Source organism: Pinus tabuliformis, chromosome J (assembly GCF_031772625.1).
Source record: "Pinus tabuliformis cultivar Carrire ecotype Pingquan chromosome J, CPIR1, whole genome shotgun sequence".
Taxonomy (NCBI): Eukaryota; Viridiplantae; Streptophyta; class Pinopsida; order Pinales; family Pinaceae; genus Pinus; species Pinus tabuliformis.
This window is the reverse complement of record NC_142295.1, coordinates 590,757,140-590,829,228: the sequence shown is the minus strand read 5'-3', so window position 1 is coordinate 590,829,228 and position 72,089 is coordinate 590,757,140.

The following is a 72,089-nucleotide window of genomic DNA, read 5'->3' as shown; positions in this document are numbered from 1 at the left end:
CCAGCTACCTAATAGATAGCACACCATAGCGTGGGCCCTGTACTTGGCCTTGTTGGAGCTTCCGACCTCAGAGGCATTGGTCCCCCTGCTGCAGCATAATTTGCGAAAACTGGACAGTGATATTTTTCATGGCCCTGGATTTTTCACTTCAGGCACCAGACTTCTTCGCGCACCTCGGGCTGAGCTATTCTATCTTTCTTCAGACTCTGCATTTCTAGGAAAAGGTTCTGCAACTGTGTGTGAATCTACTGAACCCCAAATTAGCATCTTGCATCAGTGTCTCATGCAATCTCATTGCAATTTCCAAAGCTTCCGCCTAGGTCCCAATCTTCTGTTGTGATAGCGCAACCCTTAGATGAGGCAGGAGCGAAGCCACAAACCATTCACGGTGCTACCCATCAGTCAGATTCATGTTAGCCTCGTGGATCATACACTTTAATCTCTGATCCAAATCCTAGGGTGTCTCACCAGGCTTCATCATGATCTCTTTGAATCCCACAATTGATTGTTTTTTAGACTTAGGTCTACTGAATTCCTTATTTAGTGCAATCTGAATATCTGCCAATGTGAACATCGGATTATCAATGCAGTACTTAATGTACCACGTTAGCGTGCGATCCTGCAACACACTAACCAATGTTGCTTTCTTCATTTTATCATTTGTGATACCCTGAGCTTCCCATACAGCCTTCGCAACGAACCAAAACTGGTTCGGATCTTCATTTCCCATGCCCTTGAACACAAGTAGCTTTACGGAGTTCGCCATATTGAACGGTGGCGGTGGTGTAGGTGAAGGCGTATGCGATGGAGGTGAAGATGGAGGTGGTGTGGGTGGATGGGGTATTCACGGGAACCCTTGCTTTATCAACTGAATAGCACTCTGTGGAGATGCATGTGCTAATTCCTCGTCGTCACTCAGAGGGGGTTCAATTAGTGGGCTATATTTAGGGCTTGTTCTTCCTTTGTTCCTGAAATTCCTTCCACTTCACGTAGCCTCAAACATCAAGGTAGCTGCATAACCTGCTTTTCATGCAATAGCATCTAAATCCAAGTATTTAACGATTTTAAATACTTACCTCGCAGCCCCTTAAAGAAGCAGCGCTCTACTAGGCTGTAACTAACCACGGTATCAACCGCGAATTCTGTCATGAACCCTCCTATGATATGATCGAGCCAATGATCAACAACGCGCGCGATCTTATCTTTAGAGGCTTCTAATCTCCACACTAACTCTAGGGTCTAGACTTTGGAACGTCAAGCCTCCACCTTCCTTGGTCGTCTGCCAATTTCGCGATCCACTTGTATAACTTGACCGGGAAGGAACAGAAAAAGATCTCGTGTATTTCTGTGTACAGATATTTGTCCAACCACTGTTCTTTCGTCAATCGCGGATTCTTGTTCTCTTGCACAACGAATTCCTGGATCTTTCTATCCAACCAGTCTTTGATCTCCTTCTTAGTGGGATTCCAATGATGTGACATCACACGTCTCATTGTGCAGATCCCGGTCCCGGAAATGGAACCATTTGTTGGCTTGATGGGCCCTGACCTAAGTTCAACGTTGATTATCCAAGCAAATCCCTACACTACTGGCCCTTTCAGCATCAATCCATGGAGCGCGAACTGAAGTCTCACCCAAAGCAGTATGGGGGGATGCAAGAACCAAGTTTCTGCACTCTGAGATAGTTGTGATGTCGTTTTCAACCCTAACCCTTCCTTCGCGTAGACCTATAAGCCCTTTAGGTCTTATCAATGTACTTCTCTTATTCATCCTTGAAGCCTCTGCGAAAGTCTTTGATCGTCCTTCGTGGACCCTAAATAGTCAATTCAGATGCTTACGTGCCTCTGTAATTATCCTTACTTCTGTGTCGACCCCAATTAGCTTAAGTATTGGTTAACTTCAACATGCACTATGATTATCTTCGCGTAAACAGATATTCTTACTTGCGTTCCTATGACAAAGTAAAATACATAGATTCGCACATCAATATAGCATTAAATCATAAACCCAGTACTCAACACAACATAATCACAAACATTCATAACAGAAGTAAAATAACTCATACACATATATCTCCAGAATAATTATCTTTGTTGATGGTTCAGGTCTACAGTACTAACTCTAACTTCCCTACACACATAGTTGCATGGGTCCGCACACTCAACTGTAGACTTCTACCCTAGGCCTTTGCACACTCAGCTACAGAGCCTCTTCCTACGCTAATACTCTTTGCTCTTAGCTCTCACAGACCCAAAAACTTACTTAGAACTCTACCAAAAACTGCCTCAGACTCTTATAAGATTCCCTTTTTATACATTCCCATTGCCCGTGGACCAAGGGTGGATCTCATCAAGACGACGCAGGCTATCTAAACTAAGGGCAGAAACCCTTTTTGACTGCTTACATCTTCACGCTCCGCAACCACAAAATGCGGAGACTTTACATTCTTTATACAAAACTTGGGCCTTTAGCCCCAAAAAAAAGGCTTTTAACCCCAAAATTGACCCCAAGGGACCTGTTCCCAACACTGGATGGGAAAACTCTTAGATTTTGTTAGGCTTCCCTATCCTTGTGTTCAATGTAAACATTATTGTCATATGGAAGAAATACAGAGAAGAGAATGTGTTGATGCTAAATATTTCAAGGGGGTGTATTCAGTCTGTTGAATTTTATAGCTATGGTTCGTATTCATAATAATTATTTTAATCATTCATGTATTTGTAAAGCATGTTCTTCATGCTATTATCAAAAGATAAAAATATTTGACATGTTCATCATGTTGGTTTTTGAAAAGAGAAAATTTGAATTTTGAAAAATTGAATTTTTTCTCTAAAGTAGCTAAGTCGGCCCTCCTCCTAGTTAAGTTAGTCAAGCTTCTAGAGACGCATATTCGGCCTCTCAAATCACTATATATAGACATCATTGATTCCCCCTCCAAACCAAGCAATTTGGATTTGTCTGAGGCAAGTAATTCGACCTATTCTAAGGAAGCAAAGAGACCTACTCTGAGGCAGTGAAGAAGCCTATTTTGAGGTATCAAAGAAGCCTATTCTGAGGCAGCGAAGAATTCTATCTTAGGAAACAAAGGAATATATTCAAGGAAAAAATTAAGGACCAAAATTTTGAGGCTAGGTACAAAATCGAAACTCCTGAGGCAGGGTGTAGAACCGAAACTCCTATGAAAAGTTGTAGACTGAAAGTCATGGATGAAGAAGCAATCTGAAATTATGATTAGGCTTGACTTGACTAGGAGGTAGTTTTCACCCAAGTTTGACCTAGTTATCTTATTGGTATGCCTGACCTTGTATTTGATTCATGTATCTTTGTTGAACTTGATTATTTCTCTAAGGAAAAGGTTGTTGGGTTTTTCCCCGTGTGTGTTTTCCCAGGGTAAACTCTTGTGTTCTTTATTTGTCTCTCTCTTCATGATCCTACTGTTAGGTCCCTATACTACTAGTGTAACCCCATATTTTTATTATTGCAACCCCTTTATTATATTGTTGTGCCCATGTAGTCCCTATATTGTTATTATTGTGTCCCATAGAAGCACACTATTGTTATTGTTGTGCCCCTACATTATTATTGTTATGTCAGTGCTGATTACATTATGACCCCTTAGACTCCTATATATATATATATATAAAGGAGGTCTTGTCATTTGTATCATCCAAGAATTGTTCATTTGTGTAATGTAAAGGAGGTTTCCCCCTCGAAGAGGCTTATTTCTAAGGCATTGATCTATCTTTTCTATCTTTTTATGAGCTAGTTTCATAACACCTACTATCATAAATATTATGTTCTTGATGTCTTTTGTGTAATTTATTAATGATGAAATAATGAATAAGAATATGAAAAAGATCCAAATCCTTTGAATTGATTATCAGTATAAAATACCCTATAAAACTCAACATGGTATCAAAGCTTGGGAGAAAGAGCAGCCCTAAAAGTCACTGATTTTTCATGTTGTTGAAGCCTTAGTTAAAATCCATGAAAGTCAAAGTCTCTTTTGTACCAAGATTCATTCATTCTTAAGACTTTGAGAAGGTAGAGGTATTATTAAGAATATCTAAGTCTCAAAGTTAGGCCAAAAGTGGTTTAATCTGTCTTTCATAGGACTTACATTATGCAATAGAGGTTTGAGTACCATAGAGCTAATTTCAGAAGCCGAAAAACCTCAAGGTCAACTGTAGGGAACTAAATAATCTCAGATATAAAGGGCGAGAAACATCAGATGATCCAAGAAACCTTAGAATCGAGTTGTAGAAGTCCAAGAGTCTCAAGTTTATGTTAATAAGAATGATCAAACATACAATGATCTCAGATAGGCCAAAATATCATGTAACTACTAAAGTCAAAATTCATGGAGAAGTTCATATTTCATTTTTAGACCTAATTGGGAAGTCTCAAAAGAATTAAGAAACCACTGTTAATAACGAGAAGAAATCTATAAAACTCTTTATAAGGCTTACAAAATTTTGTTTCAGTTCCTCTTGAAAGAGAGTTCTGGACAAGATCTGATAAAGGACTCATTTTACGGTCTACTCAAAGAGGCTGAAAATCCCTTTTGATTAAGTTGTCTCAGAATTGAAATATGAAAAAACAAGAAGCATAAATCTCTTAAGTCTCAAAAGGACCCTATTTGTTGTCACCTTGAAAGAAGTAACCGAAATATGTTTGACTAATATTTCAAATTCATTCTTTGAACATTATCTGATAATGTCTTAGACATAAGTGTTTCGTAAATCTCATATGGCTACCAGCACTGATTTTGTCTAAGAAGAATGTTTTATGCATTAATGACATATTTGAAGGCTTGAAGATCTGTTCTAATCACCATGTAAGCATGAATTTGTTTCCATGTAAACACTCTACAGTAACAAGTTGGACGTGGAAATGAAGACCTCAACAAAGACCATTGAAGTTACAAGTCTGCAATTTTAAAGAGGTATGTATGTACATCGATGACTTCATCTAGATCAAAAACTCTTATATATCATATCCAGAGGAACTGATCATCTATATTCTTGAGAAAAGTATGTATCAATCTCATTTGAAATCAAAGGTTTACTTTGGCACATTCTTATAGACCTCAAATAAAGGAAATGATTACTTAAATGTTTGGTTGAAAGGTCTTGTATCAAAATTGTGAACGTAGGAATATATCAACGGTTTGATTTGTAAGGAATCCTTGAAAAATCCCTCAAGGGAATTCTTAAAGAGATTGAGAACCTATGTTTTAAAAGAGAGTTTAAGTTCTAAGCTTTGAAGTTCACAATCCATTTGTTAAAGATCCGAAATATCTTAGAAAGGTTGCAGACCGAGTCATGACAAGAAGCATTCTTATTGTGTCTCTATTCAGATGTCTCAAATTTCAATATGTAATGATAGACGAAATATATTGCTTACAGAGATGCTTGGATTCTCATGCTAATAAAGAGAATAAGTTGAAGATCACTATGGTTTCTAGAACCACGAAAAATCCATAAGAGTTTATAATATGGTTCCAAGGTACGAATGGATAGTACGTTGATATATATTGAAAGCTTGCATGTCCAATATGCAGATCTTGTCGTAGCATGATGGAATTTGATGTATAAGAATGTATTATTGTTTGATATTCAAAGGCATGTTGCAGTAATAGAGTATTCATTTTGTATTAGAGAATGGTTCAATATGAAAGTGTCAGTAAAAGAGGCTATTGCTAAAATATTGATAGACCCATAATATGTATGATGAGAAAAATTGTTTTGTGAAACCTAAGTCTATATTCCATTAAGATATTTGGCAGCGTTGTTTGGACCAAGAAGGTTTGTCATATTACCTCTCGTGATAAAGACAACTCATTGAAATATGCTTGACTGATATCAAGATGGAACATCTCTAATTCTGAAGCTTGAAGACTCTTGGATATGGAAAAGCGAATTTGCAAAGTCTGGTGGAAATTGCAAAAGGATGTAAAATGAATAGTTGAAAAATCAAGGTTTGTAAACCCTAGACTAATTTTTAGGATAATGAAGACCTAGGGTTTGGATACAAAACCTTATCTAGACAAATTTGTTGAAAGAAGAAACTTTATCCCTAGTAAGGAGGGAATGACATCATGTTGATGATGAGGACGAGCATGATAAAGTGGCAAAATGGAAGCTAAGTGATGAAAACTTGACTAAACTGAGGGGGGGGTGAATGAGTTTAGTGTATTCATGGATACTAAATTATTTTCATTAATCTCATTAACTAAAACATTACATGAGAAGCTTAACAAATGATGACCAACAGATTGAATATGTGAACATCAATTAATAAGCAAACCAAAACATCATATCAGCACATAATAATAATACATATTGACGCCAAACATATGTGGAAACCCATAAAGGGAGAAAACCACTATTTTATTATTGTTGTTATGCAAAAGAAAGCTCCTACTCCTTATTACATCTGATTTTTTGTAGGCTCTAACCTATAGGAGGTTGCTACCTCAATTTTCTGCAAGTTGCAGCATGCAAGGAAGCTCCAACTCCCATATGTTTTCTGTACGCTACAACCCACAAGAGGCTCCTACCTCAACCAACTCCAACTAGTTATTTATCAAGCTGCAACTTGAAAGGAGACTACCATCCCCTGATGCAAACAAGAAACAACAATGTGTTGGTTTACCCGGTCATAAATTATGTATGTATCCCTCTTCATTTCTACCTATTCTTCCCTTCAAATCCGCATCACATACACTTCAAATGTGCCAGGTAACTAATGTATAATAGTTCAATCAGCTCTCTCACATTCTCCCATTCTCTGACCTCTTAATGCCTTCTAAAATCACATCTTTTATAAAAATAGTTTGATGGTTGTTTGTATCACACATAGGAATATGAAGTGAATAGGCTTGACTCTTTTCCTTCCACTCATTCGTTTCCAAATTCTTGAGATCTTAAATATTATAACACAAAAATAAATAATCCATCCAATATTAATTACAACCACATGTAATGATTAAATGCATCAACCTAAGGTCAACATAAAATGATAATATTTATCATTAATGCATCACAACAATCTTTACAGGATGTTTGCCTTTACCTTGGAGTCTTGCCTTTGCATCACAACAATTCATCTTAACAACAAATTAGTGTCACCACAAATTCTTCATTAAACAATATCTGCAACATTATCCAAGCATCAAGCCATCAACATGCTATTAACATGGGCATCAATGTTCTATCAAACCAACAATGTATAAGTTGCTCCTTTGTCCTTGTTCCTACATACCTTGCCTTCTTTTACTGATTTCTAGTCCTTTTCCACCAAATCTTTGCTTCTTTGGTGCCTCTTCACTGCACTTTTTCCTTCTTTGCCATGCTTCTCCTCCTTGCCTTATTGCTCCTTGCTACTCCTTGCATTGTTGTTGCTCCTTTCCTTGTTGCTGCTCCTTACCTTGCTTCTCCTTCAATGCTCATTTTCCATCAATGACAATAATGCCAACAATCTCCCCTTTTGGCATTGATGGCAACACATTCGTCCTCCCCCTTTTGTCCTTAAATATATTTCTCATTGCTACCCATAACCTCTGCTTACCTCCCACTTTGACATCAATGGAAAGGAGTTATAATTGTCATCATTGCATTAATTCTCTACAACCTGCAATGTCTTATTTTGTATAAACAATGTTGATACTGTGATAGAATGAATGCCACTCCTAAATGAATGCTACTCCATAAACATTGTTCTGAAAGCGTTGAAGAACACTGTTGTGAGAATACTCTGTAAAATATTACAAGAACTCGCTAAATTTAACACCGTTGAACACATTGCAGGAATATTGTTAGGAGAACACTTTGTACGGAAAACATGGTATGCGTGAGAAATGCATTATATTGAGCACTTCTTGAGATTAAAAAAAATGCCGCATATTTAATACCGAATGATAGTATTAAAGTCATTTTAAAGAAACATATTAAAGTAGGAATAGTACTTTGTTGTATGATGATTTAAACCAATAATTCATATTTTCTTCCAGAGTCTTGAGTACCAATAATATGGCATCAACAAAGACTTTAACCCCATTGAACAGTCTTCTTGAATGTGTGTTTGAGCCGTTAGCTTGTAGCAACTTCAACAATAGATCTATTTTCAAGTGTGTTTTTAACAACATCCTTAACTTTTTCTATAGTATAATCATCAGGTCCTTTTATTTGAAATTGTACATAGGGTATATTCCCTTCTAAACAAAGAAAGGATCAGCCACCTTTTCACTTATTCTTATGCGTTCTATTTAATTTCCTCTCTATCAAATGTAGGGTACCTGTCTTGGATGAAAGATCAAACCTACAAGAAACTTTGTGAGGAATTACAGTTTGCACAAATGCCAAAGCTCAGCTTCTTATTGAAATTGCTAAAGAGACAATAAATGAAGAATATATGGAGCAACGTGGACAAGTGTTATAGACATTTTTGTGCCTTACAGCTATAAGCATGAAATGTCCATAAATCAAGGGATCCAAAGTCCCTAAAGATGTTGTTACAACTCCTAAAGGAACAAGGTCAAACAATGACAGCTTCTCCCAGAAGTTCTCCACCAAAAACCACTCAGAAACAGTCAATTCAGGATCAATTCAAGTGCTCCACTAGCTTCCTGTGTTGCAAAGCACCCCAGTACACTGTCTAGGTGCATTGCAACGCACTTGAATGCACTACCCAGGTGCGTTGAGTGGGAAAGGACAAGTGGCAGAGTCATTCAACGAGGTGGAAAGACCATGGAAGCTTCCAGAATCTTCTCCAATGACACTTGCCTCACTGAATTCGACCAAGTGATGAGTAAGAGGCTCTCAGTCTCCAAGTGGAAGCAAGAACTGACAGAGAGAAGCCACAAGTCAAAACATAAGCTGACTCATCCTCTCTGCTTACATCTATATATGGATCCCTCATCCCAGAGATCCAGAGGCTGGAATTTTGTACTTTGCAGAGAATTGCTGTTGGTTTGAGATTGAGATTAGTACATTGGGTGATTTATGCTTTGTTGAAGGAGAGGAAGGGATTCCTTTGCTGGGAGGTAGATGCTGGATCGGAACTCACTTGGTTGTATCTCCTCTTGGACTTTCTTATTCTATCAATAAACTATTTTAGTTTCTCCTACATGTTGTATATCAATGATGTTTTGTTATATGTGTATGTTTAGCTTAATCTGATCTTGAGCTTTTTATGAATGTATATCTATATCTTCGTGTAGTTTCTCTCTCTTGTGATCTTGCAGAATTCGGTGAAGCTGGGCCGGTGAAGGAGCAAGGAGCTGGAAGCCACTGAAGAGAGGAGCGATTGGATCAACCAACTAGCAGAAGACACAGGTTAGTTACATCCTTCCTCCTCATTTACATTTCATAAAGAAGAATACTCAATTAGTTTTCCTTGTTTGTTGCTAAGGCACTATCACACCTTAGAGTGGGATAGGGGCATTCCGAATGGATACTTTTCCCAACAACAAATTGGCGACTCCACTGGCTGTAATGGACTCCTCAGTTACCAGCTCAACTAGATTTCCTTATTCAAGTGAAAGCCCTCAACAAAACTGTTCATCGAACAATTATTGATGAGGGGGCATCTACATGTATTATGTCGATGAGTTGCTGGAAAACTTTAGGATCTCCAACCTTGTCGCGGTCTGTGACGACGTTAAAAGCATTTGACGGAAGGACATATACCCCATATGGTATCCTAAATAACTTGAAAGTTGAACTAGGAGGGAAAACAGTAGAAATAGATGTTGAAGTCATAGATGGGAATCTTGATTACAACATCCTACTAGGAAGACCATGGATATATGCCATGGCAGCTGTTGTGTCGACCTATTTCAGAAAGATTGCATTTCCCTTTCAAGGAGGGATTACAATCGTCGATCAGCAAAACTTCCTCCCCAATGGTTCTCAAGTTACTGGAAGCATTCCAATGATCCATGGAAGCAATCATTCGCTCCAAAATATCGGAGTAGGTCTCCTAAAAGACCCTGCCTTAATGGGTGCTTTTTCCCTACCGCCTCCGAGTAATCCGGCGGAAGTGGCCACAGTGGAATATGAAACCTTCTATATCTAATGGATTTGGACTCTGAGGACGGTTCTTATCTCATGTCAACCTCGTTAAAAAATGAAACAAGGAGTCATGAGGATAGTTCTTTTACTGTGTCAACCTCATCAAAAAATGAAACAATCCCCTTTCCAAATCTCAAAGGTAAACCTTCATTCCAACCACCGAGTTGAATGCAATGAAGCTTGGGGGGCATGCACCTCGATTTGCGTTGTTATGCTGGCGGCATGCAAACTTATAATGAGCAGTGTTACCGCAGGGTTCAAGCTCGTTAAAAAATAAACCCGCATCGAGCAGTTTTAGCACATAGTTCATGCTCGTTAAAAAATAAACATAAGATCGAGCAAGTGTTTCAACCCGCGTTTAAGCTCGTTAAAAAATGAACTATCCTCCAGTAAATGACCACCGTGAATGTAACATTATCAGCCATTAAAGCCTTGGTCGTATTTGCACCGTCACCTCCACTTTTCCATTGGCCGATCATTCACCTCCATTTGATTGTTTACCCATTTTGAGGAACAGCTGCGAAGAGTGATTTCACTAGCCATCCTTGTGACACTGCCGTGATTGGAAAATTCCAACCCTTACCTGGAATCAGTTGCTACCCGTTTTATCACTTGTTCCTCAAAAGACGAGTCTTCTTTAAGCTCTTTTCATCTGACTCGTAAAATATGAAAAGATTGCCGAGTTTTGGCCTTCCAGCTCGTTAAAGCGACAGGAAGTGCTATCCCTCCTCTAGATTTTAATCTTTTTGGACCTGAGGGATTATTGCACAAAAAGATCGAGCGCTTGTTTTGTTCAGCTCGTTAAAACTATCGAAAATTCATCCCTTCTGTATTGTTTTATACTTTTTCGGACTTAAGGGATCAGATGACGAAAAAGGAATTCCGGAGTTAACTTTACGTACCTTTTTAGACTCTCTAAAAATGAAAAGGACCGAGTTATCTTTGTCGTTAGACTCGTTAAAAAGATTAATAGCGACAAACTTGTCTTTAGACGAGAACGAGTTTCACTATCGCTAGGCTCGTTAAAACATAGCGATGGGTTTGCCCGAAGGGCAAATTATAAAACAAGCATATGTTATCCTCCTCAAGCTTGACAAAAATAAAGAGGTACTGGTCAGCAATGACTGGGGAAAAATTGGGAAGAAACTCAAAGAACCCTTATTGGTAGCAAGTCGCTCTTGAACATGACACTTCCACTCCGTGCCTGAGTCGGGTTGGGTTGTTTCATTCACCGGTCACATCACCATGGTCTCGCCATACCATCCACATTTGGGGTAAATGCTACCGATCCATCACATAAGTGTCGCCGACATGTTCAAGAGAAGTCATCCAGAGAAGTCAACCGTGTCCCATCCACTACCATATATTATACTTCATTCTTTCATGACCGCCACCCTGAACCATATATCATCAGATCGTTTTCAACTCCATCAAAATCATTTGCTCCGTTCTGTGTCACTAATGTGGGATACATTAAGGCCCTCCTTTAACGGATCACTTCTTGTCGACATCAGCTCATTATCCAAGAAGTTGATCTAGGAACACCCCCTTCAGTACTTTGAAGCTTGCATGCCTCAATGGCAAGTTTCTCACTTCCGGCCATAGGTATACATCAATGACCTTCGACCGAAAGATTTTGCGTGGTGTTCGACGCCAAGTCCTTTATTCACACCACGTGAATTGTACTGCAGTACCTTGAGGGTCATTATCATTATCAGTGATTCCTCTCGCGCTTGTTAACAGTTTACATCATTGACTGTAATCAAGCGATGTCTTTCCATGTTCGACTTCAAAACATTTTTCACATGGATCGACTTGTACTTAGAGTGAAGATCGGACGAGATTGAAGACCCCAGATCTAGTTTCATCCATCCGGGCTGCGGTATATATTCAGGAAAAATAAAGACATTGACATGTACAGCATTGCAGAACAGATAATCATCCTACCAAAAGGATGATGATTTCACCATAATCATCAGTCTACCATCAGACGATTGTCTGTCCTATGTACATAAAAATGAATTTATAAAGTTGAGCATGGGAATGCCCGCCTCAGCTAGATCATGAAAACAGTATGAAAAATAATGTATTGTATTGTATCTTATTACAGGTCTCCTCCCAGCATTGAATGAACTTCGGATCCTCCTAATAAAGCATTTCACCCGATAAACGGCCTCATACTTTAGGGGGCAACTGTTATAGACATTTTTGTGCCTTACAGCTATAAGCATGAAATGTCCATAATTCAAGGGATCCAAAGTCCCTAAATATGTTGTTACAGCTCCTAAAGGAACAAGGTCAACCAATGACAACTTCTCCCAGAAGTTCTCCACCAAAAACCACTCAGAAACAGTCAATTCAGGATCAATTCAAGTGCTCCACTAGTTGCCTGCGTTGCAAAGCACCCCAGTACACTGTCTAGGTGCGTTGCAACGCACTTGAATGCACTACACAGGTGCGTTGAGCAGGAAAGGACAAGTGGCAGAGTCATTCAACGAGGTGGAAAGACCATGGAAGCTTCCAGAATCTTCTCCAATGACACTTGCCTCACTGAATTCGACCAAGTGATGAGTAAGAGGCTCTCAGTCTCCAAGTGGAAGCAAGAACTGATAGAGAGAAGCCACAAGTCAAAACATAAGCTGACTCATCCTCTCTGCTTACATCTATATATGGATCCCTCATCCCAGAGATCCAGAGGCTGGAATTTTGTACTTTGCAGAGAATTGTGTTGGTTTGAGATTGAGATTAGTACATTGGGTGATTTATGCTTTGTTGGAGGAGAGGAAGGGATTCCTTTGCTGGGAGGTAGATGCTGGATCGGAACTCACTTGGTTGTATCTCCTCTTGGACTTTCTTATTCTATCAATAAACTATTTGAGTTTCTCCTACATGTTGTATATCAATGATGTTTTGTTATATGTGTATGTTTAGCTTAATCTGATCTTGAGCTTTTTATGAATGTATATCTATATCTTCGTGTAGTTTCTCTCTCTTGTGATCTTGCAGGAATTCGGTGAAGCTGGGCCGGTGAAGGAGCAAGGAGCTGGAAGCCACTGAAGAGAGGAGCGATTGGATCAACAAACTAGCAGAAGACACAGGTTAGTTACATCCTTCCTCCTCATTTACATTTCATAAAGAAGAATACTCAATAAGTTTTCCTTGTTTGTTGCTAAGGCACTATCACACCTTAGAGTGGGATAGGGGCATTCCGAATGGATACTTTTCCCAACAACAACAAGGCCACTAATCTTTAATCCACTGGCACTTCAACCTCCATCTTCAATTTGGACATGTCAAGAATCTTGACAAAATATTCAACTGTCAAACCATAATCTTTTGAATATCATGCTTCCTCGAAAACTTGAGCCGCAACTTACTGTTACTGCTCTTCAAAAATAAAAGATCATGTCAGATTCTGCAACACTTCAAGTATATCTACTAGTGTCACTTTCCCATTGCCATCATTATGAACAAGAAATGCTCATAAAAGGAAACAATTTCTTGATGTGAAAACATGTTATTGCAATGCTCTTGGACATCCTTAATGTCATACTTAGTAAGCATAGATGATGTATTGTTTTTCTTCTGAAATGTGTTTTTCCCCTTGAACATAAACATAAAAAATGCATCTTCTAACACCCTTCCAACTTGTTGTATCTACAAACGGTTATTTGCTTCATCATAAAAAAACTTTTATTCTTATGAGAATCTCTTTGATTTCCGTTGGACCAATCATCATCATTTGTTTGTTGTTGAGACTCTTCATATTTAGAATCGTGTTTTCCATCAGTTTCACTATCCATACTAGATTAGAAATGTTAGTGAGAATATTTCTCCTTGGCTTCAACCTTTTCATTTTGACTTTATTCATGGAGACACAATCATCTTTATTGTGCTCAATATTATCCTAACTCTCTTGTTCACCTTACGGGTTTACACAATCTTGTCTTATTATACCAAAATTCCTTACTAATTGTTAGACAAAATTTCGAAGTTCATCTATATCTTTAGAACTAATGGAAAGACTTTCTCTTTGGAATTAATATACACAACTTTTGGATCCAACCACGTTTGATATATATATATAACATGTTTGATCTGACCACAGCCAACGAGGGTTATTTTGTGTTCACTTTCAACATATATAACAAATCTCAACATATGGCCGACCTAAGTTCACAATTGATAGAGTTTTGTGCCACAGGTTCCAAAGCCGCAAGCACCAAAGAGAGATAGGGTTTTTCATATAAAAAAGTCACCACAAGGAGGCCCAAATGTTGCGCAAAGATATAAGTAAAAACTTAGTGGACTCGTTATTATCGAATAATGTTATACCAATGATTCTGTATCAATTGCCGTAGAGAATAGGAAAACTTGTGCAGAGATTGATTATGATGGTGGATATACCTGATGTGAAGCACATTTGTTGCTTGACTGACACCAAACCATACCTGGTTGTGATTCAAGATTGCGTCCTAAAAATGCTTCTACTCTTGTCGAGTAAACAAAACTCTTGGGAAAAGGGATAGTCTTGTCAATTTGGAATCAACAACACAGAATGAAACATTTTTAGGTCATTAATGAGTGAATTAAGCATTGAATCAGCATAGTAGGTTGAATAGGTGGAAAAAAAACTTTAATATATAATGTAATTGTCGAATAATTCTTGGCTAGGGAACAAAACCCTAACACAAACCATATTCTCCATTTTGATGCTGCCAGTGGATACCAACCATTGACGTTGATGCGCAACACCATTAACGCGGATAGGAACACCATTTATAACACAACACCATTAATATACAGCCAAAAGTACTGCATGCCTGGTAATTTGTGACTACAAAACCTCAACTGCTGCCTCAAACTGGAGTAGCACAGGCATCGTCGGCCCAATATTTTCTCCTAAACCGAGTGCTCTCTCTCTCGAGCTTTATGATACAAATTTCCAGCTTGTATAGAATGCTCTCAAACCTTTGAGGTGAAATAATCTTCTTTTCATTGTTAAATTCTTGGATTTGTGGAGTTTCAATATGACGTTGTCGATTCTTGACAAAATGTAAAATGCATGGGCATTAAATAAATGGACATGGAAATTTGTCTCCATGAGCTCAAGCGCTGAAGCTCTGAGTTGTAGAATATGAAATGACTTATTTCCAGCCAAATGAGAAAACAGTGCTATGAAGAAAAAAACATATAAAAGATAAAACAATTAAAAAAACACAGTGACTGTGTGAGCTAAGAAATGGTGCAAATATCATATATTAAATTCAACTATAAACTACATTCTTAAATAGTAAAACTATTACTAAAATATTTGTCAATCAACTCTGCAATCAATCTACTGGCATTACAGCGAATTTCCAGCAACTTCCAGCACTGACCATCCTAACAATCTGCTGCTTTAATTTTACAGACAACACAAAATCTGCTGCCTACTTTGTCAGCAATTTACATAACTAATTAAGCATTATTCCCAACACTCCCCCTTAATGATTAATGAGGATTTACTATCTTATCTCGTAATGCCAAAAACTGATCTTTTGCAACTGCTTTAGTGAATATATCTGCTAGTTGATGCTGAGTATTAATATGCTTCAATTCAATCTCCTTCTTCTGCACCAAATCTCTAATGAAGTGATATTTCAGGTCAAAATGCTTTGTCCTGCTATGATGAACTGGATTCTTTGCTAACTTGATGGCACTTACATTATCACAATAAATCACTGTAGGCTGAACTTGTTTTTCTCCAATTTCTTCCAAAATTTTTCTGAGCCAAAGAGCTTGTGTACCTGCTGAAGTAACTGCAACATATTCCGCTTCTGTGGATGAGAGGGCAACAATGCTTTGTTTTTTTGAGCTCCACGTAATCAAACCAGAACCAAAAGAGAAACAATTTCCAGATGTGGACTTACGGTCATCAAGACTACCTCCCCAATCTGAATCACTAAATCCAACAAGATTGAACTTTTCATAAGAGTAGTAATGAATACCAAAATTTAGAGTGCCTTTCACATACCTTAAAATCCTCTTTGCTGCCTTCATATGTATTTGAGATGGATTTGTCATATACCTTGAAACAAGTGAAACTGAATATGTAATATCAGGCCTTGTGTGGGTTAGAAATATCAAGCTCCCCACAATACTTCTGTAAGTTTTCTCATCAACTAAATCAGCACCATCATCTCTACATAACACCTCTCCATGAGCACTTGGAGTAGGGGATGGATGACAATCAAGCATATCAAATTTATTTAACATATCCTGTGCATACTTTGTCTAACAAATGAAAATCTCATCCCTACTTTGATAAACCTCCATTCCTAGAAAATATTTCATGATGGCTAGATCTTTCATCTCAAATTCATTCATCATAGCAGCTTTGAATTTATCATTCATCTTAGAACTACTACCCATATACAATAGATCATCAACATACAAACTTATGATTAAAATATCAATACCTTCCTGTTTGTAGTAAAGGGTAGGATCATTCTTACTTCTCTGGAAGCCATTTTGCTGAAAGTATCCATCAATCCTTGCATACCACGCTCTTGGTGCTTGCTTAAGGCCATACAAAGCCTTCTTCAACTTGTAGACATTATTCTCCTTTCCTTCCACTTCAAAACCTTGTGGCTGCTCCACATATACTTCCTCTTCTAAGTACCCATTCAAGAAGGCACTTTTCACATCCATATGATGTATGCTCCACCTTTTATGAGCTGCTAATGAAATCAACATTCTAATGGTCTCTTGTCTTGCTACTGGTGCAAATGTCTCTTCATAATCAATTCCATACTTCTGTGTGAATCCTTTAGCAACTAATCTTGCTTTGTGTCTTTCAACACTCCCATCACTGTTAAATTTAGTCTTATAGACCCATTTGGTGCCAATCTTTTTCTTGTCATGTGGAAGCTCTGTCAACTTCCAAGTGTCATTCCTTTGAATGGAATCCATCTCTTCTTGCATGGCTTGCATCCAAACCTCATTAGTACATGCATCTTCAAAACATGTTGGTTCAAATTCAGCCTTAGCTAATAAAGCAAAATTGACTATCTCACCTATTGGGCTTTCTTCATGTGCTTGATTTGCACTCCTCTCATAAATATCACTCAATCTTCTTACCTTCCTTGTAGAACTTGGAGAAGAAGTTGGACTTGAACTTGATGTTGAAGAAATTGATGAAGGGTTGCTTGGTGGAGTTAAGCCACTAGTTACAGAAACATTAGTTGGCTGCTCATGATCATTATCAACAATTATATCATCATTCAAAACAGATTTTGTCTTCTCAACATGGCCTTTTTGATGACCATAAACTCCCCCTTCATCAAAAATTACATCTCTTGAGACAATAAGCTTGTTAGTTAGAGGATTATACAATTTATAAGCCTTGCTTGTCTCACTATACCCAATAAAAATACATAACTCACTCTTTGCATCTAACTTTTTTCTATTCTGATCAGGTACATGCACATAAGCCAAACAACCAAAAACTTTGAAATGATTAACATTAGGCTTTTTTTCATACCAAGCTTCATAAGGAGTCATATTTTTCAATGCACTGGTGGGGCTACGGTTCAGGATGTATACGGCTGTAGCAACTGCATCTCCCCAATAAGTGTTGCTCAATCCCTTAGTTTGTAGCATGCATCTTGCCATTTCAACCACAGTACGATTTTTTCTTTCAGCTATGCCATTCTGCTGGGGTGTGTATGCTGTAGTATGCTGCCTCCTGATGCCATTCATATCACAATAACTCTGGAAAGATTTTGAGCAGAATTCTCCCCCACGGTCAGTCCGCAAACATTTGATCTTGCACCCTCTCTCATTTTCTACAAGGGCTTTGAACTTCTTGAATGTATCCAGGGCTTCACTTTTGGCCTTCAAAAAATATACCCAACAATTTCGTGAGTAATTATCAATAAAAGTGATGAAATATGATGACTTACCCAAACTCTTCGTCTGCATAGGACCACATATGTCTGAATGAACAAGCTGAAGTGGGTAATGAGCCCTCCGTGCACTTCCCTTTGGAAACCTTTCCCTTGCATTCTTTCCTTTAGCACATCCTTCACAAACCTCCTTATGCTCTTCTACCTTGGGCAAACCAGAAACTAATGCATGTGAGGTTAGAAACTTCAAACTGTGAAAATTTAAATGCCCATACCTGAGATGCCATAACCAACTTGAATCCTCATAAGCCATATTAGCAAGATTGCTGTTATGTTCATCAAACCTCAAGGGAAACATCCTATTTCTTGTCATAGGCACAACAGTGATCACCCTATTTCCCTTATTCTTATCATAGACAGTACATGTCTTATTTTCAAAGACTACTTTATAATTTTTCTCACATAGCTGTCCAACACTCAACAAATTATGCTTCAATTGTGGAGTATAATAAATGTCATGAATACTCTTTGTACCTTCTTTTGTTTGGACCTCCATAGCTCCTTTGGCAGCAACCTCCAATGATTTTTCATCACCAAGCTGGATCTTGGATTTGAAACTTCCATCCTTTGCTGAAAACAACTTCTCATTCCCTGTCATATGGTTAGAGCATCCAGAATCTAGGTACCAAACATCTTTAGTAGTATTTTCACCTTTGGCATAAGATAAAAATAAGTGATCTGGAGGATACTCACCATTTTCTTGAGCATAATTAGCATTTTTACCTTCTGTCAATCTGCATTCTCTTTCAAAGTGACCATACCTGTTACAATGGTAACATTGAACATTTCTCTTATCAAATCTACCTCTACTTCTTCCTCTGAAACTACCTCTTCCACTTAAGCCACCTCTTCCTCTACCTCTTGAATAATTTTGGCTTTGCCATTTACTTTGACTTTGATGGCTTTTGGTACTGCTGCTACTTGCATCTTCATTCTTTGTAATTTGTAATTTAGAGGAAAAAGCTTTCTCAAAACTTTCCTTCAATCTTTCTTCATGAGACATCAAAGATCCAACCAATTCATCAAACTGTAGTTTTGTTAAATCCTTACTTTCTTCCATGATTATTGCAACATGATTCCATCTATGTGTTAAAGATCTCAATACTTTTTTAATTAAAACTTCATTACTTACAGCTTCTCCAAGTGTAGCCATTTTATTGACCACATCTTTGACTCTCACACAATAGTCACTGATACTTTCAGCTTCTTGCATCTTCGAATTCTCGAAATCTCGCCTCAATGTCTGAAGCTTGACCACCTTAACTTGATCACTACCTTGGTAAGCTTCTTGTAGAGTCTCCCAGGCAGCTTTCGCAGTTTTTGCTCCAGATATTCTTGGAAATAAGCTCTTATCAAGAGCTATCTGAATGTGAAACAAAGCTTGAGCATTCTTCTTCCTTGCTTCCTTTCTTGTTGTTCTTTCATTGGCTGTAAGAGCATTCCAATCAACTGGCTCTTCATATCCTGATTCAACAATCTCCCGCAAATCTTTTCCAATCAAAAAGGTTAGCATCTTAATGCACCAATAATCATAATCGTTACCATCAAATTTTGGAACTAGCATCTGGTTAGAATTCGACATGATTAACTTTGGCGAAATTCCAACAATACAGCTTTAACCCAAAATAATTTTACCACATGTAGAATATGAAATGACTTATTTCCAGCCAAATGAGAAAACAGTGCTATGAAGAAAAAAACATATAAAAGATAAAACAATTATGTGAGCTAAGAAATGGTGCAAATATCATATATTAAATTCAACTATAAACTACATTCTTAAATAGTAAAACTATTACTAAAATATTTGTCAATCAACTCTGCAATCAATCTACTGGCATTACAGCGAATTTCCAGCAACTTCCAGCACTGACCATCCTAACAATCTGCTGCTTTAATTTTACAGACAACACAAAATCTGCTGCGTACTTTGTCAGCGATTTACATAACTAATTAAACATTATTCCCAACATGAGTCACCAACTAGTATTAGATCTGGACAATGCAGCCCAATTAGTGCAGGCCTCCATGATTGACAGCCCTCTTTCACTCGACTGATTTCAACGAGAGGACTGATTTTCAAGCGCCATGTATATTTTGATTATCGAATACAATTATATCACACCGGATTTTATTTGAACGTTCATCACAATTTTGGTTATTCATCACACTAACCGCGCATTTGACAAGTCGTTGTGCGTCCATCCTCAGGTTTTCCTCCTATAGAAGAGACATGCATATCGTCCAGGAGCTCCTTCAATATTCCTTCTTCCTCTGTATTTACTTACTTTTATTAACTGCTCTTTGGCAACTGGACCTTCATTTCGTTGGGCGTTGAAAACAATGGGCCAAAGCTTCGGATTATCACACTTGGATGATCACACTACCATGCGTTAATGAATGATCGTTGACGCGTATTAGGGCATAAAACCCTAAAACACCACCAGCGCTGCTCCAACTTTATTTTCTCTTATGCCAACGTTGAGCACCAATTTTATTTTCTTTTATGACTATGACATTATTATGTGCAGAATGGTTGTTGTGTTGCTACCAAATTACGTAGAAAACTATATGAGATTTCGCGGCAATGTTCTAGTCGATTGACTATTTAACTCTGATTTTTCTCCACGTTTCATTTCTCGATTCGCACAATAAGCGACATGTATATATGGGCATACAACAGAAGAGAATTCACAGGCTTTCCAGCAGTTGCAATGGCGAAGGAACTAGAAAACTTTGAATCTCTGTAGGGCCATAAATGGATAAAGGTGTTATAATGCTTATGTGGTTTGTCATGGCACCCATAATAGTGTTGGGCACTGTAACTGTAACCGAGGCCAACTCCTATAATAGAATACGTGAACGACATGACAGAGGCTTGGATAATCAAATTTATGGCTTGAACTTGAATTATTCCAAATGATAATGATCTATCAACCACATAACCGTCGGACCAATAACACACAACAAATGCAGCCCAATAATAATAACGTTAGCAATGATATTATATATCAACTGCAAAAAGAGCTCCCATATCAATGTTATTGCATCAAATTGTATGTTTAATGCATTATCTAATGGAGAAACCGCTGATGGAATATAATGTTGGTTTTAAAATGCGTTACATTCATTCTTGACGTGCTTCTATATATCAACGAGCATTGCAACAAGAATCTCTGTATAATACCACCAATTAAACTCATTGTCATCATTGTATGCATCAGAATTTAATATCGTTGCCTTGGAATATATTACGATTGCATATAATTATTCTATTGCACATAATTATTCCACTATGTCAGGAGATTTGTTGATATCTCAGCGAATTCTGGCGTTGCTCCATAATATAGTTGCATTAATGATAATAATAATTATAAGAGTAATGCTTCCATACATTAACTCCATATACACTCCAACCTTATAAGCAACATAAAGATGATGCATACAACTATAACACTAGCCAACAATACAATTATAATTTTCCTTCTATTATAGGTCTGATTGGAATAGATGGTATTCCTTATTTAGTCAGATTCTTCAATCAACATCTATAATGTTCCCATATGCAAAGGCAAAATCAAATTATCTCTTTATTGTGATAATTGTCCAGTCCATTTATTCTGCACTATTTCGGCCTTTATCAATTTTTGATAATAGATGGTCTATTAAAGCATTCTCAAACCATGCTATAATAGGTTCTGCTCCCACAAACTTACTATAGAATCGCAAGCATTGTCTCCATTGAGATAAAAATCACACTTTGAATTAAATGAAGGAGTTGCAGCTCACATGTGTGTACGGCACTTTGGGAGACTGCACTCAAACAAAGAGGAGACCCTCACTCTCTTTCACTCTGCATTACATCAAATGAATATTACAATATTAAATACATCACTGAAAAATAGGTAGTTGTAAACAACCTCCTAAACTCTAGGAACTAATCCTAAACTAAGGAGATACGTTACAACCATATAACCATTTCTCCATTATTTTTAACTCCCCCCCTTAATGGAGAAAGGGTTATTTTGCACTCCTAACATCCCTCTAAATAACTCAAACTTTACTCTTCCTAGAGGCTTAGTAAAAATATCAGCTAAATTATCACAAGTGTTACAATACTCCACACATATTTCTTTTGACTGTATCTTTTCTCGAACAAAATGAAACTGAGTGTCAATATGTTTAGTATTTTTATGGAAAACTGGATTGTATGCAAGCTTTATTGTGCTCTGGCTGTCAGTTTTGATGTTGGTTGCTTCTTTCTGACTTTCGCCTGCATCGCTAAGCAATCTCGATGGCTTCGCATGTTGCTGCACACAACGCCTGGTACTCAGCTTCACATGATGATAATGCTACAGTACTTTGCTTTTTGCTACTCCACGAGATAACCCTAGATCCAATACTAAATGCATAACCTGTGATTGACCTTCGATCATCCAGGTTACCTGCCCAATCAGAATCTGATTACCTGCTAAAGTAACATCAGAAATGTCAGTGTATAAAATACCATAATTACAAGTACCACTAAGGTACCTCAACACACATTTTGCTGCAATCCAGTGACCCTCAAGTGGTCTGGACATAAACTGGCTCAGCACACTAATAGAATATGCCAGATCAGGTCTAGTTGTCGTGAGATATATCAAACTTCCCACTAGCTGTCTATACAAAGTGGCATCCACCTGTTTTGTGCCATCATCACTGCTTAACTTGAGATTCTGATGTAATGGTGTTGCTGTTGTTTTACATTGTTCCATTCTGAATCTTTCCAACAGGGTTCTGGCATACTTTCCTTGAGTTAGAAAAATCTGACCAGAATCTTTCCACACCTCCAAACCTAGGCAATAGTGAAGATTTCCAAGGTCTTTCATTTCAAATACCTGTGACATTTGCTGCTTGATTTCTTTGATCAAATTATTTGCATTTCCTGTTATAATCATGTCATCCACATACAAAGAAATCAAAATGATTTGCCTCTGTTTATTTATCTTGGTATACAGGTTTGGGTCGTTGAGGCTCCTATGAAAACCATGTTGTATAAAAAATGAATCAATTTTCTCATACCATGACCTGGGTGCTTGTTTCAAACCATAAAGTGCCTTATGCAATTTACACACTAAATGCTCTTGCCCCTTTTTCACAAAACCAGGAGGTTGTACTAAATAAATTTCTTCCTTTAATTCTCCATTCAGAAATGCAGACTTAACATCTAGCTGGTGTAGCTTCCATTTATGTTTTGTTGCTAAAGAGATTAGCATTCTAATTGTATTTAGTTTAGCTACAGGGGCAAAGGTGTCATCGAAATCTATGCCTTCTTGCTGTGAATAACCCTTTGCTACCAGTCTAGCTTTGTATTTTTCTACACTCCCATCTGCATTTATCTTTGGTTTATACAGCCACTTACAACCTATAGGGGTTTTTCCTTCAGGCAACTCAACTAAATCCCAAGTATGATTTCTATATATTGATTCAATTTCCTCATGCATTGCAGCCCTCCATTCATCTGATTTACTTGCTTCTTCATAACTTGAAGGTTCTACAATGTTTAAAATTTTGGACATTAAAGCATAGCCTTTAAATCTTTCAGGTAATCTAGTCTTCCTACCTGATCTTCTAGGTAGAGGACTTACCTCAACTCTATCTGTTTCAGCACTTTCCGGGTCTGCATCATCATTTATTACACTATCTGCTGCTACTTCTTCCTGTTTCTGCTCCTGCTCTTGCTCTTCATCTTCGTCACTATTCATCTCTATCAGCAATGGAATGTGGCTGTCACTGTTAGAGTCTTCCTTTTCATCTTCAGTCTGTTCATGAAAAACAACATCTCTGCTTGCAAAAACTTTACGAGTCACAGGATTATATAATTTGTATGCCTTATACTCTGTGCCATATCCTACAAATATACATTTCAAGGCTTTGGGGTCTAACTTCTTTCTATCTGCTTTTGGTATATGAGCATAAGCTTTAGATCCAATTATTCTTAGATGACTAACTGCTGGTTTGAGTCCAAATAATGCTTCAAAGGGGGTTTTGAAGCCTAAACAGTTAGTAGGACTCCTATTCTTTAAATAAACAGCAGTATTAATAGCTTCTGCCCAAAGACCATTTGATATACCTTTACCTTGAAGCATATTTCTGGCGCACTCCACAAGAGTTCTGTTCTTGCGTTCTGCTACTCCATTCTGTTGTGGAGTGTGTGGCACTGTGAATTGCTGCATAATCCCATGATGATTGCAGAAGTTCATGAACTCTCCTAACCTGTATTCTTCCCCTTGGTCAGAGCAGAGAATCTTTATCCTCTTTCTTGTTTGGTTCTCTATTATAGATTTGAACTCTTTAAAGTACCAAAAGGCTTGACTCTTTTTACTTAAAAAATACACCCATGAAAACCTAGTGCAGTCATCTGTAAACAACAAAAAATAATATGCACCTCCTAGGGACCTAGTTTGCATAGGTCCACAAATATCTGTATGCACTAGTTCTAGAATGTCTCTTTCATTTTTGTTGACATGCAAAGGGAACTCTTCTCTATGCATTTTCCCTAATGCGAATCCATCACATTCCAGCTTGACATTATGAAAAACAGGGAATCCATCGACCATACCTTTCTTCTGAAGTAAGATGAGGTCTTGCAAATTGAGATGTCCAAATCTCTGATGCCAGAGATTTTCGACTGTTGATCCAGCTGCAACCATTGCTTGACGTGGCATACTCTTTGCATCCAATCTGTACAAATTCCCCACGCGCACTCCTGTTGCAACTGTTTCCATCTGGTTATCCTTAATGACACAACCATTCTTAAAGAATTGCACCTGCATGTCCTAGTCTGTAATCATTAAGACAGAGATCAAGTTTTTCTTAATTCCTGGAACATATAATACATTTTTAAGATGTTTAATTTCGCCACTAGGTAGCTTCACAGGAATATCTCCACATCCTTTGATCTCATACCCACTGTCATCTCCTAGATAAATTTTTGATCCACATGCAGACTCTTCAAGAAATTCAAAACAGTCCTTCTTACCGGTCATATGAGAAGATGCGCCAGATTCGACATACCATATGTCGTCCTCATCTCCCTTTGATGCTGAAAGAGCACAATCGACTATGAATAGTCGAAGATCATGGCTGTGGTCCTCCTCTTCTCCAGCAAAACAGCCCCGATGTTTCCTCTGTTTGCCTTTTCTTTCATCTGCCTGCCTCTTATAGCATTCTTTAATCTGATGACCAGGTTTCCCACAATAAAAACATCTCTTAACATAATTATCAGTCATACCTCTGAATGGTCTCTTTTGAAAAAAGCTGGCCCCCTTCTGCTGCTGCTACTGCGGTTGCTGGTGCTAATGTTGGTGTTGGTGCTGCTTTCCTTTGTACTGACGCCTCTTCGCCATCAGAGCTAGGTCATTGCTCTGAGTTTTCAAATTTTGTCTTCGCTCCTCCTCCTGGAGCATAATCGTTGTCAGCTCATCAAATGAAGGGGCTTTCTCCCTTGCTGACAGTCCTATGATGAATGTCTGATATTCATCCGTCATTCTGTTCAATGTGAGTGTAACTAGATCTGAGTCGGACACTTTTTCTCCAATAGCTCCGAGTTTGTCTCTCAGATCCTTGACTTTGGCCATGAATCCACCAACGGACTCATTCTTGTCCATCTTTAATGCAAATAGCTTTCCCTTGAGTGACAGAACACGATTTGTATTCTGAGTCTCGTACAAGTTCTTGATCGTTGTCCATAGATCAGCGGCTGACTTGGAATCTCTCATATGTGGGATAATATTGTCCTTAACAGACATCTTCAATATAACTTTTGCTTTCATTTCTCTTTTATCCCAGTCTTGTTCTTGAGTCGCTGTTCCAAATCTCAGCTCATTTCCTTCAACGATCACCCATGCATTTACGCTCTCCAGCAAAGTTTGCATTTTGAATTTCCAGTTGGAGAAATTCGTTCCATCGAGTTTGCCAGACTCGTGGAGGTATGATTCTATGTTGTTGTTCATTTTCGCCCAACTGAACACTCCAATCGGCCACCACTAGGCAAGTCCGATCTGCTTCCACTGAACAGATCAGGAACTTCACTGTGCCACCATCGGGCAAGTCCCATCTGTTGCCACCAAACAGATCAGGGACTTCATTATGCCACCACCGAGCAAAACCGATCTGCTACCACCAAACAGATCAACAAGCAAGCTCCAACACGACACCACCGTGCAAAGACGATCTACTTCCACCGAACAGATCAAGGAGTTGCACTACGCCACCACCGGGCATAAACCGATGTGCTTCCACCGAGCAGATCACAGAGCTCTGATTCGCCACCACCGGGCAGGTCCGATCTACTACCTCCGAGCGGATCACGGAACCCCAATTCACCACCACCGGGCAGGTCCAATCCGAGCGGATCAAGGAACCTCAATTCGCCACCACCGAGCAAATCAAATCTGCTACCACCGAGCAGAAATCTCCACGTGCCACCACCGGGCAACTCCGATCTGCAAAGAAAAATTGCAGATTTCTAGAGAGAAATAGGTTGGCTCTGTGGCGCTCTGATCAGCTACAAATCCGTGCCAATTGCTGAAAATAAAAATTCACGGTGTCCATGGAAATTGGCGCGCTTAACAGCCACGGATCCGCGCCAATTTAGTTATAATTTTGCTGGTGCGCTTATTAGCCCCAAACCAGCGCCAATTGGCGCGTTTGTTCTTTAAAAAATAGCGCCAATCTGTTTTGTTCTGGATTGGCGCGACTGTGTTCAGAAAATCCGCGCCAATTGCTCAACCTTTTCTCCGGCTCAGAGATAATCAGTCATCTGAGACCCTTCGCTCCAGGTGTTACTGCAGTTCCACCTGATCACACAAATACATTTACATGCACTCGTACCACTACAGAAATGTAACTAATGATACATCCCTAAAAAAAATTTGAGGCTACCTCTATCCTAAGCTCTGATAACAAGATAAAAATCACACTTTGAATTAAATGAAGGAGTTGCAGTTCACAGGTGTGTATGGCACCTGGGAGACTGCACTCAAACAAAGAGGAGACTCTCACTCTCATTCACTATGCATTACATCAAATGAATATTACAATATTAAATACATCACTAAAAAATAGGTAGTTGTAAACAACCTCCTAAACTCTAGGAACTAATCCTAAACTAAGGAGATACGTTACAACCATATAACCATTTCTCCATTATTTTTAACTCATTGTATGTGTATTATTTTGTTTATAGTCATTGTCTCATTTTGTAGCTTTCATTGAAGTAGGGATAAGTTCTAAGATTGTGCTACAAAGATCCCTTTTCGTTTGAAATGGAGTGCATGCAAATATGGTGCATATCCCCAAAATTCCATCATTCATCATAGGGATAACACAATTTCATATGCTTGGAGAGGGATACCGTGGAATCATTTTTTATTTTTTTACTCTCATTGAAATTGAAGTTTCAGCGTCATGTTTTGTATGGAACTCTCCTGCTTTATACGTTCTTTGAGAGGCACTATGAAATTTTATAATTATCATTTGTTGTATCTTTTGTGCTTCTCATTTCTTGCGAGTTGATGCAACCAATTCTAAAGCATAGAAGGATTTTAATCTTTTCATAATAGATCCAACCAATTGAGGTGGTGCCAAAGTTTCTATATTCTTGCTATTTGTTTTCCTCTCTTTTTGTATTTATATTTCTTTGATGGTCATTTAGAGACATCTTTCTTTGTTGCAATGTTTTATACCCTGTACATATGCATCCCATATTACTATCCCATCCTTCAAAATACATAATGTGCCCATGTATCGATTCCAAAGATAATTTTAATATCCAATCTTAGCAATATTTTGAAGTTTATCAGTTGTTGTAACTATCCTTGCAACATTGTTCCCTCCCATTTTTTCAGTATGCTACAACATATGGTTGTAGGTGACATTGTAATCATATCTCGACAAAGCCTTTATCCATATGTAGTAAGTAAGAAGTCCATATGTAGTAGAAAACACCAAAATACCCAAAACAGATCTATAAAAGACTCTGCATTTCTAGAGTGGGAGCCTTCCTCTATCCTTGACCTCATTCATTGTCAAATCAACATGCCTCTAAATCATACTTCGATGATCATATGAATTGATTCTGTGCAGATTTGTTGAAGTTGTGAGAAAAATCATTTTCTGTTATTTTCAAGGCACATTTGTTTGGGGCTTCTCTCTTATGGCCTTTGAAGTTAGAAGATAATTTGCAAACAAAATTTGATTTTTAATTCCAAAATCCCAACCATGGCTACTATAAAATGCATAATGCAGCGAGTTTTTCCTTATTATGTTACCACTCCCCCTAGGATGATGCTTCTCTTTTAATACTGACTGAATGAATGCCTTTCTTCTTATAGCAGCTCCCCCTGAAACCATGATGAGTTCGTTATGTTATTGAAGTAACGGGATGCTCCATCTTCTTCCTCTTCCACACTTTATTGGGTTTCCTTATACAGCGGGATGCTTTGTTTTATTCCTCTTCCACACTTTATCGGGTTTCCTTCTATTTTCTGCATTTCCTTTTGATTTAGAGGTTGTTCTGCTTTCATTTGTTTCCATCAGTTGTTTAGGATTCTTTAGGGTATATGGCAGCCTGCAGTCATTGTCTTTGTGTTCAAGGTTGCTACATAAATAGCACCTTATTTGACAAAGGTATGGTGGAAATAGTGTGTGGCCTCTTGTGCTCTTCTTTATAGAAAACTTACACTCTACAACTTTATGTCCATATTCATTGCATAGATAACACTAACCATGAAAATAATCTGTGTACCTAGAGAACGAACTGTTTGATTGCTTGAGGGTGCCTTCTCATTTGCTGCATATTCTGTTGATTATTCTTGGTTTGTTTGTTCTTACAATTTGTTGCCACATGTCCATGTTCATAGCAAGAAAAACATGTGATGTTTTTCCCAGGAGAAAAGAATCTCCTTTGAGATCTTCCGAATTTTTTCAACTCATTTTCAGGAGAGAATGATCTTCTTACAGTGAACCCTTTCTTCATCTCATTCATTGGCTTTTGATATTGTTGTTTGTTTTTGTTTTCTTATTTATTAATCATGGTACTTGTCCCTTCTCCTATGGGTCTTTTTAGGAAAGCTTCATTATCATCTTTAATGTATGCCTTTTCTGAGTTCTTCATGGAGGCAACCTCCTCTTCTAGCTACTTACACAACCTGTTCTTTTCATCTAACTGTCTTCTAGCTGAAATAATCTCAGACTCTAATCTTTCACATTGTACCTCTTTCTCCTTTAGTTGGTTATTCATCATCCCTTCTATTCTCCTTTCTTCTTCAAGTTGTGTCTTCAATCTGACAATTTCCTCCTTGTACTTATGCTCTCTCTCATCACATATTTGCACCAATTTCTTTATATCTTTGTTTTCATTATTCAATATTTCTATTTCAGTCAAGGCTATGTCAAGCTTGCCTTTTTCTTCAGTTGTTATATCTTCATGGCAACAAGGTCCATTCGCACTAGAAAAGACCTCATTTGACTGAATACTTTCCTTTGACAAGAATTTTTCTTTTTCCTCTTTATCTTCTCCTTCTTGACAGTGCAACTACTAGTGTCTCCTTCATGCATGAGATGCAATCTATCCCAGATTTCTTTTGCATAATTTAAGTCTATTACTGTATCAAGATCCTTATTATGAAGATTATTAAACATAACACATTTTTCCTTAGCATTCCACTATTGTTCTTGCGCAGAGGGAGAGTCTTTACAGTAACCATCACATACTAGTTTCCACACACTAGGTCCATAAGCTATCAGTTCATATTTTACTTATCTCTCCATTCATGAATGTTTGATGTACTAAGCACAAGTACAATTTGATAGTCCCTGACTCAACCAGAAATACCTTCAAGTTGTTAGGCTTACACTGAAGGAATCTTCTCTGATACCAATTGATGAAAACTTGAAACTGGGTTGGGCCGGGGGGGGTGAATCAGTTTAGTATATTCATTGACACTAAAATTATTTTCATTAATCTCATTAACTAACACATTACATGAGCATCTTAACAAATGATGACCAACGGATTGAATATGTGAACAACAATTAATAAGCAAACCAAAATAGCATATCAGTACATAATAATAACACATATTGAGACCAGATATATGTGGAAACCCATAAGGGGAGAAAACCATGATTTTATTATTGTTGTGATGCAAAGGCAAGCTCCTACTCCTTATTACATCTGATTTTCCGTAAGCTCCAACCTACAGGAGGATGCTACCTCAATTTTCTACAAGTTGAAACATGCAAGGAAGTTCCAACTTGAAAGGAGACTACCATCCCCTAATGCAAACAAGAAACAACAATGTGTTGGTTTACCTGGTCATTAATTCTGCATGTCTCCCTCTTCATTTATGCCTGTTCTTCCCTTCAAATCTGCATCACATACACTTCAAATGTGCCAGGTAACTAATGTATAATAGTTCAATCAACTCTCTCACATTCTCCCATTCTCTAATCTATTAATGCCTTCCAAAATCACATCTTTTATAAATATAGTTTGATGGTTATTTGTATCCCACATAGGAATATGAAGTGAATAGGCTTGACTCTTTTCCTTCCACTCATTTGTTTCCAAACTCTTGAGATCTTGAATATTATAACACAAAAATAAATAATCCATCCAATATTAATTATAGCCACATGTAATGAATAAATGCATCAACCTAATGTCAACATCAAATAATAATATTTATCATTAATGCATCACAACAATCTTTACAACATCTTTGCCTTTGCCTTGGAGCCTTGCCTTTGCATCACAACAATTCATCTCAACAAAAAGTTAGTGTCACCACAAATTTTTCATTAAGCAATCTCTACAACATTATCCAAGCATCAAGCCATCAACATGATATCAACATGAGCATCAATATTCTATCAAACCATCAATGTATATGTTTCTCCTTTGTCCTTGCTCCTACATACCTTGCCTTCTTTTGTTGCTTATTGCTCCTTTTCCAACAAATATTTGCTTCTTTGTTACCTCTTCACTGCACTTTTGCCTTCTTTGCCTGCTACTCCTCCTTGCATTGTTTCTTCTTGTTTCTCCTTGCATTGTTGTTGGTCCTTTCCTTGTTGTTGCTCCTTGCCTTGCTTCTCCTTGCTGCTCCTCCAATGCTCCTTTTCCATCAATGATAATAATGCCAACACTAAATTCAAGAGGGAGTTGGCATTCCCCTATAATCCTCAAAAGATAAGTATTTTATATCTCTCTTCTTTGATTATTACTATTGTTATTTTCATTGTTAGTTAGTCTCTTGTATATATCTCCTTTCCATTGTCTCCTTTGCTTGGTCGTAATTGTTCTTCCATGACCTCTTAGTGAGGATTGCAGGTGCGCGTTGAAGACTACCAAGGATCTGGAAACAAATCAAAGAAGTGGAATAATCAAGCAAAGCATATAATAAGAGTACTTTCACAAAATTGTGGAGATTATATTAGATGAGATTCGAGCTCAAAGGAAGCAGGTAGATCAACAAGCTTGAAATATACATGGATTGTGCCGAAGGGAAGTCGGTGGTAACTTTCAAATGGATCTACAAGATCTGGCATTCAACAAATGGAAACATAGACAAGTACAAAGCAAAAATTGAGAATAGAAGATGCTCCGAGGAAGAGGGAGAGGATCATGACAAAAAATTTGCACCAATTGTCAGGTACACTTCTTTTAGAAATATTGCTTTGAAATTTGTACCAGGTGAATGCGTATATGACCTCTCTCAATGAAGTAATTGATAAGCGTACTTAGAGCCACCTTAGGGCTTTGATATACATGAAAAGTCTCGTGATTGAAGAAATGTTTGTACAATCACAAGCAGACACATTGAGATTGGGCTTGGATTGATGAATCAAGATTTATAATATTATTTTGTCTTTGACAAAAGAAGAAGGACTCCTCTGACAAAGGGAGTAGTTTGAAAACCTTGCTTTAGCTTCAAAGGGAGTAGAACTCTGTGTTCGAGATGTTGGATTTTCATTGACATTGTCAGTCTAGATAGCTGAAAGACAACAATGACAAAGGGAGAAACCAAAATTACCATAACAAGATATGTTTCAGTGTGAGAGGGAGCACCCAGTCAAGGCGACAGGAAATAAACTATGGTGATGGACCCAATGAAAGGAAGTTGTTCAGTGTTATGAGCCAAGGTGTATTTCTCAACATGGGTTGGAGTACCAACATGGTATAATTGGTCATGGTAGAGACAGTTATGATTTGATATTTGTCTCAAGCAATGAAGTACAACTGTAGCTTCATATTAGGTACAGAGTGTGGATGGTAGAAAGAGGTCATCAAGATATTGCATCAGTTCGAGCTCTATTATAATTTCTTGGATAAGCATGAAGAAGGCATCTATCACACTCACTATTGCAGAGGTCGAGCATTTTGCAGCTGGATTGGAAAGAAGCAGTATGGCTTAAGAGACCACTTGCAAGACTATCTTGATTAAGTGCAGGTGATGACCATGATGAAAGGTTGAAGCATCATAAGATTCAGTACCAAGAGATGGTATAGAAAGAAATAGAGTGGCTTAAGTGTTATTCTATAGTATAACAATTTGTCAACAAAACCTTTGTCCCCAAGTGAAGTCTATATATAAACTTTAGGGACAAGCTTGGATTTGTTGAATATGCCTCTTTCATTAAGAGGGAGTATTGATGAGATAACATTGTTGACTAACATTGTCCCTGTGTCAAGTAATTTGACCCGAATTAGGGAGATTATCCTTGTGTCAAGCACATTGACCAAATTAGGGAGAATGGTTCAATAGAGAACTAAAATTCTTCCTATGTCATGTATAACCCGAATTAGGAAGGATGGTCCTAGAGAATCATGTTCATTTAACATTGGGTTGTGGATTGTGTTAACTAGAGTTTTGCCTTTGGCAATTCACCATGTGTCATTAACCCGAATGATAGTGAACCAAGAATAGTCGGGATGCCACGTGTCAGGTATTGATCCGAATTATGGTGAGCATGCACCATAGGTCTGAAGCATTGATCTGAATGATGGTGATTAATTGATGCAATTGATTTACCATGTGTCTGAAGCACTGACCCAGATTATAGTGAGGATATACCATAAATCTGAAGTGCTAACTCGAATTATGGTAAATGGTTGATGCTATCGACTTACCATGTGTCACAGTTGTTGACTTGATTATGGTAACTCGTTTTACCATGTGTCACAATTGTTGACTTGATTATGGTACTTGGATTTGTTATAACCTTTTCTTAGAGAAAACTGCCAACATGAGAACATCTGATATTCAGTATGAATACCTCCCTAGCTAAGAGGGAGTGTTGAATTTTGTAGCTATGGTTGGTATTCATAATTATTATTTTAATCAATGATGTATTTGTAAATCATGTTATTCATGCTATTGTCAAAAGAGAAAAACATTTGACATGTTCTTCATGTCAGTTTTTGAAAAGAAAAAAATAAAATTTTAGCTCCAAGGTAGCCAAGTTGGCCCTCCTACTAGTCAAGTCATCCCAGCTTCTAGAGACACCTATTCAGCCTCTCAAATCACTATATATAGACATCATTGCATCCTCCTCCAATCCCATCGATTTAAATCTATCTGATGCAAGTAATTCAACCTATTTTGAGGCGAAAAAGAGACCTATTTTGAGGGAGTGAAAAAGCCTATTCTAAGGAAACAAAGAAGCCTATTATGAGGTAACGCAAAATCCTATTCTGAGGCAAAAAATAAGCCAATTTTGAGGTAGTGAAGAAGTCTATCTGAGGCAACAAAGGGTTATATTTAATGGCAAATCTATGGACCGAAATTCTAAGGCGAGATACAAAATCGAAACTCCTGAAGCAGGGTGCAAAACCAAAATTCCTATGACAAGTTGTAGACCAAAATTCATGGAGGAAGAAGCAGTTTGAAATTTTGATTAGGATTAACTTGATTAGGAGGCAATTTTTGCCAAGGTTTGACCTAGCTATATTATGGGTCTTTCTAACCTTATATTTGATTGATGTAGAAATTCCTTGTAGATTCAAACTACAGATTGTAATATGCTAAAACAATTGAATTGAATCTACTCTACTCATCAGCGGAAATAATAAACGATCGATGAAATCACGAAGCATAAAAGAAAAAGAATTCAATCACACATAACAAAATAATTTTCTTGGGAAATCCATAGCTAAAAACCTCTGCTATCTACATATTCCATTAATAAAAAAATATGAGAAGATTACAATGCTTTGCTCAAGGTTGAGCAACCTCTACACTATCTCTATCTATCTCACTGCTTCCCAAACAAGCTCAAGCCAATACTTAGCCAATCTTGTTGCATGCTAAGCTCCTATTTCCTTGCGTTGTTCCCTTGGGAATTAGCTCCTATTTAATGGATAAATTACTCAATTATGAATTGTGCAATCCTCATAGGCCTTTCTCTAACTACATGCACAATTTGTTTAATTTAGATGATTTTACAACCGATATTACATTGTCCCTAAACTCCAATCTCAATTGGGTATTTCTCTGATCTGACATGGATGAGTTAATTATGAGTGAATCTTCAGTTTATTGGTTGATCACCACAAGGAAATACCCCAATACTGCAGGTTACAACCCCCTAATTCCTCCATCAGTTGGAACAAGTTTAACTGACTTTAACTCAGTTAGACTGAATTAAATAACTACAACTAAAAATAAACTCAACCACTTCTCCTAATTGTAGGAGACACTCTACATGACTCTAGTTAGACCCTCAACTCGAATTCATTGAGCTAACTAAGTCAAATTAACTTAGTTAACTATTACAAGTTGTCATGAGATGTGGAGTTACAATTTTATTCCCAATTTAATTCAAGAACAAAATTAAATTAGGATTTTCTTGATGCTATTTTTAAAATTTCTTGTTGTTATTTTCAACACTCCCTCTCAAAGAGAAAGGAATTCAACTCTATCCCTATCCAGTACCTTTGGAATGTTCTTTATGTAACTCTTGTCACTGGTGGTGTTGAAACTACACAATTTACAACTAAAAAAACATCCAAACAAAATAAATTGAATCAACTGTGTCTGCAACCGTCTACTGGAAAAAAATTGTGTTACTACTGATTCTGCTACTGCTTTGCACTCCTTAGTATATGACTAACACTGATCCTCCTACTACTGAATATTGTGGGCCCCCGTAGCAAGGTAATGATCCATGAGACAAAAAAAGCCTCAATGGACCCTGCCCAATTTCTGAAACTCTTGGACTAAGGTTTCATATCACCCCACCTCACACCTGGAGGTATGGCTGCATGTGCTCCCTCTACCCACTTGGCTCGAAATTTCCCCCTACTAGAGGTCTCTACTTGAGTGGATGTCTCCACTTGGTATCCTCTCTGCTTCTCCAATTGTGGTTGCTCCACAACTTGTTGAGGCAGCATATGAGGCTACATGTTAAGAGGCAATTCATGATCCCTCTCAACCACCAAATCTCTAACCTCTTCCTTGCTCCTCAGGGCTTTGCATGCATGAGCTAAAACTAATCTACTCATACTACTACTACTAATAATTTGTTGTTTCTTCTGCATTGTTGTTGCAACTACTACAATAATGAATATAATCTCCCCAGATCTTGAAGTACTAGCTTCCATAGGGATGCTCCCTCTGAAACTAGACTTCCTCTCAGTTTTGATCTCCCTGTGGGAAATATAGCTTCTCCTCAATCTACTAATATCAATGATAACAACTCCTTTTTGTGTCACTAAACATTGGCTCGATGATATGCCCACTAGCAACCTTCTTGCTCCATTAAGAAGTTTGCACATATGGTCTTCTATATCTGCCCTGAACTAGAGCTCCATATGTAACAACCCTGGTCAAATTTCCATGTAATAAAAGTTAATAAAGGCAAAATAATAACCACAGTTGATGGAACACGTATTCCAAGCTGAATGTTGGGAAAAATCATAGCGATGGGGATCATTGGTGATTGATTAATGGCTAAGGAAATTGGCAAAGGAAATGACAAAGGCTTTGGAAAGGAAAAATGGCATTTTGGCACATTTATTTATGAAAATAATGGAAATTAGGAGAAAAGGGAGGTGAAAGGTCACAGGTTGCATGTGAGGAGGAAAATGAAGGAAAATAATGGAAAATAAAGAAAATAGAGGCCTCATTAATAAAAATGTTTCTAAGGATCAGTACAAAACTTTTGTTAGTTTAGTTTTGAGGCTCTCTCTCTATTCTCTCTCTCTCATACTCTTGGACACTTAGAGTTTCATGGGCACTCTTGGAGAGTGTGGCATACTTTGAGTTTTGGAGCAAGAATGAAAATGAAGAGCAGGAAAGCGCAAGAGGGCATCGGGATAATCAACTACAGTGGTTTTTTCTTCTAGGTCCGAAGTTGCATGTACGTTTTCCTCGCTAGTTTTGGCATGTATGGCATATGCATGTGGTTTATTGGTCATGATTTTTCGTTGGCATGGAGGATTGCCTGATTTGAAAGTGGATTTTCCTAGCCTTCCATTTCATGGATAGCCATGGTGTTATGGGTTTATTTCTTTTTTTTCTGTTTGGTTCTGATGTTTCCTTTAGCTTGGGTTCAGTTACTACTTCCTAGAAGCCCTGGTTGGACAAATGCTCTGGAAGCCCTATAACAGCTTAGGTTGAGTTACTAGTCCTAGAAGCCTTGCTTGGAAAAATGCTTTGGAAGCCCTTGGTGGGTAGAGTTACTAGTCCTGGAAGCCCTTGGTGGGTCTAGTTACTAGTCTTGGAAGCCCTTGGTGGGTTGAGTTACTAGTCTTGAAAGCCCTTGGTGAGTTGAGTTACTAGTCCTTGAAGCCCTGGTTGGAAAAATACTCTAAAATCCCTGCGATAGCTATGGGTAGAGTTACTAATCCTGAATCCCTGGTTGGAACAAACACTCTGGAGCCCTTGAAGACTTTGGTAGAGACCAATCTGAAAATGTTTTTTTGATGTCCAGCTGTAAGGTGGAACCGTAGTTTTATGGGTTGAGGTGGTTTGGCCTCTGGAAGCCCTGGATGGTTTTGATTGATGTGTTTTAAGAGATCCCACATTCATGCTTGGAATATGGCACTGGGGTGACTGGCTAAAGAGAGATTTGGCTCATCCATGTCTACGATCGGGTGGTTCATTGAAGTCCCACAACTGGTTGGCTTTTGCATCATTAATATGAGGTTATTTCTCCTTATTATTTCATGAGTATTATACTAGTTTATATGGTTGTTGTTTCCTTGGTATTTCTGTTGTTATTATGTTCGTTATGAACATGTATTATGAAAGTGGTTATGTATGGCTCTCATCATGTTTTTACTTGTAAATGAATGAACAATGTATTTATGGCCTAATGGATGAAACTGCAACTAACGTGATGACGCATCAATGTTTCTTAGCGATTCTCAGATGATTATGAGACCCCTATGCTCATATCGGTTGTTTAAACTTGTAGCTTACATATTTGTGACGTGTTTGATCAAATGTCTGTCATGGCTAGTAAGGGTCCAGTCAAGTCCTTTTTCAAGTATTTGCATTTGTACCAACGTTCTGTTGTTATCTTTCAGTTCTGAAAGTGTCATTTAGTTATTAGCAATGACCTGGGCTCTGGGCCTGAAAAAGTGTCTCAAATCCTGGAGACGTAGGCATAGCACTAAGCAGAACAGTCCTTGGATGCATGCATACCCATGTTGTGGGAGCGTCTAGAGCCTCCTGGATGCATGGTAGCCCATATCAAGGGAGTGCCCGAGGATTTAATGGTCTAAAAACTCAGTTGGTCTCAGGAGTTGGTTACCTAAGTGGTTGGGATGCATCCTGGGAGTTCTATTGTTGATGTGGAAGGTTTGTATGGTGTGCTTTTGTTGGTTCCACTTCCCTAACTGACACATAAGGAATTGAATCATATCATAATAACTTATCGTCATATGTTTACTCTGGTAGGTCGGTTACTTGGGTAGATGTGGGAGTAGGGTGTTACAGAGTGGTATTAGAGCATGGTTCACCCCTCAGAATGGATGGGTTGTGTGTTTGTCATGCATTCATGTCAATTTCATATGTGTTTCTTGTCTTGTAAGAATGTGTGCTTGTTGCATTTGCATGTTGTTGATCATGGTTGTAGTGATGTCGCCATGTGAAGGTTGATGGTGTTGTTGTGGAGTGTTTCGTCATGATTGTATGGTTGATTATGCATTGTTTATGCTCATTAGTATTCACATGTGGTCAAGTGTATAGTGATGTTGTGGTTGTTGTCATGCATGAGGTCATGGTATGTGTAATTGATATGGTCATGCAATGATGACTGGACTCTAGCTAGAGTGATGCTTATATGGTTATACACTTATGTGTTATATTTCTATATGATGTCATGATTATGTTATACATGTATTACGTTGATCTTTTTATCTTGTAGAATAGGTATCCTCCCCGAATTATGAAAAGGTACATTGGTTTATTGTGATTTGGTTTAGCTGACATGATATACCTTGCAGGAAGAATATCAAAGATGACTAGCAAGATGGTAGACTACAATTCTTGAAACTCTCCCTATAGATCAAATGAGCAACATGGTGTTGGGCACTCTTCTGATTTGGCAGACACACTTAGAAGATTAAACACATAAATAAGGAATTTTAAGGAAGACAATGATAAAATCATACATGCACATGAGAAACAAGTAGAGGTAAATGCAATGATACTTCAAAGTTTGTCAGAATTGCAGCGACAGGGACCACTTCAGATCAACCATGAGAAGGAGGAAAAAACTAATGGGGCATATGGCAGCAGGTCTCATGGTGGTCAGAGATTGGATAGAGATGAGACAATCAAAGATGGTAAGTCCTTGGATACTCTAGATAGGAGAGGTGATGGACGCAAGTATTATTCTAGTTCTAATTCTAATAGGCATTATGATTGGCATCGTTATCATCCTTACAGGAGTGACAAAGGGTATTTGTCGGACCAATAAGTTGCCCCATAGATTTTATATTTAATATTTCTTTATCACAGCCTAATACATTTTTCATCATTAAGTTAAATAAATACCAACATCTTATTAACATTTTAAACATTATTCATTCTACTACATATGATATTTTTCTAAATTATCATTTAATTATCATTAGTCATTAATAATTAATCTAATAACATAACATAACCTCGCATAAAATTCCTTCACAATTTTATACACATCTTATCATATTATTAAACATTCAACATTAATTAATCCCAAATAAATTCAATTAACTCCACATAACATTATATTTAATTATCAATAATTTATAATTCATAAAACATAACTTTTAATATATCCTTTACTATTTTATACAACTCTTAGCATATATAAAACTCTTCATAATCATTTAATTTTCAATAAATGCATACAACTCTTAGCATATATAAAACTCTTCATAATCATTTAATTTTCAATAAATGCATCAATTATATATTAAATCACATACTTTAAAAATTCTATAATTTTATTTATAGAATCATTTTAGGGTTTGCACTGTTGGCCACTTTTCAACCCTATACTCCTATTTATTATCAACCTTGGTATGATCATTTTTCCAAATTCTCTCTACATCTTGAAGATGAACCAAAGTTGGGGGTCTGAAACGTCGATCATCCAATACAATAAATGTGATGGATCCAGAAAGAGATGTATAACAAGATAATAATCATAGAAACATGAAATCCAAAATCATAAACCTACATGGAAGGGACATATTAAGAGAATTTCACACTTTGGAATGAACTAGAGTACTTATCGCCAAGAGGAAAATTGATCTTACCTTCTTAAAACGTTGCAAAGATTCTTCAATCATTCCCACCTTTGCTAGAATTAATCACTCCCTCAAAAATCATAAAAATAAGCATATATTCACCAAAGAAAGCATGGCATTGTTGCCCAATAAAATCAAACGAATTAGATTTGAACTTGATTTGATATATCAGAAGGCATTTCATTTACACACATCTCTCGTCAATCAAATTAATCCTATTCTATGGACTGAAATTGATTCCTCCCTGGCCCTAAAAGTGCATAAAATTGAAGAAATAACTTGCAGGAAGTAGACCCATAAATTTTAACCAAAAGAATAATAATTCCTCACCCTATTATGTTTCAACAACTAGTTTTAATTCATTGTGTTAGCGCTCGAATTTGGCCTCAGGCTGAGGAAGGCAAAATCCAAGGCAACATCAAACCACTTAGCCTCGTAGCTATCCCTACGAGGACAGGAGAGGGCTCTCTCCAGGTCTATCTCGGCAAAAGGTCTTCAAAGGGCTGAGATGACCAATAAAGAACACTGATTTTAGGCTAGTAAACTGATAGGGAAAGTTTGATTTCAAATTTTTAGGGTTTTGTTGGAAAACTAAGCACGGCAATTTTGGGTGCGGGGATGAGACACAGTTTTTGCAGAGGTCTTTTTGGGGCAAGGTAGGAGATTGTCTTGATGCCTTTGAAGGAAGTGAATGGATAGGTATGACTGGTGAGGATCTAAGGAGAGCAAGAAACCATCAGGAGTTCTCCTTAAACAGATGAAAACATAAATATTAAGCAAACTTAAAGGCGGAGCATAGAAACCATGAATTCTACCTTAACACTTCATTTACTTAATTTGCAGAAGAGAAGAGTAGGAAAATGATACACATAAAAAACTTACAAGTACATGAGAGAAACACACCATCAACACAAATAACCACAGGAATCCCAAATAGTGTTGCAAAACCCTGGTCTTTCCTTTGCCAAAATTGCAGAGATACAAAGAGTAATACAGTCTAAGCTTATCCCTCAAGAGTCCAACCATGAAAATGACTAAGAAAGTACATAATATGGGCAAGCTAACACATTTCCTTGCCTCTAGGGGTCGAGCTCATCATCCTAGGAGTTGTTTCAACCAATTCTAAACTGAGCACTACAATCTAGGCAGTCAAAACAACTTGCCTCTATAAGTTAGGAAACCAATTCATTCATCAATTTTTTGCTATTTTATGAATGAATCTTCTAGAATAGGTAAAAAAGTGTCATGTCATCATGAAAATACATTAGTTACATCAAAGAGGGTGAAAAATCCCATGAAAATTCAAAACTAGTCAAAAGTTGCGTTGTCCTGAGCTGTAGATGAAAAACTGGAAAATTTCCCTGATGCGTAGCGCGCCATTTCTCTACGCGTAGCGCGCATTTGAGCCCACTTTTGGGGCACTTCCCGGCATCCAAATGAGGCTCAAGTGGGCTTGTTGGAAAGGTCTGGATGTCTACTCTCCATCCCAAGTGGAATTTCTCAATTTGGTGCCCATTTGCCCCTCCAAAAATGCAATCTCCCAAGACTGCTTCCTGTGTGTCCAAAAAGTTGCAGAAGGTCATTTTTTGCTTTTTTTTTACCTTTTGGGGGCCCAAACCTCAATGAAATGTCTTGGTAGTGGCTGATCAAGTGTAATTTGTCATGAAAAATCCAAAAACGCAGATTTTTTGTGAAATGGACCTCCCCATCTTCAGGGTAACGCGCGGCGCGCTATGCGTTGAGGGCAAAAACCTGTTTTTAGCCAAAAAAAAAAAAAAAAAAAAAATTGACCAAAATTGCTCCAAATTTTCTGAATTTTGAGCTGGGGGTGTATCATTGAGCACCATGCTCCTTCAAGGAGGCTTCGGCCAAAATCTGAAGTGGATCGGGCCTTTTCCTTCGTTTTAGTGCCTTGGCCAATCGTCCTTTGAGTACCTTCATTTTCGCTTTGCACACATGCATGCTGGCCCAATAATGATTCTTCATGTGGCGGAGCATATCTTTGTCCCTGTTTGCCTTGGCTAGCAACTTCTCTAAATGAGTTTTCACCCGGATGAGCATAGACCCTTGCTCAATAGGTGTCAAATCACCGGGTCTCTTGTGGGCCAAGTTTCGGTCTTCTCAGATTCGCCGCAACTCATCAAGAGTGTGTTCATCTTCTAGCTGCTTGTTACGCTGCTCCAAGTAGTTGATTGTCCAATTGGCCGTTTCCAATTTCTGTTGCAACAAGCGATTTTCAGCCTTCTGTTGCTGAATGATCTCCTTTAGCTCCGAGCTAGGAGAACTGATGTCAAGGTCAATAATGTCTATGTTCGGATCACCTGATGGTCCCTCATCAATCATGGGCTACTTGCCTCTCTCCTGTACCTGTGCTGTTGTAGAAAGCGAGGCCCCTTCCACCTGATGTGGAGATAACACTCGCTGTTCTGATGAAGAAGGCGAGACCCCTTCCACCTGGTGTGGAGATAATACTCGCCATGCAGATGCAAATAAGGCCCTGTGGCCTCTCTGATATGTAACACATGCTGGAGTGCTGACATGCTCGGGCTCTGGAATGTGAAACTAATGTGAAGGCCCTCCCTCATCATGGACAATCTCAGGGGGTGGCTGTGGCACCGTGAAGAAGTCGCGAGAGATGAAATCCTCCCAAGCAATACCTTGTTGTGCCAACTGATGCATCACTATGATCTCGATCAGTGAATAATGATATATACTCTTGTGTTGTTGTGTGGGGTTCTTCCTTTGCACTAAGGGCACCATCCTCTCTATATTTCGGCACATGAAAAATGGAATGTTCATCATTCGTACCCAGGTGAAATGCATCAACAAACGGATATGGTACGAATATAAACGTGAAAATCTGCCCTCACAAGTGAAATAGCGCATAATGAGCCTCATCAAGGGTGCATACTCATCCCTTAGGAATCTGAAGGGAAAAACAGCAGTTAGGTGTCTCATACACCCAGGTTTGATATATGGTTCATAATGAAATCTGTCTAGTTGCTGGCGCTTGTTCCACTCCTCCCCAACATTTGGTATCCCGGTGGCTTGAGCAACAATTTCGGGTGATAGGGTGAAGTCCACTCCTGCAAGGTTCACCTGACCATTGTGCAAATGTAGGACAAACAAGCGGACTAGTTCTCTGTGATGTTGAATTTGCGAGATCCGCTCACAATATCCAAAGCATGATTGATACTGAAAACATGTCATTGCAAGTGGACAAGCTTGCAACTGAGCCAAAGAAGTGGGCTCCTCCCTGACATGCCGACCACCTTTACCACCCTTATGATGCCTCCTTGGCACTTCTATCTCCGATGTCGAATCACTGTCATAACTCTGCTCATAATCTGATTCGGTTTCTGACATGGTTTTGAAGGCAAGATGGCTGAAATGTATTGCTGACTTTGCACCCAATTAACTGTTGTTTGACTTTTTCAAATGCTGAAATTTGCTTGAGAGAAAAGAGGATTTGGTAGCTTGCTGGCAGTTTATTGGGCGAAAAACCCAACGCGTAGCGCACCTTGCCCAACGCGTAGCGCCCCTCTGGTGCGTAGCGCCTGAGTAAAAATGCACTGGAAAAGTCGCGCTGATGCGTAGCGCGCCCTGGGTGCGTAGCGCGCCTCAGCTGATGCGTAGCGCGCCCCTGAAACTGCCCAATTTGCTCAATGACTCTTGAAATCGCCTTTGCAAGGATTCACTTGGCTTGTGAGAGGCAAATGAGTTGCTAATGAAGAGTGATGTGCTTTTATAGGCTCCTTTTTTATTTTTATTTGCCCAAAACCCACTTTATAATGTTTGAGTGTTGACACTTTTTGAATTAATTGGCTCTGACTTCTGGTTTCCTTTTTTTTTTTAAAAATTGGTTGAAATGATGATTTCTTCTGAAAATTTTTGCAGGGATGGCTTCTGAGATGCTTTGGCAAAGGAGACCAAGGCTGCGCTTCAACATTTGGAGAATTTGAAATTTTGACAATTTTTTACAAAAACGAGATAATGACCTTTGTTTTTCAAAAACAGAGTTTTGAAAACAAGGTGAAAATTTAGCTGTACAATAATGAGAATTATTGAAATGATGTTTTATGAAGGACATCCCTCTGGCCTGCTGGTCCTTTATGACCTCTACAGACAAAGATTGACTCAACCCTAGACCTAAGACCTCGAAATTTAAAACAAGATGAATGACCCTTTAAAGATTTTATTTACTTAAACAAACCTGAACCAGCAGTGCCAAACAGGAGGGGAATAAAAGCCACAAACTCCTCCACCAGAGTTATGGCATGCCTAACGAAATGCAACATGATCACACAGATGGGACACCTAATCATGAAATGCAAAGAGCTTTGATCTCTGGTGGAGGGCTACTAGACCGACTCTAACACATTGAACGATAATTCTTGTCCTAACTCTAGAATCATCCCCACTCGGAAATTATTTTTAAATTCTATCATTTGCCAGAAATCGAATTTCAACAATCATTTCAAACCTCCCGTATCAAATTCTGATAATATAGTTATAATTAATTCCATTAACAATGATGTATCATTGCGGTCTACAAACTTATATGCATCCTCACCCCTGGGTAGCACATCTCCTTCTTTTCGCTCGATGTCCTCCCATGTGTTATCATACCTTAAACCTAAGACGACAAACTCCACGACGTCGGTCCTTATAACTCAGACTGCAAACACCAATATATCTATGCCTCAAGATGGAGATCGAACCTCCTCCCGATCTCTATCATGTCCCTCACAAGTTCCTCCTCCTACCTACACTCAACCAAATACGCATTCAACAGAATTCATACCTACTAAAAACGATATCAATACTGTATTTTCTCATAACTAATATCTCCCTTCCCAAATGTTGTCCTCCCACAGGCTATGATGTCTCTCACGTGTCCCTCTTCCACCCTTCAACGCTCAAGATTTTTATCGCTGCACTCAACCAGCTATGCAGTCTTATAAGTCGACTAATATCACACCTACATAAATCATTATTAATCCTTCTTCACTTTCATTGTCCATGAGGTTATCTGATAGAGAATCTCTCTCATCCCTAATGTCATCTTCCCGCAGGCTATTGTTCCTCTCATATGTCCTTGTTCTACCATTCAACACTCGAGAGTTTTCTCACCTCACTCCTCCAGCCACGCAGTTCAGTAAGTTGACTAAGATCAACCCTTCATAAATCACCTTTAGCCATTCTCCTTCATCGCTTACATTGTCTTCACTTACTCATGATGCTTGTTGGCTTGATGGGGCCTGACCCAAGTTCAGCTTTAACTGCACCAACCAACAAAACCCTAATTGTTGGCCCTTTCAGCAACAACCTGCATAGTTGTTGTAGCGGCTACAACAACCCTCCAAAATTTTGGCCTATACTAATTTCGAAGCCTCCCTTGAAGAGTTTCACTTGATGACTGCACACATTCAGGTTCACTCAGTGAGCTCGTGTGGGTCTTTACATTTGCCTTGCTTGTCTATTACACTCAAGTCTCTGCATGTTAATGTCTAAGTCATGCTTCTGACCATGTTTTGGTTATGCTCAAAATCTTTGCTTCATATGTGATTGTTGTGTTCGCAATGAAAGCATCTGCCGCACTTACACACGGAGTCACATTCACTGTCGCACAAGCGTCATCTCGATCATGAAAGATCAATCACAAGTGTCATGCTTGTCGCTCGCACCATCGATCAGTCATGTTGACATGTGTGTCTGGATGGTTTGGTTGTTTTTTCGTCAAGTCATGCGAGTGTGTGTTCGTATGATCACTTATGCATCTTTCGACTGTTCACACACTTAGTCATTTTTGTTGAAGTTATGATGACCAGACTCCTCACTGACAACTAGACCATCACCTTGCTTTCGACTTGATCGATTGCCAACCAGAACACCGCAAAAACACCAAGCTAGTTCTTTCAAGTTGTGTTTCCTGCAAGCAGCTCAAGTAACACTCATGTTGCCCACCAGGATAGCCAACCGGCTATTCATCTCAAAAATTGTGCAGTGCTCATGAGCAAGTCTCTCACTACCCATCAGTCAGCTCAGCTTAGAAATTTCACAGAGATGATCAGTGTGTCAGCCTCCCAGCCTTAGTGCATTTTGTCCAGTCAGCAGCAGACTGTCTATTCCCTCCAGGAATTGCGCAGTTTCTGCTGCCAGTGACTGAGCAGCCAACTGGTAGTTCTTTCTTGGAATTACACAGTTCTGGCTGCTAGTGACCTAATAGCCAACTGGCAGTACCCTCTGGGAATTGTGAAGTTCTAGCTTCCAGTGACCTAGCAGCCAACTGGAAGTTCCCTCTAGGGATTGTGCAAATTTGGCTACCAGTGACCCCAGCATCTAACTGGAAATTCCCTCTGGGAATTGTGCAAATCTAGCTGCTAGTGACCCTAGCAGCCAACTAGCAATTCCCTCTGTGAATAGCGCATATCTGAATGCCAATCTCTCGGGAATTTCCCCAGAAAAATTGGACAATCCCTGTGTTGGGGAAAATTGATTGTCTGTCATTTAATTTGTCAACCCGGGGGTTTTGTAAACTTGTGAAGCATGTGTGCACTATATGTGCTAGAAATTGTCTTTCGGTTTAGATCAATCTAACTATAAAATAACGAAAACCAATTCATCTAGTCTATGAAATCAAATAATGAAAATGAAATTCAACTAACCTGTGAAATCAAAACAACTAATGTATGCTTAGTTATTCCAGCATTCAATTATGAAGTGTTACCTTCTTGATATGATGTATAAGCAACTATTTATGCTTTAACTTCTAATGTCCTAGAAAAGCAAGTAAAGTGTGCAGAAAATGACTCAGTAATTTCATGTATCAAATATTCAACCATTAAATCTTGAAATATGATTAAATCAATTTCTTAGAATGATCTTTAGGAATATCAGTTAATGCAATTAAACGAGGATCTTAAAATCAAATATAAAAGAACTAAAAAGTAAAGCTCAATGATTGCATAGGTTTAACATTCAATCACCCAATTTGAAGTCACCTTCTTGGCCTGATCCTTTATTCAATTATACAATGTATTGATGGTTTGATCTAGGAAAGTAAATAACATAACATGAAAGGAAACTAAATAAATATGATCCCTTGCCTCAAACTTAATCCAATTAGAAAATACATAAATCTTCCTTATTGAAATGTTTTTAGAAAAGCAAATATTACACAGTCATATCAAAACTAATACTAAGAAAGCAAATGAACTTTAATCTATAAAAGCAATTAAATCTAACAATCATTAGATGGTCATTCCAATGGTGTATGAGGATGGCAAGTGAAGAAGCTCCATATGCAAGAAAAACTAAATCTTCAAATCTCCAAGTATAAGCTCCAAATTCTTTATTAAAAACATGAGCATTTCTCCAACTTTACACATTCCTTTCAAAAGAGAATGCTCTCCTATTTATACAAAAACATAAGAAGCTACCCTATTTAATGCGGATCCACTAAAATCTCATATAGTTACAACCAAATAGCTCATAATGAGACACATGTCCCCTAAGTGTCTCATAGAGTTCTAATCCAAATAAGAAATGATAAGACACCTCACAGAGTTATAATCCAAATAGGACATATATCCTTCTTTTACCTTTATCCAAATCTCCTTTGAAGAGAATTCGAATTTGAGCATTGGAGGCCACATAAGGGTGCCTTGGAAGCTTCCAAATGACCTACACATGTCATAAAAATCAAGCCACATATATAGATACATGAAACCATGTTAATTTCCTAGTTTTTAATCATAAATTCACTTTAAACACATAAAATAAATAACTGTGGTAAATAAGGATCCTAACCCATATATTTATGAAAATGGTGGCTAATGAAAGATTATATGGTTATGGAGTTGCGACATGTGAGTGAAATCGTGGTGATAAATGTGAAAGTGGATATCATTTTAAAGACATTTTGGAGGCCCAACATACCCCCCAACTAGAGTAATTGCATGTCCTCATGCAAATATTGCATTAATTCCTTTGATTTTCTCACAACGTCTTTTCTTTTGAATGAACTTGACTTATATCATATGTCCTTAAACTTTGCATTTGACAATTTTATTTGCAAAGTATTCCTTGTCATAAATTGAATTGCAACATGTTTGGTTGGTTCTTGTGTTTCAACCAAATTCTAATTGGTATTGGTTCTTGTGTTTCAATACCTTGTTTCTTTTTTTAGCAGCAAGATTCATTGAACATATTTAAGAATGCATCTTTAAAATCAGCCATATAGTGTGCTCATAATTTAGGCATTATTTGCAAATCATATAACTTTTTGAACCATAATGCAATCATAATTGATTAGGACAAATATGTTAGGATGAAATGAAAATGTGTGATGGTGCATGATATATGAATATGAAATGATGTCCCTTCCCCCAACTAAAGATATGACAATGTGAAAGAGGAAGTGAGGAATTTCCCAAAGTTACAATTTTAGTATTTTAAGGAATTGCATGACTAAAAATTAGTAAACCACATACCTTCACTTACCTTCAATGTGCATGAGTTATGGAAATTGAAGAGTGTGGCTGCTTCTAGATCATGGAATGAATTGTAGAGTTCATCTGCTTCTTGGTTGCATAAAAGGTGGAAGAGGTTGTGAAGTGGATTCTTTAATTCTGCTGCTAAATCTGTTGTATCTGCTGCAAAATGTTGAAATAATATAGTCTTCAATCGCTATAAAACCAATGGTACAACTCTAGTCATGCGAATAAATGTGTCAGTATCGAGCATGAAGAGAGGTCATTGGATTACCGACCATTGATGAATGTCATTAACCAATGCGATAAAAACTCACCATTAATGTCAACGAGTGCCAAGGTACCTAAGTACATCTTGCGAAGGGCGAATAAATGAGCCAATGTCGAGCCACTTGCAAGATCCAACAATCAAGGGACATTGATGTATTCCCATGATTTTTGGCGAGAGAGCCTGTCATTAAGGCATACAAGCCTCAAGGTACTAATGAGAACTCTAGCCTTGAACCTAGATAATGTGTCGATGTCGATAGGTCAAGGCTTGTTAGAAGGAAGCCTTAAGGAATCCTCCATCATCTAATGCGAGCATGAAACAATGATTTTGAAGGACTATGAATGGAAAATTTTGCAGTGGATCAAGGTTTATTTAACGGAAAGGAAAATGAAAAGTGAATGGAAAGTAAAAGGACAAATCAGCATGTAAGCGAGTTCAATTTCTTTATGAAAATGGGTTATGAGTTAGTGAAAGCAAGGTAAGAAAATATGAGATGAGAATTTTATTGACTGACTGAGTGAAATGCAATGCAACTGCAAAGGAAATGAGATGAAGGTTTTATTGACTGAAGGAGTATGGATGTAATGGAAATGTTGGCATCTGAAAGGATTGCAACTGCTGGATCTGATATGCATTAGCATGTGCTCATGCATTGATGTTTCATCTCTATTGTTGCTTTGATCATTTTCTTGTGAAATAAATGTGGTCTTTGAGAGACACTATTTGCTTATGGTCATCTGTTCTTCCTCCTGGAACCTACAAAAAACTAGTACTTCTTCTCCAGTGGATTGTAAGGTTATCAAAATAGAGAGGTGATCAATTTATCTGTTAATGACATTTACATTTTAAAAAAATAAAATAAAAAAATAAATTAGTACTATTAAACAAGTTCATGAAAGAAAACCAAAAGAGTTTATACTTGTGTCGAAAGTAGTACCTCAAGTTATCTGTTGTTTATTTTCAGTGATTTCTTCATTCTTTACTGTTTCAAAATCTGATCATAGCTTCCTCATTTTGTAGATCTCGTCGAGATGTTTCCAATGATGCTTGAATCATCGAATTCTGATGCCGTATGAGAAAGTTGGACTGTTTTGAAATATTTATGAAACAGTGAAAATTGTCATGTAAAATGTGGCATGGGAACATGATGCTACAGTGAAAGATGATGTAAGCAGATGAAATGGCATGTTGATCATGAATTTCTGGTTAGAATGCATTATTTGATAAATAAATCATTGACTTAAATGCATAGCTATAGAATTGTTAATTAGCTGCAGAATGTGCACAGTTTCTGTAGCTAAAATCTTGTCGATCTTCTTTGGTTGTGCCATGGCATAAGATTTTTCATTTGTAATGCCTTCGTATTTTGTACCTGCAAGACTCAAAGAAACATGATCATTCTTGTATAAAAACATGTTTAGCAGAAAGCTATTAACCCAATCAAACCCAATCAACATAAGCAAGGGTTACAAAACTGCTAGCAAAGGCAAAGGCTATGTGCATCTGCTCGTTGGAAATTTGGTTAGATAATTTATCCTGCAAGAACCTTCCAAGGGATACATCAAAGCTTCCATAGTACTTGATACGAGATATCTGGTTCCTCTCACATACCGTCCCCTTCAAAATACAACGTCGAGATAATGAAACCAAGATACTTGGATGATCAGAACAGGAAGGTGTTATTGTTGCTTTAGAGAATCCCTGTTCTTTCTTATGTTCAAATGTGTATTGAGGCTGTAATGAAATAGAATCGGCCTTCTTATCAATTAATTCCTTCATTCTTTAACTGCATGAGGTATCAAATAGTGAATATCATTGAACCATTATTCGATCTCTTGAAATCCCTTCTCATTCTATTTCATGGTGGCTCCTTCAATGGAGGAAATTAACAATGCCAACGCACAGTGGATGACTTGGCACAAGCGATTGGGGCACCCAAACTCAAATCATTTTCTCCAACTGTCTCAGGCTAGAATTTAGCCAGGGAAATTAGATCTGGGCGGCTATTTTTTAGAGAAATCGGAATATGGCCGCAACTGTGCATTAATTAAAACTGTTTTTCCTCACGCAGTTAGCGAAACAGGGTCCTGAAGAATCTCATATTTCTCTCAAACGGTTGCAAAATTGAGGAAACCGTTTCTGGGTTATCTAATTCACCCTGTTACCAAAAAAAATCATGTCTCGGTTTTCCTAAGTTCATTTTCATTTGGCCAAAAATCAAGTTTAAAATTTGACTTTTTCAGTTGTTATGCATTTCCTCTACAAGTATTGCACTCCGGCTTTCTGGGTTCGATTTGCTATGTGGTGGCTCTCGAGGCTAGTTATGTATCTATCCAGTAAGGAGATACACATCTAATGGATTTCATCAATGCACTGATTCTGCTTCTTCCATAAGCGTGGATACAAACACCTCTGTGCAAGCCTCAAGATCTTTAGGGACGAAGTCGATAGGACTGGCCACATGAAAAACTTCATCAAAGCCATGAATGGAAGCCACGAAACTACTGTCTAGTAGATCCACTGTGAAGAGCTTGATCAGCTTCTCCCCAATGTCTGGTTCGACTGTTATTCTTCAAACAGATTATGGTAGCTTCGATTTTTATTTCTGAAATTGTGAATTTTTATAGAAATGATTAATGGTTCTCAATTTCAGGCAACTAAGGCTTCAAAGTGAATGTACTGGAACCTGAAAACAGGGTTGTCAACAAGCAAGTGTCAAACCAGGATCTGGACGAAAGGGTAGACAAAGAGTCCTATTGCTTTCGGGTTTCATATGTTTGACTCCACCTTTGACTGTGGTCTTGAGCTGGCTTTTTTATCGATCTGGGCTAGGTGACTAGGATAGAATCCATGTCGAGACGATTCTAGAGATGCCCATGTGGCCGGTTTCTTCATTTGACACCTGTAACCTGCTAAACCATGGAAGTAGTTATGGAACACACAATTAGCTGTAGAATAGGCTACGTTTCGTAGCTAATTTGCAAAAACTTATTCAAATAGCAAAAAGATAAACAGGACATAGTGTTTTGAAGGTCACTTCAAACCAGAACTAGTCAATCTGGCCGGCTGAACCTACCAAAGCAGTTGGATCAAAACAAAACCACCCTACCAATCTAATTCGACTCCTCTTTGGTGTCAACGACCAGACTAGCTGGCTCGTATGATATAGTTCAGAACACATGTAAAGAATATTAGAATTTAGAATTGTGTTTGAGCTATGTTGCACAAACCACAGCCTCTTTGAGCATGATTTATTTTTTATTTTTTATTATGATAGATATATATATATATATATATATATATATATATATATATATATATATATTATTTTTTTGAAAATCTAACATGATTTTTATTTTTTTTTAGAATCAAAACATGATTCTTTTTTTATTGAAAATATTTTTGTGAGGTTAATAAGGAAATGGAAGAAAATAAATAAAATTTTAGAAGATTTTAAAGTCTAAAAACTTTTTAAAAATGCAATCAAAACTTAAAAAAAAATGCAATGAAGCTTGATTTTATTTCCTAGATTATCCTACTTGAAAGATTTTTTTTTTTTTAATTTTCAAGTATATGAATGTTTCTAATGGATCCCACGGGGTTTTGGATTGACGGTGAATGGGTGCATTATTAAGGCACTCCTTGCGATAGGTCACTGGTTCAAATCCTCCGTAGGTGCTTACCTACCAAAAAAAAAATTGTTTCTAATGGAGCCATTTACGGATTAAACTTTCTAAAATGTTCATATCCAAATTTGTGAAATGTACCTAATTGTGCAAGAGGACATGAGAAATTGTTTTAACCTTTAGATTTGCCGCAAGGATCTCTTGAAGAATTCATGAAGATTGTGGCGTAACTGCTTCTTGATACCATTCCTCAATGTAGTCTTTGGGCTACATTCTAAATCCCTTGTGCATAAATGGTTAGTAAAAACAAAAACAAAAACAAATACACTCTAAACAGGGAGTTAGTTCCTATGCACACTTCCCCAGAAATGGCGCCAAAATGTTGGGGCAAAGTGATTGCCTATCATTTAATTTGTCAACCCGGGGGTTTCGTAAACTTGTGAAGCATGTGTGCACTGTATGTGCTAGAAATTGTCTTTCAGTTTAGATCAATCTAACTACAAAATAATGAAAACCAATTCATCTAATCTATGAAATCAAATAATGAAAATGAAATTCAACTAACCTGTGAAATCAAAACAACTAATGTATGCTTAGTTACTCCAGCATTCAATTATGAAGTGTTACCTTCTTGAGATGATGTGTAAGCAACTATTTATACTTTAACTTCTAATGTCCTAGAAAAGCAAGTAAAGTGTGCAGAAAATAACTCAGTAATTGCATGTATCAAATATTCAACCATTCAATCTTGAAATATGATTAAATCAATTTCTTAGAATGATCTTTAGGAATATCAATTAATGCAATTAAATGAGGATCTTAAAATCAAATATAAAAGAACTAAAAAGTAAAGCTCAATGATTGCATAGGTTGAACATTCAATCACCCAATTTGAAGTCACCTTCTTGGCTTGATCCTTTATTCAATTATACAATGAATTGATGGTTTGATCTAAGAAAGTAAATAATAGAACATGAAAGGAAACCAAATAACTATGAGCCCTTGCCTCAAACTTAATCAAATTAGATAATACATAAACCTTCCTTATTGAAATGTTTTTAGAAAAGCAAAGATTACACAATCATTCTAAAACTAATAGTAAGAAATCAAATGAACTTTAATCTATAAAAGCAATTAAATCTCACAATCATCAGATGGTCATTCCAATGGTGTATGAGGATGGCAAGTGAAGAAGCTCCATATGCAAGCAAAATTAAATCTTCAAATCTCCAAGTATAAGCTCCAAATTCTCTATTAAAAACATGAGCATTTCTCCAACTTTACACATGCCTTTCAAAAGAGAAGGCTCTCCTATTTATACAAAAACATAAGAAGCTACCCTATTTAATGCGGATCCACTAAAATCTCATATAGTTACAACCAAATAGCTCATAATGAGACACATATCCCCTAAGTGTCTCATAGAGTTCTAATCCAAATAAGAAATGATAAGACACCTCACAAAGTTACAATCCAAATAGGACACATATCCTTCTTTGACCTTTATCCAAATCTCCTTTGAAGATTATTCGAATTTGAGCATTGGAGGCCACATAAGGGTGCCTTGGAAGCTTCCAAATGACCTACACATGTCATGAAACTCAAGCCACATATATAGATACATGAAACCATGTGAATTTCCTAGTTTTTAATCATAAATTCACTTTAAACACATAAAATAAATAACTTTGGTAAATAAGGATCCTAACCCATATATTTATGAAAATGGTGGCTAATGAAAGATTATATGGTTATGGAGTTGCGACATGTGAGTGAAATGGTGGTGATAAAGGTGAAAGTGGATATCATTTTAAAGACATTTTAGAGGCCCAACACCCTGCCTGCTGACCCCTCATGCAGGCCGACTCATTCCTCTGGAAATTTGCGCAAATTTGGTTGTCTAGCCCCTGGTTACCGTTCATTCTGGAAAATGCATAGAGCATGCTTGCCTTGCCTTCCAGCAGCCGGACTATCCCTCCTGAAGCTTGCGCAATGTCACCTCCCATCCGAGCTAGACCTTGCAGTCAGTCACTGTCAACTCAAATTGTTCGTCTCCATCCTTCAGTGACTCTTGCACAGTTTTCGTCAGCAGTTGCCCAGAGCCATCATCCCGCATCACAGCTGTACTACCTCTCCTGGTCACCTGCATCTGAATGATCATGTGTCATGGTAGGCTAGGAGGTTTTGGATTTGATGTCATCTCGTCATGAGTGACTCCAGATACAAGTACACCAGAAAACATGTCAAGACAATGAACGAGATTAATGAAGGGAGCATATGCAGATGGACAAGTTCACCAATGGACAAACAAATGAAGCATGCGAAGCAGACGAATGAATGAAGCATGCGAATTGGACAAACGTGATGAACATGCACCTTCGTGAACAAGTGAACCTGTCAAGCCTTCCAACATGAAAGCAAGGAACAACATGCTAGAGCTTCATCAAGCGAACCAAGGACCATCAAAGACTCCATGCACTTCGCCATGCAAAGGTGAAGCTATGATACACCATGAAGAAATCCATAACTCGGCAACGTTGTAGCTTGACATGCACTCCAATAGCAGCACGAATGTACTAGCATTGTCATGTCATGTCATGTCGAGTCAAATCATGAGTCATGTTGCCCAAATCTTCACTATGGGCTTGTTTTCAATCAATGTGATGTAACGTGGAAGTCTAAGAGACCCATTTGTTGAACATAGAGTCATGTAAGTCGGAAAGTCACGGAAGCTAAATGGTCATGAGGGTAGTCGAACAGCCACAAGGGTCAGTTTCACCCTTGGCTATAAATACCCCCCTCATTTGTACATGAAAGGACTTTTCACCTCAGCTCCTCCCACATAGCCAAGAGAGTATGTAATCTTTTCTTTGAGGAGTAAGTAGTGGCTCCAACGCCCCGCTAACGAGGTTAGTGATGTATGGTGTAACAATGTGTCTTGGAACTTTTGCTTAATTCAAAAGCCTGTTAACAGGCTAGCACGTTTTCATACATGTATTGTATTTGTTGTAAGACTGATCTTTAACACTTGTAATGCATGTTGCTTTAACCATGTGTTCTACATCTGAACTGATTCATTTGTTGTAATGCATCATCTATTAATGGAAATGTGTTGTATATGTTGTTAATGATGTCCCGTCCAGGTCGACTACTCTGTCGGACATAAGACGGACCTTTCACATGAATCTTGCTGCAACAACCGTTGCACTCATCTCGGATTGATCCGTGATTTTTGTACGTGTTATCTTACCTCGTATGTTGTGACAGTCGCATCATAGTGGACTACTTCGTCAGAATTTGTGCATGTCCTTTTGTGTTGTGTGTTTCTAACCAAGTTCGGACTTATCCCTTTCAGCTTGGAAATCACCTTCACTCTCTTCCCCTCACAGTGAAATAACCATTGAGACAAGTACACTTACACTCACCAGGCACACGAACCTCACTTCTCGAAGACAAAGCTGTAGGTTTTAACCCCCTACAGAAATTACCTGCATACGAATTCTAAATCACAGAAAAATAAACAATGCGAGAGCATAACACATAAAACACATATACACAGAGATTTTCCCCTGGATCCCAAAAACCGGGACTACCAGCTTGATTTTTCATTATATTCCTTTCAATGTTAGAATACATATTTATACATGTCGAAGCATCCATTACCATGGACCGAAAACCATCACGTCCAAAACCATGGACAGAAAACCATAGGTAGGTTCGCGCAACCTAATATAGGGTCAAAAAAAAAAAAATTCCCAGGGTGCTGCCCCGGACCCCGTAGAGGGGGGCTACCCACCCCCCCTGTGACCCCCCCCCCCCGCTGCACAATCGTTGCAACAAAGGGGGGGCTCTGCCCCCCCTCTAACCCCCCGGTTCACTACTTGGGTCAGTCGTGGAAAGAATATAACACAACCCAACAATCTCCCACTTATTGTTTTCTAACCACACGGGGCCACAGGAGAGCTTAGTCATTTTTCCAGCCCTGAAATGCCCATTGTTTCTCTACACCAAGAGAACTTCTCAGAGCTCACAAATTTTGTCAATGCATCTGCAGTATTCTTCAAAGTGTCCACCTTTACCAGCAACACCTTTTTGTCTTCTATCATTTCCCTCACAAAGTGATACTGAACATCAATGTGCTTTGTCTTTGAATAATAAGTAGGGTTCTTTGCCAAGAAAATTGCACTTTGGCTGTCACAACCTATTCTTATAGCTCCTTGTACTAACCCCATACTTGAACACAATCTCTGCAACCAAACTGCTTCCTTGCTTGCATGAGTGGCTGCCATGTATTCTGCCTCTGTAGTTGATAGTGCCACTACAGATTGTTTCTTACTCATCCAACTGACTGCACCTCCAAATAGGTTAAACACATACCCACTTGTAGATCTTCTCTGATCCAGATCTCAAGCCCAGTCTGCATCAACAAAGCCACGAATATCCAACACTCTATCCAATTCTGGTCTTCCTTGGTAGCACAAACCATAATCACTAGTGCCACGCAAATACCTGAAAACCCGCTTCACTGTTGTCCAGTGCTCCTTCCCTGGTTTTGACATAAACCTGCTCAATACTCCCACTGCATGTGCAATGTCAGGTCTAGTACAGACCATTGCATACATCAGGCTACCGACTGCACTTGCATATGGAACACGGGACATGTCCTCTTCCTCTTCTTTTGTCTTGGGACACTGTTCAGCAGATAACCTCACACCTACAAGAATAGGAACCTTCACCGGTTTACTATCCTGCATATTAAACCTCTGTAGTATTGTCTCAACATACTTCCTCCGGTTTAACCAGAGCTTCCTCTTTGCCCGATCTCTTTTAATTTCCATGCCCAAAATATAGTTTGCAGCACCAAGATCTTTCATGTCGAATTTGGAGGACAATTGGGTCTCAAAATCCTGGATAATTTCTTTGTCATTTCCAACCAGCAACATATCATCCACATACAAGACCAGATAAATAACACGGTCACCAATTAATTTAAAATACACACAGTGATCTGCTTTGCTTCTAGTGAAGCCAAGTCCCCGTATAAATGTATCAAATTTCTGATACCACATCCTTGGTGACTGTTTTAACCCATACAGAGACTTCTTTAACTTGCATACTAGTTCTTTCTTACCCTTCACCGCAAAGCCTTCAGGTTGCTTCATGTAGATTTCCTCTTCCAAATCCCCGTGAAGAAATGTTGTCTTCACATCCATCTGTTCTACCTCAAAATCAAAAGCAGCAGCAACAGATAAAAGTAATCTAATAGAAGTTACCTTGGCAACAGGAGAAAAAATATCACCAAAATCAATTCCCGGCACTTGGGAATATCCTTTTGCTACCAACCGAGCTTTGTATTTCTCCACCTTCCCTTCTGCATTTGTCTTCTTTTTAAACACCCATTTGCTGCCAATGGGTTTCCTTCCAGCCGGCAACTCCACCAGATCTCAATCCTCATTTTTGTGCAAAGATGCCATTTCATCAACCATGGCCTCTTTCCAGAGTTTTCCATCCTCTGAATCTACTGCTTCCTTCACAGTTCTAGGATCATCATCAGTAACAGACAAAGCAAAATTTGAACAGAAATCAGAAGGACTATACCTTTCTGGCTGCCTTCTTTCTCGAACTGATCTTCTCACAACCGGAGTTTGTGGCTCTTCATCTTCTGATTCCTCCTCTGCTGCGGAGTCTGATTCTTCCTCCTTTAGCTCAAACTCTATCTTCTCAGGTTCCTTTGGTTGGACTTCATGTTTAATAACACCTTTTACCTCTCTGAACACCACATCTCTGCTGTACACAACCTTCCGTGTGACTGGGTTCCAAAGCTTATAACCTTTTAAACCATCCTTATACCCAATAAAGATGCACTTTTCAGATTTACTATCCAACTTGGTTCATTTCTCCTTTGGAACATGTACATATGCATCACATCCAAATACCCTTAGATGTGAAAGAGAGGGTTTCTTACCAGTCCATACTTCTTGTGGAGTCTTATCCTCCAACGCTGATGAAGGTGACCTGTTTACCAAGTAACATGCAGTATCCACCGCCTCTGCCCAGAATTCCTATCCTAACCCAGCACCACTGAGCATGCTTCTTGCCCTTTCCATCAACGTCTTGTTCATTCTTTCTGCGACTCCATTTTGCTGAGGTGTATATGGAGTAGTCTTCTGCCGTGCTATACCACACTTCTTACAGAATTCTTCAAATTCCTTGCTGCAAAACTCTCCACCATTATCAGTCCTCAGCACCTTTATCTTCTTCTCTGTCTGATTTTCCACCAGAGCCTTAAATTCTTTAAACTTGTCAAAGACTTCAGATTTCTTCTTAAGGAAATATATCCATGTATTCCTTGAGAAGTCATCTATAAATGATACATAGTACACAGACTTACCCAGTGATGGAACTTTCACAGGTCCATGCACAAGCTCTAATATCTGTTTCGCCCTCTTAGCACCAGAGGGGAAACTCACCCGATTCTGCTTCCCATATACACAATTTTCACAGAAAGCAAAATCCAGAGAACTATTGCTCATACCTTCTACCATACCTTTACCATGAAGTATTCGAAGGCCCTTATCTCCAATATGTCCAAGCCTTTGATGCCACAGCATGGTCTTCTCTGCAGAGAACACTAGATTTTCAGCTCCACTTTCAGGAACCACAGAACTGTTGCACCCATCAACAACAGTGCTACCTTGCAGCTTGTACAGAGTTCCAGTCCGAACTCCCCGCATCAATACCAGTGCTCCCCGAACCATCTTGCAGGTATCCTTCTCGAACACTGTTTTTACACCTGCATCATCCAACTTGCTTACAGAAATCAGATTTCTGGCCAATGCAGGAATATGCAGAACACCCGGAAGTGTTCTAACCCTTCCACCTTGCAACTTCAACTTTACTTTTCCACGACCAATGATTCTAGCCTTCCTATCATCTCCTAAGAAGACATCACCACCATCGTATTTCTCATACTCACAGAACCACTCTCTATGGGGAGTGAAGTGAAAGGATGCACCTGAGTCAATCAACCATGCCTCATGATCTACATGTGTACTTGAAGAAGCCAAGTACACATCCCCACCTTCGTCTGAGGTGGTTTTCGCCTCTGTAGAAGGAGCATCATCAGATCCCTTTCCTTTATCAGGAGATTTAGATTTACAGTCCCTTTTGAAGTGCCCTTCCTTTCCGGATTTCCAGCACACCACCTTTACAGGTTTTCCTGGAGATTTAGATCTCCCTCTAGATTTAGATCTCCCACTCGATGACTTATTTTTGTTTCTATTCTGGGACCGTCCTCGTACAGACAAGGCATCACCATTCTGGCTCTCCATATTTTTCCGTCTCATCTCCTCCGTCAGCAAGGCTGAGACTATTTCATCAAACTGCAAAGCAGTTGCATTTCTACCTATTGAAATAACCAGACTATCCCACGAATCTGGTAGAGAACACAACAAACTGGTGCACTTATCTTCATCTGAAATTTTAATATCAACAAACACTAGCTGACTTACCACAGTATTAAATGCGTTCAGATGCTCTATCACCGAGTCTCCATCTTTCATCCTCAGGTTATACAGCTTTTTCCGCAGGAACAGTTTATTCACCAGAGACTTAGATTGGTACAAAGTCCCTAACTTGTCCCACAAAGCCTTCGCCGTAGCTTCCCCTGATACATTCAACAATACTAAATCTGAGACACAATTGTATTGTGCTCTTTGCCTTCCGATCCAACTTCTTCCATTCTTCATCGGTCACTCCCGTTGGTTTAGTACCTGGATCTACCACGATCCACTGATCTTTATCCACCAAAAAATCCTCCATCTTGAGTTTCCACAACTCAAAACTCTGACCATTGAACTTCTTGATCTCTATCTTTCCATTGCTCGCCATCTTCTTTCACCACCAGAATCGATCCCGCAGATCTCCCATTGAACAGGGTCTACCACAGGCCCGAGCGAAACTCCTCAGCAACAAAGGCGTCCCCTTGAAGCCAAAACAACTCCGATACCAAATGTAGGTTTTAACCCCGTACAGAAATTACCTGCATACAAATTCTAAATCACAGAAAAATAAACAATGCGAGAGCATAACACATAAAACACATATACACAGAGATTTTCCCCTAGATAAACCGGGACTACCAGCTTGATTTTTCATTATATTCCTTTCAATGTTACAATACATATTTATACATGCCAAAGCATCCAATACCATGGACCGAAAACCACCACGTCCAAAACCAAGGACCGAAAACCATAGGTAGGTTCGCCCAACCTAATATAGGGTCCAAAAAAAAAATTCTCAAGGCGCTGCCGCGGACACCATAGAGGGGGGCTACCCGCCCCCCTCAAACCGCCCGGACAGGGGGGGCTGCCGCCCCCCCTGTGACCCCCCCGCTGCGCAATCGATGCAATGAAGGGGGGGCTCCGCCCCCCCTCTAACCCCCGGTTCACTACGTGGGTTAGCCGTGGAAAGAATATAACACAACCCAACAAAAGCAAACCACTCCCCTGTGCTGACAATCAAGAGTTGAAGCAAATCCTTAAGACAATGGCAACGGGGCCGTCATACCAGATGGGACTCCCACACCAAACGATGCGAGGTCTAGTTGGGACTTCATACCAAGGTCATCCCCTGAATGTTGGTGGGTCCAGCATCGTCAACATTTATGGTGCCAGAAGGAGGGTATCTAGTTGTCAATGGCTGAAATTCCCCTCACACTCACTCATCAACCATCTGGTCAAGGTGATAACTCCCAACCTCTCTCTCACGACTCTGTAATTGATTACTCCTCACCGCCCAGAATCAAACACAAAATTTCATATCAAAACCTTTGCTTCGTCCATCCCATCACTCGCTAGTTTGTGAAAGTAGTTGGACTGATCCCAGGCATACCGTACCTTCCACACACATCTAAGAAGCCGAAGGAAACTCCCACAGGAGTGGTTGTATCATCGGTGGAAGAAGCAGTCCTTGCTACTCTTGAAGGGTTGGAAGAAGCTATTGAAGATGGAGAGGAACCTCCAATCTTCTTTGAAAATGAACAAAGCACTCTTGTGGTCTTGGGATCACACTCCAGTGTAGGAGACGAAGGGGAAGGCAGCAGAGGAAGTGGAGGCGGAGACAAACCAACAGACTTAGATTCGGAACCATCAGATTCAGACAGAGAGGAAGAAGACGAAGAGATGGTTGAGTCAAATATTGAATGGATGACTCAGGGACCATTGTCTCTCCTAGATGTTATGCATAAGATTCCGAAGCGAGCGGAGAGAATGAACATCAATTTTAACCCTGACAGCGTCATGAAGGCAGAAGACCACTTAGACAACTTCTACCTACAGTTGCAGACCCTTGAGATATGTTATGACAACATAGCATGTAGACTATTTCCATGTACCTTGGACGGCCAGGCGGCTGCTTGGTATCACAGCCTTCCACCCAACTCCATGCAGAACTGGGTTTCTTTCAAACGTATGTTCCTTGAAAATTTAGTTGATGACAAGACCCCAGCCATGCTACTCAAAGAACTGGGAAGCCTCAAGATGGAGGGAAAAGATAAAGTGAAAGATTTCAATCAGAGGTTTGTGCGTATCTTGAACAAGTTTGTTGCAGACACCAAACCTCATGACTCCATCGCTGTCGACTATTACACATCCGCACTACCAACCACCATTACGCAGTTTTTCAAGCGAGCTGCGAAGAGGCTATTATTGTTGATAAGGACTTGCGTGCCATTGGAGTCATCAAGGATGGCGAATCAACGAAAGACTCCAATGATGTGAGCAGAAAGCCCCAAGCAACGATGATCAAGGGCGGATACAAGAAAGCAACTCATATTGAAACCCTCATTCACCTTGTCAAGAACTTTACCACTAAAATGTCTGAACTCAAGCAATGGAAGATGAACACATTCATGAACAGTCATCCATCCAGAAAAAGACAGGAAATCAGTTCATGAACCGGCTCATCAAGAAACAACTGGTTGGGTTCCAGATCTGCGCAGAAGCCTATGTTCCAACTTGATCAATGTGGTGATCCTAAGTGCTATTCCTTCCATGAAGAATTTCATCTCGAGAACTCTTGTTCAGATTGGAAGCGAGTTGTTACCTCTGTATGTACTCATACACTCGATGCAGATGGCAACGTACAGGAGCAACCGGAAGACACTGATGATAATGAAGAGTTTGCATCTGATGAAGCACCAAGTTCTAAACATGTGGTGAACACAGACCAATGCTCGCAAGTAGTCTCAAAGACGAACACCGAGAAGCAACCCCACAAGAAAAATGATTGATACAATCTTAGGAGTAAAGGGGCTCCCCTAACACTTGAGGAGATGCAAGAGAAAGTGAGAGAGTTGATAAAGAAGGCCAATTCACCAGCTGCCTCAAAGCAATAAACACAAAGCAAGTCTGGAAAGATAGCGGCGGATAAGAACACATCTGTGAGTAGCAAGTTCCAGAACATTCCTCCAGATAGCACGAGCATTTGTTCCACCCTGGACACCTCGGTGAGTCTAACACATCTGGATTACAACATAGTTGATGACATGAAGAAAACTCGAGCAAACATCATTTTGTTCGAGTTAGCCAAAGTCCAAAGCCGGCGCAATATCCTTCTATGCACATTGGGACAAATGGAAACAGACAGCGTGGCCTCTACCAGCAAGGGAGCATGCACACCTCCCGGATCACTATCCACTGTGCTCAATACACTCCAGATGGAAGAAGAAAACTCAGGTTGCCCCCCATTCCTACTTTCATTCGAATTTTTCAACTACAATGTGCACAACTGTATGGTTGATTCTAGCACGACAGCCAATGTCATGCCGCTCTCCATTGCTAAGAAGATCAATACACAATGGAGCGAAACATCTACGAGAATCATCCAACTTGATAGAACATCAGTACCAGCCATTGGTGAACTACGAGATGTGATCATCCTACTATCCCATGATAGTTGAGTCCACCAGTGCATCAACATAATTATTGTGGACATACCAAAAGCATATGGTCTACTGCTCAGCAGAGACTGGTCCAGCAAGCTAGATGGGTACTTTGCTACAGATTGGTCTCACCTATGGCTTCTGTACAAGGGAAAATGCAACCAAAACCGTGTGTTATCTAAGAGGTATATGAAACACAATGTCACTCCTCTTGATGGCAAGAATGAACCATTGATCTTCGCAAAACTCATGTTTGGCAACTGCTTCCTGGAAAAGGAATTGGAGTGTTATCTTACCCAGCCAACCCCAACCCCATCAGACAAGTAGTTGGGACTCCTTCCTCGCCCAACTGATGATAATGAAACTTGTACAGTTTCTTTTTCTGTTAGTAGCAGTAGTGGCAACAGCGGTAGTAGCAGCAGTAATAGCGCGCCAAACAGTCCGTGTATAGACAAGTTGTGGATGTCTTGATAAATCAAGAACACGTGATGACTCAAGGACCAAGTGCATCTCAGTCATCCAAAACAATGAATAATGCATGATTTCAAGTTGTTTTAAGTTCGGAGTCACAAACAAGGATGCTGAAGCACTCATGCTAAACACAAGGAGGACCAATACTATGAATGAACAGAGCAACTTGGGAATCCACCATGATCTGAAGATGGTTAATCTCGGTACAAGTTTCACACTACAGCAGCGACCAATCGTTGACCGCTTGATCGAACAGTACCAAGATGGGCATACACGAGTAGATGATGACCTGAGTACCCACTACATGTGAACAATCCAACATTAGATTCTAGGTAAATTAAAAGACAAGCAATTACAACAAAGAACATGTAACACATATATGTTGTTTGCACTTCGTTCACCAAATAAATTGACTAATATTTTAAGTGGTTGGATTACTTGCAAAGTTCATCATCACACTTGGTGTTCTATTTTAAATCCTGCACATAAGAAATCTGGGAAGATCCGCTCATGCATTGACTTCAGAAACTTGAATCCTTCCTAGAGTAAAAACACTACCCCGTGCCATCATCCGAGCCCATGTTGCACGCAGTACCTGAAACAGTGGTGTTGTCTTCACTTGAAGGTCTTCTAGAATGCCACCAGGTTCCGGTAGCGGAGCCTGGTGGACCGGCACTGGTCCACGAGAAACTTGGCTCACACACCTATCATTTGCAATCACTTGATGGGAGGATTGATAATCTTCCTATCAAAGGCCAAGTCCTCAAACATTAGTTCAGTAGGTCGGGCCACGCCCGTGCCTTGTACATAGTCTACTTGCCGCTTGTTGTTTCATTTGTTTTTTTGTGCTTATTATCTTTGATTCTGCTTACTATTTTTGTTCACGTGCATTTTTGTTTGTTCGATATATTACTATTTTTTTTTCTGGAAATAAGTGTTGTCGACTACCACATTCTGGATTTTGAATAGAGTATGTGGTTGAAATTTGAAGAGACTTGTGACACTGCAGCACTTGGCTAGTCTTGTGTCCATTTTCTCTGTGCTTGGTTACAACCTTCGGCCGATGAAGTCATGACGGAAAATACGAATCATCTGTAAGGGAAGCTTTGGTCAAACCGTGAACCTGTGTCCACACTAGGAAGCCCCATGCCTGTACTCAGCCTTCTGCTCTATGTGTTGACGCTAATCCAATTAGTAGAAACGAGAAGGGGAAAAATCTAAATGAGCAAACCTATGTCAGAGGTCTTACATGCTTCTCTGAAGGAACAACCTCTTCTTCTCTCAATATGTCGGGATCCCTCTTCTGCTCCAAAATAAATAAGTGTTTATGCACAGTTCTCCTAAAAAATACAAAGGCGAAAGAAGAGAAAGGCTTCTTGCGCAAAGAGGTGAAGAATGCAACTCCACCGGGGCACTGACCAGGCTCGCTAGCAGTGGAGCAATGAGTGTGTTCCCACATGACTTCGTCGGGGTACTACCCAAGCCTGCTGGTAGCGGAGCAACACTAGAGATGAAAATTTATACTCTAAAAATCTTCAACTCATGAGCTAAACTACCCTTCCCGGATTTGAAACACTGAGATCTACGCTAAACTTTTGATTGTGTTTGAGTGAGTTGGAAAAGGGTGAACCATGTATTTCCATGGGGTAAGTGGGGAAACTAAAGTAACCTGCATAGCGATTCAATACTCCCCGAAGGACCAAGCCCCTGTGTTATCAATGAACCGAAACAAAGAAGTTGGAGTTCTACCAACATGTCGCCAAGTGTTGTAGCGACTACAACCACCCTCCAAAATTTGGACCTACACCAATTTCGGAGCCTCCCTTGAAGAGTTTCGCTTGATGATTGCACACACTCGGGTTCACTCCATGAGATTGTGTGGATCTTTACATTCTCCTTGCTTGTCTATTGCACTCAAGTCTCTGCATGTTGATGTCTAAGGCATGCTTGCGACCATGTTCTGGTTATGCTCAAAGTCTTCGCTTCGTATGTGATTGTTGTGTCACCATGAAAGCATTTGTCGCACTCACACACATAGTCACATTCATTTTCGCACAAGCGTCGTCTCAATCATGAATGATCAATCGCGAGTGTCACGCTTGTCGCTCGCACTGTCGATCAGTCATGTTGAACATGTGTGTCTGGATGGTTTGGTCGTTTCATCATCAAGTCATGCGAGTGTGTGTTTGTATGATCACCTATGCATCCTTCAACTGTTCACACACTTAGTCATTTTTACTGAAGTTCTAACGACCAGACTCCTCACTGACAGCCAGGCCATCACCCTGCTATCAACTTGATCGACTATTAACCAGAATAACGCAGAAACAACAAGCTAGTTATTTCAAGTTGCGCTGCCCGCAAGCAGCTCAAGTAACACTCATGTTGGCCACCCAGATAGCCGACTGACTATTCATCTCAAAAATTGCGCAGTGCTAATGAGAAGGTTTCCCGCTGACCATCAGTCAACTCAGCTCAGAAATTGCGCAAAGATGATCAGCAGGGCAGCCCCCCAGCCTTAGTGCATTTTTTCCAACCAGCAGCAGACTCCCTATTCCCTCCAGGAATTGCGCAGTTTCTGTTGCTAGTGACTAAGCATCCAACTGGGAGTTCCCTCTAGGAATTACGTAGTTCTTGCTACCAGTGACACAACAGCCAACTGGAAATTCCCTCTGGGAATTACGCAGATCTAGCTGCCAGTGACCCCAGCAGCCAACAGGTAATTCCCTCTGGGAATTACGCATATTTGGCTACTAGTGACCCTAGCAGCCAACTGGCAGTTCCCTCTGTGAAGTGTGCAGATCTAGCTACCAGTCTCCCGGGCATTTCCCCAGAAAAATTGTGCAATCCCTACCTGCTGACCCCTCATGCAGCCCGACCCGTTCCTCTGGAAATTTTTGCAAATTTGGATGTCTACCCCTGCTGACCATTCATTCTGGAAAATGTGCATAGCATGCCTACCTTTCCTTCCAGCATCCCGAACTCTCCCTCCCGAAATTTGCGTAATGTTGCCTCCCATCCGAGCTAGACCTTGCAATCAGTCACTATCAACTCAGATTGTCCATCTCCATCCTTCAGTGACTCTTGCATAGTTTTCATCAGCAGTTTCCCATGGCCATCATCCTACATCACAGCCTTGTTGCCTCTCCCAATCACCCGCATCCAAATGATCATGTGTCATGGTAGACTAGGAGGTTTTGGTTGTGATGTCATCTCGCCATGAGTGACTGAAGGTATAGGTACACCAACAAACATGTCAAGACAACGAGCGGGATGAACGAAGGGAGCACATGCAGATGGAAAGGTTCACCAACAGACGAATGAATGAAGCATGTGAAGTGGACGAACGTGACGAACATGCACCTTCGTGAACAAGTGAACCTGTCAAGCCTTCCAACGTGAAAGCAAGGAACAACATGGTAGAGCTACATCAAGTGAACCAAGGACCATCAAAGACTCCGCACACTTCGCCATGCGGAGGTTAAGTTATGACAAACCATGAAGACATCCATCAGTCAGCAGCACTATAGCTCGTCATGCACTCTAGTAGTAGCAAAAATGTACTAGCATTGTCATGTCAAGCCATGTCGAGTCAAGTCATGAGTCATGTTTCCCACATCTCCACTATGGGCTTGTTATCAATCAATGTGATGTAACGTGGAAGCCCAAGAGACCCACTTGTTGAACATAGAGTCATGTAAGTCAGAAATTCATGGAATTCGAACGGTCATGAGGGTAGTCGAACAGCCACAAGGGTCAGTTTCACCCTTGGCTATAAATACCCCCCTCATTTGTACATGAAAGGACTTTTCACCTCAGCTCCTCCCACATAGCCAAGAGAGTCTGTAATATTTTCTTTAAGTAAGTAGTGGCTCCAACGCCCCGCTGACGGGGTTAGTGATATATGGTGTCATGATGTGTCTTGTAACTTTCGCTTAATTCAAAAGCCTGTTAACAGGCCAACATGTTTTCATACATGTATTGTATTTGTTGTAAGACTGATCTTTAACACTTGTAATGCATGTTGCTTTAACCATGTGTTTTACATCTTAACTAATTCATTTGTTGTAATGCATCATCTAGTAATGGAAATGTGTTCTATATGTTGTTAATGTTGTCTCGTCCATGTCGACTACTCTGCTGGAAATCAAACAGACCTTTCACATGAACCTTGCTGCAACTACCTACGCACTCGTCTCGGACTGATGCATGAGTGTTGTACGTGTTATCTTACCTCGTATGTTGTGGCAGCCACATCCGAGTGGACTGCTCCGTCGGAATCTTTGCATGTCCTTTTGTGTTGTGTGTTCCTAGCTGAGTTGGGATTGATCCCTTTCAACTTGGAAATCACCTTCACTCTCTTCCCCTCACAGTGAAAGAACCATTGACACAAGTACACTTACACTCACTAGGCACGTGAACCTCACTTCTCGAAGACAAAATGAACTACTCTCCTGTGCTAACAATCAAGGGCTGAGGCAAATCCTTAAGACAATGGCAACCAGGCCATCATACCAAATGGGACTCCCACACCAAACAGTGTGAGGTCTAGTTGGGACTTCATACCGGGGTGATCCCCTGAATGTTGGTGGGTCCAGCACCGTCAACATTTCTAGCACTAGAAGGAGGGTAGCCAGTTGTACATGGCTGAAATTCCCCTCACACTCACTCATCAACCATCTGGTCAAGGCAGTAACTCCCAACCTCTATCTCACAACTCTGCAATTGGTTACTCTTCACCTCCCAAAATCCATCATGAAATTTCATATCAACACCTTCGCTCTATCTGTCCCATCACTCGCCAGTTTGCGAAAGCAGTTGGACTGATCCTAGCAATGCAATACCTTCCACATGCATCTAAGAAGCCGAAGGCCACTCCCACAGGAGTGGTTGTATCTTCGGTGGAAGAAGCAGTCCTTGCTACTCTTGAAGGGTTGGAAGAAGCTATTGAAGACGAAGAGGAACCTCCAATCTTCTTTGAAGACAAACAAGGAACTCTTGCGGTCTTGGGATCAAACTCCGGTGTAGGAGGTAGAGCGAAGGCAGCGGAGGAAGTGGAGGAAGAGACGAACCAACAGACTCATATTTGGAACCATCAGATTCAGACAAAGAGGAAGAAGACGAAGAGGACGAAGAGATGGCTGACCCAAATCTTGAATGGATGACTCAGGGAGCATTAGCTCTCCCAGATGTTCTGCATAAGATGCCGAAGCGAGCAAAGAGAATGAACATCAAGTTTAACCCTGACAGCACGGTGAAGGCAGAAGACCACTTAGACAACTTCTACCTACAGCTGCATATCCTTGAGGTACATTATGACAACATAGCATGTAGACTATTTCCATGTATCTTGAATGGCCGGGTAGCTGCTTGGTATCACAGCCTTCCACCCAACTCCATACAGAACTGGGATTCTTTCAAATGTATGTTCCTTGAAAATTTTGCTTATGACAAGACCCCAACCATGCTACTCAAAGAACTAGGAAGCCTCAAGATGGAGGGAAAAGAGAAAGTGAAATATTTCAATCAGAGTTTTACACATATTTTGAACAAGTTTGCAGCAAACACCAAACCTCATGACTCCATCACTGTCGACTATTACACATCTGCGCTGCCAACCACCATTGCGCAGTTCGTCAAGAGAGCTGTGAGTCCAACATTGTTAGAAAGTTGCGAAGAGGCTATTGCTATTGATAAGGACTTGCATGTCATTTGAGTCATCAAGGATGACAAATCAACGAAAGACTCTAAGGATGCGAACAGAAAGCCTCAAGCAACGGTGAGCAAGGGCAGAGATAAGGAAGCAACTGATATTGAGACCCTCACTCGCCTTGTCAAGAAATTAACAACTGAAATGTCCGAACTCAAGCAACGGAAGATAGACACATTCACGAAAATTCATCCGCCTTTATAGAGACAGGCAAGCAGTTCATCAAGCAACAGCAGGCTTGGCTCCAGATCTGCGAAGAAGCCTATGTTCCAACTCAATCAATGCGCTAATCCTAAGTATTGTTCCTTCCATGAATAATTCTATCCCGAGAACTCTTGTTAAGATTGGAAGCAAGTTGTTAACTCTATCTCTACTCATACACTCGATGCGGATGGCGACGTACAAGAGCAACTGGAAGACACTGATGATGAAGAGGTTGCACCTAATGAAGAACCAAATTCTAGGCATGTGGTGTAACGTGGAAGTCCAAGAGACCTACTTGTTGAACATAGAGTCATGTAAGTCAGAAAGTCATGGAATTCGAACGGTCATGAGGGTAGTCGAACAGCCACAAGGGTAAGTTTCACCCTTGGCTATAAATACCCCCCTCATTTGTACATGAAAGGACTTTTCACCTCAACTCCTCCCACATAGCCAAGAGAGTCTGTAATCTTTTCTTTGAGGAGTAAGTAGTTGCTCCAATGCCCCGCTGACAAGGTTAGTGATGTATGGTGTAACAATGTGTCTTGGAACTTTTGCTTAATTCAAAAGCCTGTTAACAGGCCAACACTTTTTCATACATGTATTGTATTTGTTGTAAGACTAATCTTTAACACTTGAAATGCATGTTGCTTTAACCATGTGTTCTACATCTAAACTGATTCATTTGTTGTAATGTATCATCTATTAATGGAAATGTGTTGTATATGTTGTTAATGTTGTGCCGTTCATGTTGACGGCTCTGTCCAACATCAGACAGACCTTTCACATGAACATTGCTACAACAACTGTCGCACTCATCTCGGACTGATCCATGAGTGTTGTACGTGTTATCTTACCTCATATGTTGTGTCAGCTGCATCCGAGTGGACTGCTCCGCCGGAAGTTGTGAATGTCCTTTTGTGTTGTGTGTTCCTAGCTAAGTTGGGGCTGATTTCAACCTGGAACTCACCTTCACTCTCTTCCCCTCATAGTGAAAGAACCATTGACACAAGTTCACTTACACTCACCAGGCATGTGAACCTCACTTCTCGACGACAAAGCGAACCACTCTCCTATGTTGACAAGCAAGAGTTGAGGCAAATCCTTAAGACAATGGCAATGGGGCCATGATACTGGATGGGAATCCCACACCAAACGATGTGAAGTCTAGTTGGGACTTCAAACCAAGGTGATACCTTGAATGTTGGCAGGTCTAGCACCATCAACAACAGCGTGGGCTGCAGTCTCACCCGAAGAAGTATTGGGGGATGCTAGAACTAGGTTTCTCCATCCAGAGGCATGTGTGATGATTTCACGAAGTTCTTACGGCTTAGATCTGCCTTCGTGAAAATCTAATCCTTTCGACAGATAACTACTTTAAATTTAACTAAATGACGTCTAGATCTTCATGAAGGTACTTAGTCGTAATTATTATGCATAAATATTATAGATCTACTAGGTTCACGCAGTAAATACACATTCATTCATATAAAACAGATTACAGAGAGAAGATGCATAAACTTAGCAGAATTAAATAAAAGAACACAGATGCATCATATTCGGCCCAAAACAGTCTTTATTAAGTATAAGTGTTCAAATACAAACTCTTTATCCTTATGCACTCAGCTGCAGGGGCTCGTGCACTCAGCTTGCAAACTTCCCAAGGTCTCTACGCACTCAGCTGCAGGAGCCTTCCCCTTTCACCTAAGTATAGGACACTGACATTTCCTGCCTTGCCACCTTGCCCTTATTATGATTCTTCAAGTTCTATTCTTCTAAGACTCACTATGACTCAACTTTATATAGCCTTTGCTTTATAATACCATGGTTCGTGGACCATGGGTGGGTTTGAAAACAGCTCTATTGCCTACCCAACTAAGGGAATAAATCCCCTTTGACTCGTACTAGCTTCACACTCCGCTTCCACATTTCACGAAGACTTTACATTTATTACAAAAGATAATACAAAATTGACCCCAGCGACTCCATCTCAACAAGTCCCCAACACAAATTGGATGGCTTGCCCTTGAGTCACTCAGCTGGCGTCTCTATCTTGTTGCAGATGCCGATGAACTCCATCCTTAACACAACTGTGTCAGCGAAACCTTGCACCGCGGCCTGCTGCACTTCCTCTACCAACTTCTTTGTAGTCAGCCCCTCCATCGCGAGGCGCATCATCCTTTGAGTCTATTGGAGTGTCTTCAATTCTTCCTGGACTGATAGAGTAAGGTGACTTGCTTCCTTTGTCCATGGTTGTATTCTGGCCTTTAAGACAGCCTCTTTCCCTCACAGCTCCTTAATCTGTGTTTGAAGTTGTTTTCCTTCTGTTAGGCGAGCTATTTGTAGAAATTCCCATTGTATATCACCTGATAATGCAAAATACTAGATCTACTTCTACAATCAAACTTTGCGAAAGCTTAATCAAATATGAGCAAGATCAAATAGAACACATATAACAAATGAAGAGAAATCAATCACACATGAACACAGAAGTATACTTTGGGAAAAGTCTCAGCCTAAAACCCCAATCTCTGTAATATCATACAAGTGGA